Source organism: Scardinius erythrophthalmus (assembly GCF_964197995.2).
Source record: "Scardinius erythrophthalmus genome assembly, chromosome: 3".
NCBI lineage: Eukaryota > Metazoa > Chordata > Actinopteri > Cypriniformes > Leuciscidae > Scardinius > Scardinius erythrophthalmus.
In genome coordinates this window covers 16,191,972-16,264,060 of record NC_138223.1, presented here as the reverse complement: position 1 = coordinate 16,264,060, position 72,089 = coordinate 16,191,972, and the positions used below count along the sequence as shown (strand labels likewise).

General features: G+C 36.8%; 1 protein-coding gene across 1 annotated transcript; it reads left to right on the top strand.

The window, feature by feature from the left end:
- Nucleotides 1-21,173: 21,173 nt before the first annotated feature.
- On the top strand, nt 21,174-52,995 carry ugt8 (UDP glycosyltransferase 8). Its single transcript, XM_081360889.1, has 6 exons — nt 21,174-21,314; nt 28,437-29,263; nt 36,711-36,853; nt 39,449-39,525; nt 49,525-49,744; nt 50,342-52,995. The coding sequence occupies exons 2-6, from the start codon at nt 28,439-28,441 to the stop codon at nt 50,700-50,702; spliced, it is 1,626 nt and encodes a 541-aa protein (XP_081217015.1). The 5' UTR covers nt 21,174-21,314; nt 28,437-28,438; the 3' UTR covers nt 50,703-52,995.
- The last annotated feature ends 19,094 nt before the right edge of the window (nt 52,996-72,089 follow it).

Genomic DNA, 72,089 nt, shown 5'->3' with positions numbered 1-72,089 from the left:
TATACAGCAATCTGACTCTGTAAGCATTATTGTCCGACTCGAACTGAACACCGTTGCTGAGAGTTTCAGATATTATCATCATTCCGTGAGATGAAATTGTCCTGAGAGACTGTGCGCGAGCTCATGAAGCTCCGCCCCCTGTGTCGTCCAGCAGCAGCTCATTTGCATTTAAAGGCCACACACTAAAACAGCGCGTTTTTCTGAGCCCGAAAAAATTACAATTTAAACATGCTGTAAAAAATGATCTGTTGGGTATTTTGAGCTGAAACTTCACATACACACTCTGGGGACATCAGAGACTTATTTTACATCTTGTGAAAAGGGGCATAATACGGGACCTTTAACGTTACAGCACCTGTTATCGTTGACGTTAGCTCACTTTAAAGTTAATAAAAACCTTTTCTACTTTACCTCTCTGGATCTTTGGGAAATCTATGAAATGCTTGATTGGTTGTACACTGGTAGTTGTTGCAGTTGATGGCAGAACACTGTTTTCTTTGTTTCCAATTATTTCCAGACATAATGTTTAATGTTGTTATGGTAGTTGTGCTAACGGTAAAGCCGTTGGTTCAGTCCAAAATGGCGGCCGCGCTACCGAAGCGCCACCTAGTGGCTGTTGTCAAAACTGCAACGGAGTTTCGCCTCTTGGTACTTCTATACTCTTTGGTAATAAGGAACACAGCAGTCATATCAATGATGTTCCTAAATCCGTACAGCTGAAAACGCAGTGGCTGAGTTTTTTTTCGAAGGGAATATTCTCCACGATCAACGTCAATGCTTTCATGTTTGCGCGAATCATTTCACACACCAGACTGCTTTATAAAGGAGGGTCAGTAAAGCTGGTTTTGCTAAGAAGCTGCTCCTGAAAAAAGGATCAGTACCAACTATTCTTGTTCCTACTGCACCTCCAGAAGAACTGAAGTGAGTGTAACGTTTTATTGACCTTTATATTAATCTTTATATTAATCTTTGCAAATCGCTTGCACGCTTCACGATGAATGCGGCTATTTTTACACTCAGGTACATTACGGCATGTTTTCGATGTATGACGTTCTCAATATAATTCACAATCCCATGTTTTTAATGAACAACGTGTTATGGTTATTGTGTTACAAACGGTGTGCGCACAGAACAGAGGGGTGGGGTGAGCAAAATAAAATGTATAATAATAAAAGTAAAGTACAGATACTCACAAAGTGTACTTAAGTACAGTACTCAATTAAATGTACTTTGTTACTGTCCACCTCTGTAAATAGGAAAATAATCTACTGCCAGCAGTTGATTTTGAAATAGGTATTATCAACTGGACAGAATTTTGAGATTGCAATAGACGTGAAGGAATATACCTGTGTCAAGAGCTCACTTAAGTTCTGAGGAGTTAAAAAAATATAGTGCTTGGTAAGTAAACAACAAGATTTTAAAATGTATATGATGTTTAAAAGAGAACCAATGCAGTGATGACAGAACTTCCTGGTTCTAGTAAGAACTCTGCTGCATTTTGGACCAGGTGGAGTTTATTTATTAAGCGTGCAGGGCAACCACCCAGTAGAGCATTATAATAATCTAGCCTTGAGGTTAATGAACACATGAACTAACTGTTCCACATTTGTCATTGAGAACATGTGATGAAATTTCGATATATTTTTAAGATGAAAAAAATGCGGTTTAACAGATGCTAGAAACGTGGCTTTCAAATTAAAGATTGGTATCAAAGAGCCCATCCAGGTTCCTAACTGACGACAAAGACTTCACTTAAAAAGTCTCACCTTAAAAGTCTTTAAATTATAAGAAAGACTGCAAAAATGGCTATTGACAATTTACACCTATTGCCCAGGACAAAAATATACAGTTTGTTTTTTACATCTTTTGTGTGACATTATGCTTGAATATTTTATCTATTATAGCAGTGACACATTATATGGCCAGCTGAAATTCCAACTTTTGAACTGAAATTGAGCCAGCTTCTTAAATTATTTTAATGACTTTGTATAGCATTAAAGAATGAATATGTGGTTCAACAACAACAACAACAAAAAATTAAGCTGCACTTTTCTCCTTTTCTTTGTGCTCTTTTTTCGATGTAATGAGAGAATATTGAATCATCAGCAAGCCACAGGATGCTGTTGATTTCGTATTGTGTTTTTGTTAATCTTGATTTCTCACGACTTGTGTGCTTCGAGTCACACGAACGCAGACATCGCGTAGCCATGCACTGAAGACCAAAGGCCAAGGTCATGATTTTCATTAAATAATACATTAAATTTTATATCGTATACCCCCAGAACACTTGGAATATACTACACCTGTTGCATGGGATCATTCTACTTTTGAGTCTTTTTAAAAAAGCTTGATGCTGGTCACTATTCACTACCATTATATGGACGGACGCGAACGGCACATTTTTTTCAAATTCTCCTTTTGTGGTCTATAAAAGAAAAAAGATCATACAGCATTAGAACAAAACCAGTGTGAGTAATTTATGACTTAATTTTTTTAGTTTTAGGGTGAACTATTCCTTTTAAGTCAAAACAATCATTCAACTAGCTTGAGGATTTAGGCATGGAAATCCAAGTAGCAACATAAATTGGCACCGCAACCACAAACAGTAGCAGGGATCACACAAGCTGATGAAAAAAATTCAGACCTTGAATTAAATGTCAGTCACTTTGGATGAAAGTGTGTGCCAGATGCATATGTAAATGTTTCCACTAAACATTATTAGAGCCACAAATATCTCTTTCCATTGTTTTTTATCCACTCATACCTCGGCATTGCCCCGTCTCAGAGTCTCACTCAGCACTTGCTAAAACCAAATTCTGTTTTCAAGCTTTACTTCATTGTTTCTTCAGCTCTAATTCCTTTTAGCATTCCCTACTGTGGGTTTTTTTTTTTTCTAAAGAAGGAACAGCAATTAGTCCTTACTATTAATAGAACTTGTTTGTGGTTAATTGTGCAAATTAATAGACATATTGAGTCATCTGTCAGTGTTCTTAAAATCTCATTAAATGGAGAAAAAAAGAGAGTCTTGGCTTAGTTGTAGGTTTAAGGTTTATTCCTTACAGTATCTTATATCCTTTCCTTGTTACTGTTGTTGTCAGGCATTATTTTTAATACCTTCTTTATTTATCTATTTTCTGTAAAGCTGCTTTGGAAGAATACAAATAATTGAAAAAAAATTGAAATTTTTAATTTATCAAAAAATACTTTATATATTATTTACCCTGGATTGGCATCACATTGAAGCTCTTCTTATGGATTCTAAATCTGTCTAAAAATGGTTAAGAAACTGATGCAGACCTCTACGCAGCATGCAGCCTTAAGGCCTGTTCACACCGGGACGAATTTCGCACGCTATATTCGCTGACGTTTAACGCCTCGTGACTAAACAAAGGGCGCCAATGTGAGTGTGCACACCGACGCGAAAAACGGCACGCGTAAAAGCGTAATTTTTTAAAAAATGCCTCGGGTTCGTTTTTTTTGGTTTGACGCGCCGCGTCAAAAACTATCCGACCAATGAGATTGGCGCTTTTGCTCACGTGTCTGGAGCTTCTGAAGTTACAGTAAAACACAACTTGGGGGCACTCAAACACAAAACAGTCTTGCCGAGTACACATACGTAACGACGAAGAAGATATATGCCGAGTAGCGTCTAAACACTGCCGGGAAGAAATAAGACGAGGAAGATGCAAGGCAAGATGAATGTAGAGCTGCTGGTCTCGTTGGTGTCGGAACATAAAGAACTATATGACGAACGCAACAGCGACTACAAAAATCTTGATAAAAGAGAACTGTTATGGAGTGGTATTAAGCGCCATCTAATGTCAGGGAATGAATTTGCATGTTCACTCGGCTCATCGTCAGCGAAAATCACTTGGGTGTGAACACAAAAAACGCGTTGAAAAACGCTGGCGAATAACACGCGCCGATATTCGTCCCGGTGTGTATGGGCCTTCAAGGCCTGTTCACACCGGGACGAATTTCGCGCACGATATTCGCCGACGTTTAACGCCTCGTGACTAAACAAAGGGCGCCAATGTGAGTGTGCACACCGACGCGAAAAACGGCACGCGTAAAAGCGGCATTTTTTAAAAAACGCCTCGGGTTCGTTTTTTTTGGTTTGACGCGCCGCGTCAAAAACTATCCGACGTGAAAAACGCCACGCGTAAAAGCGTCATTTTTTTTAAAACGCCTCGGGTTCGTTTTTTTGGTTTGACGCGCCGCGTCAAAAACTATCCGACCAATGAGATTGCCGCTTTTGCTCACGTGTCTGGAGCTTCTGAAGTTACAGTAAAACACAACTTGGGGGCGCTCAAACACAAAACGGTCTTGCCGAGCACACGTAACGGCGAAGAAGATATATGCCGAGTAGCGTCTAAACACTGCCGGGAAGAAATAAGACGAGGAAGATGCAAGGCAAGATGAATGTAGAGCTGCTGGTCTCGTTGGTGTCGGAACATAAAGAATTATATGATACGCGACAGCGACTACAAAAATCTTGATAAAAGAGAACTGTTATGGAGTGGTATTAAGCGCCATCTAATGTCAGGGAATGAATTTGCATGTTCACTCGGCTCATCGTCAGCGAAAATCGCTTGGGTGTGAACACAAAAAACGCGTTGAAAAACGCTGGCGAATAACGCACGCCGATATTCGTCCCGGTGTGTACGGGCCTTTACATTTAGTAATAAGCTGTACAAGTTCTAGCCTCGAAATAAGCCTTGGGTTATAAGTCTGACAAAACATGCACTTTCACAGCGTCAAACACAATTTCTCTCTATCGCTGCTCTCACTATATTCACTATAGGCCTGTTTCACACATATAGCGTCTGTGCCATGTGACCAAAGGATTTTTGTTTCAGCACCCATATTAACAGGTTACTCAGCATTCCCACTACACGTGTGAGCAGCATTGCGCCTCAGAAGCCTCCCTGGCGCGCCACAAAAAGTAGACTTTCGTGCTGTGCCTGTTTTTGCAGTTTGCCACACTGAACTCAGCAGGAAAAAAACACTTTAAATCTATTAAAGGGATAGTTCACCCAAAAATGAAAATTCAGTCATCATTTACTCACCCTCAAGTTGTTTCAAACCAGTATGAATTTCTTTCTTCTCAACACAAAAGAAGATATTTTGAAGAATGTCGGTAACCAAACAGTTGATGGGCCCCATTGATGTCCATGATATTTTTTCAATGGGGCCAATTGGGCCCATCAACTGTTTGGTTACCGGCATTCTTCAAAATATCTTATTTTGTGTTCAGCAGAAGAAAGAAATTCATACAGGTTTGGAACAACTTGAGTAAATGTTGACTGAATTTTCATTTTTGGGTGAACTATCCCTTTAACACAATATAGGCTTTCGAAGAAACACAAAATGGCGCAAACTACTTACACCCACTGTATGAAAAAGGATGACTGAATCTAGATTTAAGCAGTTTATTAAACCACATACAGTAAGTTTTAAAAAATAGGCTTTATATATGTGTATGTGTTTCCTCTCTGCTCTCACTTTTATAAAACTTGCTGTTTCTTCCTTGGACCACTGCAGGTAGTCACATTTAATGCATCTACTATTAAACATTTCATGAAACTGATTTAACCTTCATATGAAATACTTGACTAAATATGTGTTTAATATATTAAAGAAAAACAACTTAAATGATCCTGTTTATAACAAAAAATCTCCAGCCATCTAACTTTAAAATGAATTGTGAAGACTTGTCACCCTGGGTCACATGACAATAATCATTTAAATTACTTCCTTGACCATCACTTATACCCTTCGCTAATGGACTTGTGGAAATGCCCTTCATAAAGGGATTCAGATGTTCACTTTTACTTGGAATGGCCCAACAAATGTCATTCCCTTCCCCAAGTGCCCTTCAAGAGCACAAAAACATCATTGTTTTGGCTGCTGTTGCAGTTACACTACCACTTTGCATTCACACAGTTTGTGCATGCATTATTAAACAGGCCTTAAAAGCAAATCAGAAATGAAAATTCTGTCATTAGATACTCATCTTCTTGTCATTTCAAATCTGACTTGCTTTTCTCTGAGGAACCTTGAAGAATCTTGGTAACCAGTTTTGGTGACCATTGACTTCCACTGTATGGAAAACAAAACAAAACAAAACATTGAGCATTTCTCAAAATTTCTTCTTCTTTGTTCCACAGAAGAAAAAAAGTGAGCATAGTATTTTCTTAGACTCTGTTGTCAGGATTTGAGGTGAGTTTATTGGGCTTGTAAAAATGGTAAAGTAAGAAATCGAGTCTGGGGCACATAATATTAATGAAATATTTAAAGCAGTAGGTCACCTGAATCCATGAGGGAGAGTAACATGGAACGAGCTTTTAATGTGTGACAGAACTATTTTTCTTAGAGAAGGAAAAAAACAAAACAAAGGCCAGGTTTTGCGCCCTCTGCCGTTTGAGGGAAAAGTCAAAACCTCCTCTAGATAATGACATATTTTTTGACTAATAGAGATAAAATATGACTTGTATACCTTTTGTGTGTGAACATACACAAAAAACATAAAGCAATGAAATCTGGATAAAAACAATTACATTAAAGTGTATTGCTGTTTTACACACACACTTTAGACAAAAGACAAGTGTTCTGGTCATGGCGTGTTCTGTATTATTTAAAGCATGTTTAAAAATGCAGTACTGGGCTCGAGATGTAGCAAAGAGTCATTTCCTTCTGGTCGCACACAAACAACACCTCTGCTTTTTCTCTCTCTCTTACCACCTTTAGAATGTGTATTCGGGCAGATGGGAAAAGAAAGGTACATATTCTGTGTTTTTTTTGTTGTTGTTTTTTTTAAAGGCACACTATGCAGTTTCCATTTTCTCAAACAGCGACCCCTAGAGTCGCTGTGGAGTACTTGTATTTAGCGTTACTGTCGTAAATACCACCCACGCAGAGCCGTCTCTACACTCACGGCCTGCCCCCCCCCCCCTTCCTTGACTCTTTCGACCGCGCTTTCTTTGTTTTCTTCGTCGACTCTGCCATGTTTCACGTCTGAAATGCGGGCTAATGTCTTTCATAGAGGCTGCTTCATATGTTGTTGATGTATGTGACGTCGTGCCGAAAAGCAAGTCGTGATTCTCGTGAGATTTGTTGGGGCGCCACCTCTCAAACACCCCCCCCCCCCTTCTATCGGGATGATTCGTCCTACTACGAGCTCGTTTACCATCAAAATGATTTCGAAGCTGTTATATTAAGGTCCAAATCTTGCATAGTCTGCCTTTAAGGGGAGTTTTCAGAAGAAGTGACTGATTTCGTATCTAGTTCTTTGCAAAATTTGACTTCTTTCATTTGCCTTTTTATTTCCTAAAATATGTGTAAATGTATGACTTCCTTATATATTTCCATTAAAAGGGATGTGATAGTGTGAACAGATGGCGCGAATCAAAAAAGGAAGCCCACAAAAAACAACAGGCCCACAAAACTTTTCATTGTAGCTTTTGCAGTGGTTTGCAATTTGTACAATCTATTGTTATTAAAGTGACCAGATTTTGACTTTGGAATGCAAATTTGTAGGTATATTTCATCAAATAACTTTATAATATGGTCACATTGTTAAAGTACAAAACTATAAAATGCATTGAACAGATGACATTCAAGCTCTTATGTAAAAAATACTAATAATAAAAAAATGGAGCGAGTCCTTTTTTTTTTTTTTTTTTTTTTTAAATATCACCTGAATCTGAATGTGATGTAATGGCTGATTTACCTCTGTGGTAAAAAGGAAAATTTATCAGTGATGGCACCATGCTTCCTTCTCATTATCATCCTATTGAAAACCACAAATGTCATTAGATGATAGTTAGAAGGGCATTGAAGATTTAAGCCATATTAACCTTTTTAGTGCATTGACAGGGCACTGGGACACACCTTGTGAAACTGGGACAGCAGGGACATTAATATCTATATTTGTATCAACAGTATTACATTTAATTGACAATGCACATAAAAGGCATTCTACAAATCTAAATTAGAAATTAACATCTAAATAAATATTAATCTCTAAATAACATCTCTTATGTTAAATCAGGTAGTCAAATTAACACCTCATGCAGTTGTTTTCCATACAGTCATCTAAAATCATTCATGATGCTCATTATGTTGTACGGCTCATGTTGGATGTAAAAACAGACTTTGTCAAACCTGCACCCTATAGGTGTCACTTCATTTCACTTCAACTTAGAGCTGCATACAGTAATGGTTTGCATGAATGACTTGATTTGATGAGAAAATGACTCACAAGAAAGCATGTAAACAACATGAGGGTTCATATAGATCCAACAGTAGCATCATGAACATCAAAAATGAATGCTAAAAATGTAAATGTTGCATTCGGGGGGAAAACTGTGTAGCCTACTAAATGAACAAATGTTAGTAAATAATGGTAGAATAATTCTTGGCTCAACCGTTCCTTTAAAATTGCAAAGAAAGAAAAAGACAAGGGGATAAAGAGGCAAAACAGAACAAAAGACATACAGACAGAATGAGAAAGACAGAGAAAACGGAGAGCAAGTTTAGCCACCAGGCTCAACAGAGAGATTAAGAACCTGCAGAGAAATGCATGATGGGTTATCTCAACGCAGAGGGCTTTTTACGCATGACAAGTTTGTCCTTGTGCACCTGCCTACTGAGAGGAAGAGAAAGTAAATGAATAAATCTTTAATTAAATCGAGTTTTCAGTGGACATGTTGTGCCTTAGGCACGACTGAGTATTAGGTGAAGTGTAACGATTTCACACTGTGTGTGTGTGTGTGTGTGTGTTGGTGCACAAATAGTGAAATAGTTCCATTAGAAACAATCTAAAACAAATATGTACGTACGGAAGCAGGAAGGTGAGAGTTCAGATTAAAGAGAGTGAAATCTCAGGACGCCATGTGAGTGCCTGTGTCCCTCATTATGAACAACATGAAAGGAAAAAAGAATATTTTAGCAACTCTGCACTTTAGTTAACAAGTTATTATCAACACTCATTGTTCTCTAAGTATGTGTGAGTGCGGGAGTGTGTGTGTGTGTGTGTGTGTGTGTTTGTGTACGAGCCTATAAGGTTGTTCTCACACAAAAGAGATTGGTCAGTCGTGCTGAAAGACAGACATGATTCTTTTGGCTGTTTCTTACTATGTTAGGCGTGTGAAATGTAGCTCAAATGTGTTAAAGTAACAGGATTGCACTTTTTGTTTTAAGTAAGCAATCACTCAGTACGTGCTTACTAATTTCAGATCAAAGCTTAATTTGTAGGCTATTTGTCGTAAAATACACTACCATTCAAAGTTTGAGGTCAGTTTTAAAAAAAAAGAAATTCATACTTTTATTCACCAAGAACACATTAAAAGTGACAGTAAATAAATGTATAATGTTACAAAAGATTTCTATTCCAAATAAATAATTATGAAAGAATCCTAGAAAAAAAATCATTGGTTCCACAAAAAGATTAAGCAGCACAACTGAAGACTAGAGTAATGGCTGCTGAAATTATGATTTTGATACACTAAATAGCATATAAACTAAAACATTCGATCCAACAATGAAATGGGGTGTACTATTTAGCTTGGAAAATTAAACGGTTTAGTAATCTTCATGGATATGTCTCCCTCTGCTGGTTTGTCATGGACAGTACAGTGCAGTGCAGTTTTCAAATTTACCTCAGGATGACAGTATTGTATTGCATTAGCAACCAACTAAACAAGACTCATCTTTATATGCTTGATATATAATTATCAACAGAACGCTGTATACATATATCTCTGATACTCTTCAAATAATCTACTTTTTCCACTTAATGTCAGTGCTCACTATGCTCAGTGAAAATGGACCCTGGGTAGTCTCATTATTTATGTAGGAGCTGTAACTAGTGGAAGGACATTCAAGTCTTGCACTTTCCAAATGCAATTTTAAAACGTTCAGCTACATTAATTTGTCTGGACTTCCTCCTGTTAAATCAAACGCAACTGGACAATTAATCTTTTAGACTGAGTTTCTCAGTCTCTCTCTCTAGAACTGTCTAGTTGTTCTCAAATCTGCTATTAAAATGGTTCATTATTATAAAGTCATTTTTAAATGTTGCACTGTAATTGACAACTGCAGACAAGGCCTCTGGTGCCGTATGGTCTGGGATTATTTCAGTTTATTTTTTAAAAGGTTTAAAAGTTCCCATTTCTTACAATTAATATTAGGCTATTATTATTTTTTTTTAATCAAGGCTTTACTACAAAGGACATGCATAACAGCTCAGGTCATTACATCCTAATAATGCCTTGGTTTTTCAGACCATAAAAAACATCCACCCTGTTAAGGGACATATGTGCAACTAAGTGATAAGGTATGTTGCACTTTGCACGTTGACACAATTGCTAACATGATAAAACAAATTATGTTTTTATTATTTGCATAGTTTTTTAATATAATAATTTTTTGGGGATAAATTATGGAAGAGTTATAGGTTAGACATGGCATGATATAAGGGAGAGTCCTTTTAAAACCCCTAAAATATAGTAAATATTGTTAAAAACTTATTTTATATTGATTGTCATTTATGTAACTATAATTAAATTTTATAATGACTCTTATCAAAAATGTTGAAATATATTTATTAGTCACATTTTGTGTGTTTGTGTATAGTATATATATATATATATATATATATATATGCTTTGCATAAAGAACATGGAAGATGTGTAAAATGACGTGGTTAATGAGTCATGAAAGTCTAGTTTCCTGTACCTTCAGTCCACTTACACACCGATAATATTGTCAAGCACATCATAAGTGAAGTCAGAGGGTGTATTTTGATAGCAATCCTTGATGATACTCTGAATCACACACAGCTTTTTCCCCTTGCATCAAAAATCACGAGTTTGATGTTTATCCAACAACAGTGGAAAGGTAAGCAAGCGCCGATGATCCTGAGATTGTGTGTGTGTTTTTCTGAATTTATGTTTACCCTGAAAATGAACACACTGTTAAGAGGATTTAAGTTTAGTTGTCCAGGAGTGTGTGAGAGTGTGATGTGTGAAATGAAAACAGTAGGTTTGTTCTGTCATTTTTCTCTGTGTCAGTGTGCCCTCCTTTCCCTTTCTTGGGGAAAAAAAAAAGAGAGGAAAAAAGGCTGACAATAAAAAAAGTCCATTAATGTAATAGTTAGTGTGACAAGTGACATTTTAAGTGTGTGATATTTAGCAAAACTGCCATTTATATCACTCTTGTATGTGTTTGTGTTTGTATTTGTTAGCATTTGTGTTGCTTGCCGACATTCTTCAACTTCACTTGGAACTATTTTTGTTAGACAAAACAAAATAACTGGCCATAGTATGTCTAAAATCTTACATAAATAATTTACAGTCAGCTAGCTAATAATTATAATAACTGACTGACTGTACCACGTAGGCCTATAGTAAATACAACTTTACCTTCATACATACACACTCACGTAAAATAATATACTAATATATATATATATATCAAAGCTCAGCTGCATGACTGTTTATATAGTTGAAAACTGTTATCTATATCAGTCATGAAAGTCTAGTTATGGAAGAGTTATAGGTTTGACATTAGACATTATATAGAGCACAGCTCTATATAAAGTTGGATATATAGTACACTCTTAAAAATAAAAGTTTTTTTATTGACTTTTATGGTTCTACAAAGAACCTTTAACATCCATTGAACTTCTTTATTACACAAAAGGTATAAAGTTGGATAAAGGTTCACAAAGCATAACCTATATTATCGTCCAGCTCTAATCTGATAAATGTGACTAAGTCATAATGATTTCTGTAAAGCTGCTTTGAACAATGTGTATTGTGAAAAATGCTGTACAAATAAATTTGACTTGACTTCACTGTTGTACTGTATATCAGGTGACCGATTAAAGGTTCCATAACATAATTACTGTAAATATTAAATGAAAACCAAGCCTTTTTACTTAGAGCTGTTCACATCCTTGGACTCTGAGTTTCTATGGCAACACTTAATGCCAAAATAAATCTGTGTCTTTCACAGATAAATAAATCTTTCACTCGTCAAAACCCCAATACAACAAGTTGTAATGCAAATGCATTATCAATAATCTTTAGTTCTTTATTAAAAGTTTATTAATAAAAGTTTATTTATCTTATTTAGCAGGACTTTAGACAATACTTATCCAAACTGTATTGTATGTCTTCCTTTTTGTATATCAGTTAGACATATATTGCATTTTATTTGACTATAATATTGCATGAATTTTGTGCTGATCAATTGTCATAAATTAATGATTTAATTCTGTTTTGTTCACGTCACTTAGGGTGTAAGCCTAATATGTTATCTTTTATTTTACGTGAAATTGTATTTAATATGATAAAAATGATTTACTTTCATGTGAACATTAATAATATATATAATATACTATAATAAATATAATAAATATAATATAATATAATATAATATAATATAATATAATATAATATAATATAATATAATATAATATAATATAAATTGATTGGCCATGATTCCCTGTGTCCCCTATGTTCCTGGACTTTTATTTTGATATTCTTTTGTCTTAATGTGTCTGTGTTCTGTGGTGTAGTTCATGTTTCCTTGTTTTCATTGTAATCTTGTTAGTTGCCATAGTATTTATGCGTTTATTTCTTATGTTTCCTGTGCTTATTAAATCTGTGTCAAGCCTCATTATTCTGAATATATCAAGTTAAAACAGTGGGTAAATATAATATAATATAATATAATATAATATAATATAATATAATATAATATAATATAATATAATATAATATAATATAATATAATATAATATAATATAATAATGCAGTCTGATTAAACACAAGACTTTTTGTATTTTTGTACGAAGACCTTTGACTGTCATTGTGTATAACTTTATATTTAGTTTTTTAATGTTCTTTAATCTTTACTCCCTGCCAGATTATGATTCCCTTGATTCTTTAAGCATTTAAATAAGATTATTCAGTTATTCCAGTTATCTAGTAGCCTATTTAATTAGATTAACATTCATACATTAAAACAATAATTGTATGGCCTAATTACTAGTTGTGAGTGGACCTCTATGCTTTTTACAAGTGGAATCTTGTAATTATGGTAATTCACACCAAAACCAGCAATTTAATTTATTTCCCTTTCTTTAACATTCTATGGACCTCAAACTGGACTTTGTACAAAGCTGCCTCTAAATGTGATAACAGAGAAATGCAATCCTGCTTGGTGGCTGTGAATGATTAAGCAGCTTGTGTAAACCACTCTCTCTCTCTATTTTACTCTCTCAAATATTCTCTCCAACCCATTTTCTTCTTACATTAACCCTTTTTGTTTTATATTTCTATATTAGACTTTGATTTACACATGAAACTGATCATATTTTATCTCTCTTTCTTTTTCTCTTCCCTGTTCTACACTCTGTCAGCCAGTTCTCCTCTCTCTTTATCTCTCAGTATCAGTTGGTGATTAACTATTGATATCAGTCTCAAGTGTCTCATATGATACCAGCCAAGTGACAGTACACACACACACACACACACACACACACACACACACACACACACACACACACACACACACACACACACACACACACACACACACACACACACACACACACACACACACACACAACGCTAAAATTAGAAGTAAATTTTGAATTGTGATCAAGTGACACAGTAAATAAGTCCTGGTAAAGGTTCTGAGTCAGATCCTTCTGTTTGCTTCATCCAGTACATGAGAATACAGGTATAAGATTTACTTTACACTTATTTCTATTTGTAAATGTAATCAATAAATAATTCTGTGTGAAGTCAATTGCTTTCAAGTTCACACAGGTGCCCTAGCAGAGTCACTACAAGTGTAGTTCATTTAACTAGACATGTTACACAACATGGATGTGTATCATTCACTTCTTTATGCCTGATGTTAAACAAATAAAATAAAAATGCATAGCATACACCATCAGGGTCAGTAAACTCACCCTCCCAATTTAAATCTAGATTAAAGACACATCTCTTTAGCCAAGCATTCACACAATGCATCTCATAACCTTATTACTCCAGTTAAATCAGATCAAATGCACATGATTATCTTTGCTTAATGTTATGAATAGCAGCGACACAAATCATTTTCCATTTGCTTTTCTGCTTCATTTCGGGATGGCCATCCCGTGGTAACTAGAGTACGTCAGCTCTAGTTTGGATCCAGCCTCTTATGAAGATTTCAGATGACCCAACCGGGATGGCACAATCTCCTGCGAGGACTTCAACATGCTACATTTTCTATATATTGTAATCATTATGTTTTAAATCATAATAAAATGTTACATTATTAAAAAATTTACTGTATTTTCAACATAATAAAATTTTACATTATTACTATTTTTACTGTATTTTCAATTTAATAAATGCAGCATTGATGAGCATAAGACTGTCTTTTTACTCTTATTCAAGCAACTCTAATTTCTGAATATCTAAAAGTTTGCAGAACTGTGTCTTTTTATTCCACATTAAGGCTGAAATAACCTTAGTCTTCAGTACATTGTTCTACTGACACATAAGACTAATGCTATATAGTGCTAATACGATAGTGGTCTTAATATAGATCTCAGTTAATTATAAGGTTGATGTACTGTATGAGGGTCCTTCCTCCCTCCCAGACAAGATAACACAAATATGTCACAAATGTCTTCACAAATATGTAAATTGAACAATGAAACCATTTATACTATAATGGAAAACAGGTGAGCATAATGAAACATGGGGTGAATTCCAATTTGGTCAACACTGACTTTTATTGTATGTAAAAGAACAGTTTGGACATTCTTTAATATATTTTCCTTCTATTTACATTCTTTCAGTATTTCATATACATGACCATTCAAAATGTTTTTGATAGGAGCTCGCCAATGCAGCATTTATTTATTTGACCAAAAATTCTGTAAAAACAGTAATATTGTGAAATATTAATTACAATTTAAAACAACTGAACTGCTCGTTAACACAAATATCTAATCAGCCAATCACATGGTAGCAGCTCAATGCATTTAGGCATGTAGTCATGGGCTGAATCCGAAATCGGCCCTTAAACCCTCATTTACTATTCCCTACGTTAGTCCACTAATACAGTTCACTTGAAGGAGTACACTGAAGCCTAACCGTAACCCTAAGCCTAACCTAATAACATAAAAATCTGGAAGATAGGAATGCTGTTCCTGAACCAGCAAACAATGTTGACCCAGGAAAACGTCCTACTTAAGCAAGTCAAGATATTCATTTTTTATAAGTGAGTGTGTTGCACTGAAACATATCTGTGACATTAATGGTTTAGTCACATATGAGGAACTGTTTTCTTTTTCCTCCAACATCTGCTGTGAGCCCAGAGAGTCGGGATTGTGTCTGGCCTCATGTCCGCACTGTGAGAATTGGCACTGCATTGGCAAAGATCCCTAGGCACCAGGGGCATATGGGCACTGTGGGAAAGTGATAAGATAGATTAGTTGCCTTTTTTCTCTTTATTCATGAATGAAAACGAGTGAGTAAATTCAGACAGCCGTTGAGCTTATACATCGGTTGTACTCTCGTTATTGCGGTGCAATGTGGGATTGAATGAGTGCACTCAATAACGTCCACTATGGTTTCGTACACGACAACAAATGGCTGTCCCCTCAAATAACACCCTATTTGAGGGAATAGGGGTCGATTTCGGATTCAGCCATGGTCAAGAAAGACAATCTGCTGAATGTTACAGGTGTATTCTGTATTTAAGTTTGTTTTGATTTTGACTTTGAGTTGATTTTTGCAGTTTTCCCATTCTGTTTCCTGTGTTCTTTTTTGTTACCATTGTGATTATTTGCTTGATTCATTCCCCGATGCTTCTCGTTTCCTTTGATAAGTTATCCTGTGGATTTATAGTCCTGTGTTTGTTTCTTTCCTTGCCAGATCGTCTTAAAAAAGTGGTTGTTCTGTTTCCTGTGTTGTTGTTTCCAGATAACCTGTAAGAAGTGACATTTTGAGTTTAATTTGATTAAAGCAAATAGATCTAGCACTTTTATTTCTGTCTTCATTTCCTTGCTGACACTGGAGTTCAATCTTAGCATCAGAATGAGGAAGAAAGATGATTTAAGTGACTTTGAACGTGTCATGATTGTTGGTGCCAGACAGGCTGGTCTGAGTATTTCAGAAACTGCTGATCTGCTGGGATTTTCACGTACAACCATCTCTTGGGTTTACAGAGAATAGTCAGAGAGAAAAATATCCAGTGAGCGGCAGCTCTGTGGGCGAAAATGCCTTGTTGATGCCAGGGTCAGAGGAGAATGGCCAGACTGGTTTGAGCTAATACAAAAGCAACAGTAACAGTAACAGTAACTCAAATAACCACTCGTTACATCTGAAGTATGCAGAAGAGCATCTCTGAAGACATATAACCTTGAAGCAGATGGGCTACAGCAGCAGAAGATCACAACAGGATCCACTCATGTCAGCTAAGAACAGGAAACTGAGGCTATAGTTCACACGGGCTCACCAAAATTGGACAATAGAAGATTGGAAAAATGTTCCAGATTTCGGCAGCAACATTCAGATTGTAGGGTCAGAATTTGGCATAAACAACATTAAAGCATGGATCCATCCTGCCTTTTATCAATAGTTCATGCTGGTGGTGTAATGGTGTGAGGGATATTTTCTTGGCACACTTTGGGCACCTTACTACTAAGTAAGCATTGTTTAAAGGGTTAGTTCACCCAAAAATGAAAATTATGTCATTAATGACTCACCCTCATGTCGTTCCAAGCCCGTAAGACCTCCGTTCATCTTCGGAACACAGTTTAAGATATTTTAGATTTAGTCCGAGAGCTTTCTGTTCCTCCATTAAAGTCAATGGACGTGTCACTGTTCACGTCCAGAAAGGCAATACAGACATCATCAAAGTAGTCCATGTGACATCAGTGGCTCGATCTTAAGTTTATCAAGCGTCGAGAATACTTTTTGTGCGCAAAAACAAACAAAAGTAACGACTTTATTCCACTATTTATTTCCTTCTCTCTGGGCCTCGTAGTGTTTTTGCGCAGTGTTGCACGTCATCACACATGACCAGCGTCGGCCAATAGTGAGCCTACGTGGTGACGTGCAACACAGACACGCTGTGCAAAAACACTACGAGGCCCAGAGAGAAGGAAATGAATAGTGGAATAAAGTCGTTATTTTTGTTTGTTTTTGCGCACAAAAAGTATTCTCGCCGCTTGATAAACTTAAGATCGAGCCACTGATGTCACATGGACTACTTTGATGATGTCTGTATTGCCTTTCTGGACGTGAACAGTGACACGTCCATTGACTTTAATGGAGGAACAGAAAGCTCTCGGACTAAATCTAAAATATCTTAAACTGTGTTCCGAAGATGAACGGAGGTCTTACGGGCTTGGAACGACATGAGGGTGAGTCATTAATGACATAATTTTCATTTTTGGGTGAACTAACCCTTTAAGCGCCACAGCCTCCCTGAGTATTGTTGCTGACCATGTCCATCCCTTTATGACCACAGTGTACCCATATTCTGATGGCTACATCCAGCAAGATAATGCACCATTTAACAAAGCTCAAATCATCTCAAAATTATAGTTCACTATACTCAAATGGCCTCCACTCCACAGTGACCAGATCTCAATCCAATAGAGCATCATAGTGGAACAGGAGATTTGCATCATGGATGTGCAGCCAACAAATCTGCAGCAACTCACTATGGACCAAAATATAATAAATAGGAATGTTTCCATTACCTTGTTGAATCTCTGCCACAAAGAAGGCAAAAAGGGGTCCAACCTGTTACTAGCAAGGTGTACCTAATAAAGTGCCCCGTGAGTATATATATGTGTGTATATATATATATATATATATATATATATATATATATATATATATATATATATATATATATATATAGGCAGTGTTAAAGAAAAGGTTGCACTAAGCCAACCTGTAATTTGTAATGACTAGTAGAGATTATAATGCTTTGCTTTGTAGGTGTTGGCGAGACAATCCCAGGAAACCTTGAGTAACACTGAATGTAACTATCTGAGAAAGGCTGTTCCTAGTTGTTACATTTCAACCAAGGGAATGTTATTATCTAATTACATTTGGTGAAACCTGCAAAGCCATAATGTGATGTTCAGCACAGGAAATATGTCACACTTCTAACACACTGTCCATATTTACTCTAAAAGTTACAAATGTTAAACACCTACTATATCTGACTCATCTTGCTAATATAACTTTGATTAAAACAACAACAACAACAACAACAACAACAACAACAACAACAACAACAACACTGTGAATACTGCAAGTAGGGCAAAAAGGTTTTGGACCAATCAATGAATTATGACACTGAGTGAGTAATGGCATGCAAGGCAATTAGGAAAAAGACGCTGAACTCAAAGAATTTGTCTGGTTAGCATGAACCAGTAAGCCCCTGCTGGCAGATTGCTGTAACTAAATCATTCTAGTGGTAACTTTATTCAAAAGTAGCCATGTCATTTTTTCAACTCATGACATTATGATGACACTGAAATGAATGGAAATGCTTACAGTCTTTTGGTAGTATAAATTTCATTGAATGCCACACCCTCTAATAAGTACAAAGAAAGAACACTGGAAATTCCAGTTTGGATCTATTTTACAGGGAGTTCATTCTGAGTTAAATACTAAATTGTCAGGGTGTATTAATAGGTTGTAACAGCCAGGGAAGCAGTTTAAACCTTTTTGCTTCAGTTAATTTAAAATAAATTGTTGTAGCCGTTTGTCTAACCGTTTGTTGCATATTTAGTTTTGTATTTATTTTTTGTATTCATTAGTTTTGAAATTTAGTTCACTATTGTTCGCATGTCGGGTTGTAGGAATGTATATTTCACTGCATATGCATGGGCGGGGGGAGGAAGTGAGAAGGAAGAACAAATGTTTGGATTTGGTGCATGGTGGGAACTTACAGTTCTGTCAAATACCTATTATTATTATTTTAATTATAATATAATTTACATTACTTTATTAATTATTTGTATCACCAAAAACAACTTTATATTAGCTACACATTCAACAACAACTACCTTATGGTAGTGAATGGAGATATATGACAAACACAGCTCATTGCAGTGTCTACAGAGGCATGCAACCATAATTAGGAGAAGGACTTCTGGGCTTACTGGGAGTCATTTAGCTTTCTAGGAATCATAATTTCTCAGAAGCTCAGGTGGGAAGATATTGTCTTCATTGCTAAAATAACGTGAATGTCTGGTATGGGTTAGTCACAGCATGAGACTGCAGCAAATTGTACTTTCACTGTAAAAAAAAAATGAGTGTAATTTTAACTGTACAATATTGTAAAATCGCTATGGAAAAAACCTGGTAATAAGTTCCCGTACTATATACAGGGAAAAACTGTAAAAGATCTAACTGGAGATTTCATCAAATTATAATTTACAATAAAAAAGTAACATTTCTAGAATTCCAAGTGGGACACTTCACATTTGAAAGTATTTCATTTAAATAATTGTTGCTTAGCGTTTTTATTAGTTATGCACATTTGGGATTTATGTTACATCTTTTGTTTTGTGTTTGCGACTGTGCAACTTCTGTAAAATTGAACTTGTGGAAAGGCTACCTCTGTGAGATTGTGAGATGTGGCTTCCTATAATAGATTTTAGTAGCAGTGTGTGTTGTTGGATTTACCAGTTTAAATTGCTTTTTTGTGTGTGTAAATTACAGTTTTATACTGTAAACTTTAATTTACAAATTTACAGGCTGTTCTGTAAATATGTTTACATTTTGACTGTATTTTTTTATTTTTTATTTTACAGAATTATTCACATCTGACATGGATTTTTTTGTAAAAACAACAGGATTTTTTTTTTTTTTTTTACAGAAAAATTAAAATCATTGGGTACTGTCTGCCCGATTGAATCAATATTCAAGAAGCAGGCTGTCAAAATAATCAGCAACTCCTTGCACAAGAACATTTGTCAGCTAGTGCCTTCCAAGAATCTATTGCAAATTTTAAATACCTGGCTGCCGCTTTTTTTTTTTTTTTTTTTTTTAGCTTTCAGTTAAACTTTATGCATGTCTGATGGGTTGGGGTTCTAAGCTGTATAACACCCACAGAAGCACTCCACAGAAACATGAGCGGCACCAACTGAAGAGAATCATCAATGATTCAAACACAATCATCATGGCTGTTCTATTTCTCTCTCTCTCTTTCTCTCTCTCACTTACACATGCAAACACAACGACGACATTGTACTAACTGTGAAGTTTTGGTGGAATTTTTCTTCAAAAATTGTATTTTTGTGCTCTAGAAACGTTATGTGTTTATGTCATAAACACATAAACTGTGATTATGAGATTCCATTTAGATAGTTACTTAGGTTGTTATGAGCTATAGTGATATTTAATTATTGTAACTGTTAACACTATAGGCTATTGGTATTAGTTGACATGAACTTACAATAAAACATTACTTTTACAGCATTTATTCTTAGTTCATCTCAAAATGTTAATTGTAAGATAAAAAATGATATCTGGTAACAATAGTTAATACTCTGTGAACAACAACATAAACATTTTTATGAACTAACATTAAAAAAGGATAATAAATGCTGTATAAATGAATTGCTCATTGTTAGTTCGTGTTAGTTAATGCATTAACTAATGAGTCCCTATTGTAAAGTGTTACCAGTTAACTTTTAAGAAGTCTTGTAAACTGCATCCTTATAACCGAACACTTAATTAATCCTCGAAATGCTTTTTTTTTACTATTACGCAGTCAACAGGCGTATTATTAGCCTGTTATTAGAGTTATAACGTCAAAGGTTGAATGAAGATGTTATCTTCAGGAGTGGTCAATGACTCTGCGAGTCTTTATAACACAGCTCTGCCTAAACGGAAGCACCTTGCCTACGCTCCTCAAATGCAAATATACCTGTGTCGAAAGAGCAAACGACGCACCTGACGCTTCCCAGGGGATCTAGAAGGCCGAGGTCTCTATTGTTCTTGCGTTTACACTGCCATGGTTCGACCACTCCCTGCAGTGACTGTGAATTGAGGTTTCGCATATCCCGCCCTCCCCGGAGTTCTAATACACAACGCCTCATCTCTTAGCCATTGGGAAAACCACCTCGCCTGTTGTGGCAAACGGGCAGTTTTAACCGGCCAACACCGTTTGTGGATTTATGTAAAAGTGTCAGAGGCTCAGGAGATTGAGGGGACGTGAATTTCACCTACATTAGGACACCGAATTTACCGGGTTCACCTGTACAGGTAAGCGGCGAAGGGCGGCGTTTCCTTTTAGAAACAGGTGTTTTTAGAAACAGTGTTATAAATTAGCCGTCGCTATTTACCGGAAGATTAAACTAAGGTGTAACCTTCGGATTTTGTGTTGTTTTGTGCTCGCGCTGCTCCTGCATGTGACATATTTTGAAGTCTCGAGTTTTTTTTTTTTTTTTTTTTAATAATACTGTATCGTGATATGATCGAGTACCCGTCACATGATGTCTTTAAAATAGTTTCCTGTGGATTGAGAAACAAGTGAGCGTTTGGGACATGATCTAAAGATTTACCTGCTCACTTTTACCGGCCCACTTCATTAATATTTAACTGGCCAGCGATAGGTTAGTTTAGCAGGGGGCATTGCAGTAAGAGTCTTACTGTAAGACTGACATTCAACTCCTGCTTATCATCGATCTAAAATAAAATAAAAAATAATCTAAACTAAAATAGCGGGTGGGGGATGGGGTGGGGCGGGGGATAATCTTTCTGGATAATTGTTCAAATAGTCTTTTTTCTGGGTAAAAAGTGAAAGAAACTAAGGATAGCCCAAGGGCGTAGATTTGGTTTGAACATTGGGGGGGTTGAAAAATTATTCTGCATATTTTTCATGTGATCATGGTATAAATAATGGGGGGGTTGTAATGCATAGATTTAAATATTGGGGGGGGGGGGGGGGGGGGGGGGGGTTATCTCCCCCCTAACCCCCCCACAAACTACGCCCCTGGGTCAATGACATATAAAGATGTCCAAGGTGAGATATAGCCTACACACAAAATAATTGATAGGTCTACTAAAGACGACAAATCGTGTAACCAACAAAAAGTACTAAAACATTTTCCTTGCACTCTGGATAAGCACAAGTGTACACAAAATAGATTCATTATAGAACATGTGTATTCAAATAATGCAGTTTTATAATATTTAAGATATATCCAGACCAATAAAACCCCCCAGCATGGCCAGCTTGGTAAATGCAAGCATAAATGTGCTAATATTCTGCCTTGCACAGTTTACACTTTCTCTCTAAACCGATATCATATGTGAATTACATCTTTCAGTCCCCACTTTAGTGCTGGGTGAGTGTCCCATTTGAGGTATGTAAAATTATTTTGTAATTCAAAATAATAATATGAAAAACTTACCACTTATACAGCATTTTCATTCATTTTTTTCCATCTTGTCAGAGCAGTATCGTTTAAAGGGCATATAGTAAGCACGTGCAGTGGGGGGAGGGAAGATCCTGTTCGGCCAGTTTAATGTCTGTTGTCAAGTGCCTGTTGTTTGGACTTTACCTTACAGCTTTCTGTTGTGATACCTGTGTATATCTTGTTCAATTCTAGTGAAAACCACTAGTATTGATCAGAAATGGTGTGATGGTAGAAGTCTATTGTGGCTGTTTTAAAAAATAAAGAAAGTATTGTGTATATCATTTTTCTTTCAATCTCTGTGGGATATTATTTTAATACTTAGCCTAACTGAAATCAATCTTATCTGTTTTCCAAGACATTAAGATTTATTGTTAAGATGCAATCAGTTGATTTGTCCTCTTGTGAAAAGAGGACCTCTTTTCCTTGAAAAGGATGTGGCCTAGCGGGTTTTGCATTTCTTTGCATATTGCACATACTTGCCGACCACACGCAACTCATCCATTAGCCAATTGCTTGTTCTCAATAACGTAATTCCTTTCATGCATGTAGTGCTTTTAGTGGGGTCTTTGGCGGGGGTTTGTTGTCAACATTAAGCCCTGAACTTGTTGTTAAGTTGCAAGGTCTTTTTACGAAGCTCCAGGTCTGGGAATGAGGTTGTTACTGGACTTTTGTGGTATGTCAGTTGTGTGACCTTAGTGAAACATTAGAGATTTAGATCAAGCTCATTTGTTACCTAATTTAGCAGAAAATGGCCTTGTCACAGTACCTTTTGTCCATGCTTATTGTATCAAAAATAAAACAAAATAAAAAGCACATAAAATATGATGTCTAAACTTTATTTAACATTGTTTGATGAATATAAAAAGCTCTTTGCAGGGAAATCCCCCATTGTGGTTAAAGAAATCCAGATAATCCCTAACAAGAATTCACTCTGATCACACCATGGATTTGTTCTTTGATTGATTGTCTAGGTATTCATTAACCCTTATCAGATCATAATGTGTCACCTGACTGCAATGCACATGTGTTAATGTGACTTCAAGTCTTGAAGGCATGTAAAACGGCATGATGATATCATCAAGCTGTGCCTGTTTGTGTAGATAACCTTTCCCTGACTCCTAGAAAGTTTGTTTAAATGCTTTAATCTGACACATGCACTATATTTAAATGCAATATGCAGTGTTTCTCTCAAAATTTTTACTGTTTCTGTTTAACGAATAGGTGAAGAAAGAGTTGGAAATGGCTTGCACCAAATCACAAATGCCCTTCAGTATAATAATATTTTCATAAAAGTTTGCAAGTGTTGTCCTGCTGTACATGACAAACAAATTCATATTAGTCCAAATTTTGGCTTTGACTTTGAAAGGCAGTTTTGAGATATACCGATAACACGTTTTTATTTTCATGAACTTTTTTTGTCCATGTAGATCACAACAATTATAATGTAATAACAACAATAATCACCACCAGTACAAGTATTAGTGCATATTATATTTTTATTGTTGTAGTCTAATGATCATGTAGTTATTATTATGTCAAAAAGCAGTATCGTATCTATCGTATCGTTGATTATATATGCAGTTTAATGCATTATAAAATCACTTAATTATAGTATGGAAAATAAGCGGTAGTGATCAAGAGAATACATTTTCATCAGGCTTTTTAATGTGGCAGCATAGACAACAATGTAATCGCATTATCGGGTTTTATCGTTCATCTCAACATTTCCATGTGTTTAATAGCGAATGATTCTCTTTTCTGATGGGCAGGAAACCTGAACCGTCCATTAGTAACACAAGCTATGACGTTGCTAGGGTACAGCTTGACTCTGGCATGGTTGCCATGGCAACCGTAAACAGTCTGGTATAAAAAAGTTGTAATAGTGATAGCCCACCTGAAACTGAGAGAGCCAAATGGTGGAAGGGTCACGGTAGAAACAACAGCCGTCATTTAAAGGCAAGAGAAATGGGAAATTTACCCCAACAGCTGGCTTATATGGTCGGGGAAACATACATTCTGAAGTCTCATTGTTCTCACAATTGAAGCTTTACTGTGTCTGAACACCACTAAACACCTGTTTGTTACTTACAGGTAGGGCTTTCATCACACTTGACTTGAACATGTTTTATTATTTAAAGACAATCTTTCTGTATATTTGGGAACAGAGCGGTTTGTAAATCTTAAACACAACAGCAATATTCATAGCTTCCACTTTTACTGTTTACTTTTTACTGCTCTTGTTTTTGGAGGGGATTTTTCCGTGCAGCACACTATTGATTTAGCTATCTGAGGAAAGAGAATTGTGGTGAACCTCATTTGAATGAACACCTAAAGGTCCAATAGTTTGAGAGTTGCCCAGATCACACAGGGACATGTCCACCTTAGAAACAACGTGGACTTCATTAATGGAATAAAAAGCCCTCTTTCTCATTACCGTTTTGTTCTTGCCTCTTGATTTACCTTTGTGTGCATCTTTGTCTTTCTCCCCTCACGCTATCACATACACCTATTTATTGGATCTCCAGACTCATGACCTGCTGTAGGTTCTGTTCTTTAATTAAGATGTGAGACTAAAGCGAGGCTAAAGATGACAGATGAGAGCACCAAAGCCTTAGGGAATGTTTAAACCTATTATTAAAGTCTGGGGCTGTTAACGTTAAGTCATGCAGACATTTTCTGAGAACCATGTGCTAAATTGGTCATTTTTATTGATTTATTGTATTTCTAAGGCTCAAATGACTTTATTCTGACATGTAATTTGAATAGTCTTATGACTTAGAGGTATGAAAGTTTTAAAGGAATAGTTCACCCTAAAAAAATGAAAATTTACTCACCCTCAAGCCATCCTAGGTGTATGACATACTTCTTTCACGTTCCCGAGAGATTCGAGATCCAGGCGGAAGGGTGACCTCTGACCTGACTTATGAAGTATGACATAGGCGTAGCGTAAGCTTAGGTGAGAATTGAACTACACGGAAGCACAGAGGATAGAGCAAAATAAAACGGCGGTCATGATTTATAAGTCTAAAATGAGAAAGATTTCGATCTTTATATAACCACTGATCTATATGAATTATATATATACATTTATATAGATCAGTGGCCAGAACTCAACTGTCTCATGAACGCACTTACGGCCGTTGCCAGAAGCCAGTGTTTATATTTTATTAAAAAAAATTATATATATTTTATTGTTTTTTCTTACAAAAACCCTTCGCTTCAGAAGGCATTTATTAACCCATTAATGTCATATGGATTACTTTTATGATGAATGGATGTGCTTTTTGGAGCTTCAAAAACCTAGGCTCTATTCAATGCCATTACAAAGCTGGAAAGAGCCTGGATATTATTTAATTTAACTCCGATTGTGTTCGGCTGAACGTCATATACACCTAAGATGGCTTGAGGGTGAGTAAATTATGGGATGATTTTCATTTTTGGGCAAACTATTCCTTTAAAGCAGAGATGTTTCAATGTCTCGGATTTAAACTTTAATGGCAAAAACAATGTGACTTCCGTGAATCAGTTCAAACTGTCTCTTTATGATCCAATTATTAATTTATCATCATTCCAAAATGTTCCTGTGTGACATTTTTATATATATTAATAATACACTACTGTTCAAATGTTTGGCATCAGTAAGATTTTTTTTATGTTTTTGAAAGGTCTCTTATGCTCACCAATGCTGCATCTATTTAATCAAAATAATAATAATGTGAAATATTACAATTTAAAATAACTTTTATATTTTAATATTTAATGTATTTAAAATTTAATCTATTCCTGTGATGGTAAAGCTGAATGTTCAGCACCATTACTCCAATTTTCAGTGTCACATGATCCTTCAGAAAACTAATTTGCTGATGGTGCTCAAGAAATATTTCTTATTATTATCAGCGTTGAAAACACCTGTGTTGCTTGTGATACATTTTTCTCAGGGGTTTTTGATGAATAGTAAGGTCAAGAGGACAGCATTTAAAAAAAATGTTTTACGTTTTTTGTTACAATGTAAATGTTATTGCCATCGATGTCACATCTGGGTTGCAAAGATGAGGAGAATGCATCTAATTGCAGCAACTTAACTTACAATAACTTAAAAGAAAGAACAAATTCTTCGACATTAACAGAACAACCAAGCATTCCGCAACAATAACGGACAAGAACAAAACACAGGGCTTAAATAGAACAAACTAATTAATGAATTAAACAACAGGTGTAATAACCAAGGCAACAAACACAGAAATTAACACAGGCGGGACAAACTAGAACAAAGGAAACATGTTCCTAACACAGGAATACTGAACACAACCCGGACAATCGATTTAATGTGAACGGCTGAATAAAAGTATTTCAGCTTTTTCAAGTATTTCTTAAAAAATAAAAATATAAATCGTATTGACCCCAAAGTAGTGTATATGTATGTAAATAATGTTGTTCATTATTGTTTATTGTTCTGCATTTAAACAAAAATTCTGAAATGTAATTCTTCCTTGTGTTAATTTGCTTGAGAAGAGTGTAGGAAAATTTGCCTTGATTATTAACAGTTCTAAGGATCAAATTTGAAAATCAAATGCAGTGTGAACAACCTATAAATTTGAGTATAGTTGGGAGCACAATGAGGCTATATTTTGTGTGAAATATGTATGTAATGGTAAATTGACTTCTGTGTGTGTATGTTTGCAGATTACACAATGGACTTTGGTCATTATAATAGAGGAAACAATCTACAGTGTCACCCACACATACAACCTCAGTCATGATGCACATTTGCTCTGACAAAGAGTACACAGTGTGTGTCTTGGTTGTGCTGGTTGAATCAGCCACTGACTCTAAATGCTATCCCTTTGATGATTTAGAATTTAGAAAATTTGCACTTTTATAACTATGCAAAGGCTTTGTTATGAAGCTGTGATTCAGACAAATGGTCAGAGCTCATAAAATTGACAAACACGGTAAAATTAGCAACAATCATGAGCAATAACAGTTGATAATTATTTTTCCAGCACTTCAGCTTTGGCTCATGCAATGATACAGATGTTGCTATTTTGATGCAATTAATTATGTAAACAATATCCTGGTCATTCTGAGGCTACACTAAAAATATGATAGGCTACTTTAAATGAACTCAACTCAATTATGGTTTGTGGTTTCACATAATGGAAGCATGTTTTCTCTACTCAAATACTTCTTTTTTTATGAGCTGAGTAATGTGTCTAAATAACATTTTTCAATCAAGTTCATCCTACCTAAAATATTTGAGTAGAAATAAGATGTTTCAATCACATGGAACCACTGTCCATGATTAATTTAAAGTAAGATAACACATAACAAGCTTAACATGCTTTCCTTGTTGGGTTTTGCTTCATGATTACATCCATGGCATTCTCATAGCAGTGGCTTATTTTATTAAAACAACTTAAATTCTTGTTAGCGGGTCCCAACGCACATGTTCTACTCTTCACCACAATGGTGTCTCCCTAAAACAGAAACTCTTTTAAATACCAGCATAATAGAACATTAAATATTAGTAGATTATATTAGAACATTAAAGGAAGTCTCCCCATTTTATTATCTTGATTAAAAATGCATAAATATCACTTTATTTCATCATTTACTCTCCCTATCCAGCACTGTGCAAAACATTATGGGAAGCGGAAATCCTGTTATTTTCCATAATGCTACTTTGACACAACTAAAGTCATTCATGTAGTCTTAACTCAAATGGATTAAGTTGAGTGGTTGAAATTGATAACAATTGATAACAATTCCACTACAATGCTAACAGAAGACCATAATGCACTTTCTGTTTGGAAATAGAATTGGTTAGCATTGCTAATATTGCAACAGGCTCAGTTATGATTTCATTGATGCTAACACAAATTATTGATTTATGTTATTGCTCAGTACAGGGGTTAATGATAGACAAAAGAGTCACTAATAATGTTTTCTTTCTTTCTTTCTGCAGACATGAAGCCTTTTTCCCTGCTTGCCACATTATTGTGGTGTTTAGCTGCAAATTTCTCCTGGGCAGCTAAGATAGTGGTAGTTCCTCCAATTATGTTTGAGAGCCACCTGTATATCTTTAAGACCCTGGCCTCTGCTCTCCACGCCGAGGGTCATGAAACAGTTTTCCTGGTCTCTGAAGGTCGGGAGATCCCACCTTCCAACCATTATCGTCTCCAGCGCTACCCTGGAATCTTTAACAGCACCTCAGCTGACGACTTCCTCCAATCAAAAGTTCGCAACATCTTTTCGGGGCGTCTCACAGCACTGGAACTGTTTGACATCCTAGACCACTATTCTCAAAACTGTGATGCCGCTGTTGGGAGTGCTGCTGTCATGGAGCAGCTAAAACGTGAACGTTTTGATCTCCTGCTCGTTGATCCCAATGAGATGTGTGGATTTGTCATTGCTCACATCCTGGGTGTCCAGTACGCCGTATTTAGCACAGGATTGTGGTACCCTGCGGAAGTTGGGGCGCCAGCACCTCTGTCTTACGTCCCAGAATTTAACTCTCTGCTAACGGACCGTATGTCATTGTTTCAACGGGTAGCTAACACAGCAGTGTACCTGGTTTCCAGGTTTGGTGTCCAGTTCCTGGTTCTACCCAAGTATGATCGCATCATGAGGAAGTACAACATCCAGCCATCGGTGTCCATGCATGATCTGGTTCAGAACAGTCGACTCTGGATGCTGTGTACTGACCTGGCACTGGAGTTCCCACGACCCACTTTGCCACATGTTGTCTATGTTGGGGGCATCCTTACCAAACCCCCCAGCCCCTTGCCACAGGTAAGAAAACAGTGCTATTATATTTAAAACATTCTCTAAACATTGCTATGTTATTCCGACTATTCTAGTGACATGACTTTTAGGGATGCACAAGATATTGGTACCATAATAGGGTACATCCAGTGGAACCAAGTCTAAGTCACAACACAATAAAAATGCTTCCACGCACTAGTGTACTATCACAAGGCTAAATTCAGCTACTTATTTGTTAGTTATTTATTGATGTGTGAACCTCCCTTTTAAAATGGCTCTTCCCTAAGTCGTCCTTATCTATGGCGATGTTAGACGTGTTCCTGGGTCAACAGATTTTGTTGATCCAGGAACAACATTCCTGTCTGAAAATGTAGTCTTATCCATATCCGGTAAAACCTAACCCTAACCATTAAGGGTGTCACGATTCTCCAAATCCTCAATTCGATTACATTTTCGATTCTAAAGTCACGGTTCGATTCGATTCTCGATTTGTTTGATTGTAAAAAAATTGCATCACAATAAGTGTATTGTGATTGTCACTAACATTTTAGTAACTAAACTGAATTTTATTAGGTTTAGTGACAACATGTTACAATGTTTACATGGTACAATTTCTGGTAAGCTACACTTATTTATTATTTCAGTTCAATTCAATTATTGTGATTTGATTTAATATTGACTCATTTGGATAAATATTAGGTAGGCTACACAAGATAGGTGTTAATTTGTCTAAAAAAAAAAAAAAAAACCTCACCTAATGCAGTAAACATACAGAGAGCCCTATCAGCTGGCAGTAGGCTATTATTTAAGGTTAAAAATGATAAAAAATATAATGCGTTTTTTTATTATAATAACAACTTTATTTAATGATACAAGTAAAAAAATATATAATATTGAACACATATTTAGCAAAATACTCTCTATAGCTATTTTTTTCTTGCCAACTAGGCCTACGTGCTATAGCCTATATTATGGTCATTAAATGGCTTTCCTGAGGTAAACGTGACATAATTGTTCTCCAGCTGTGTTATTGACCTCTTCACGCTGATGAAAAACATTGATTGATCGATATTATGTATGAGGAATATACATTTCGGTAAGTTGTACTCACTGTATCTTTCAACAGTGTTCGTGTTTTTCTTTACTATTGGCTGGTATCATCGCATCTTCACGTGCGCTAGGGATCTGTCACGTAACATTTACAAGCGCCAAAACGGTATTTATTGTTTGAATTTCGTAATAAAATTGACAGAATCTGAGAGCTGAGTTTTTTTATATTATAAAGTAACCTGCTCTAGTCTGTCGGTCTCCGTGTCCTCTTTGCTTCGCGATTTTTCTGTGCGTGAGAGCGTGTGAAAAGTGTCAATTGCGTGTGTCTCACGGTGAATGCGTGAGAGTTTGCAGCTCGACTCGCTGCACTTCAACACGTGTTTTTTTTTTTTTTTCGCTTGGCAAGCCGAGCTGACGTGACATGGGGGCGTGACAGCATCGACGATTCCATTTTTTGATTCGATAATCGAGATTGAGCATTAATTTCGATCGAGTGACACCCTTACTAACCATAAGTTATCCCTAAAATCAGAGGCAAAATGATAGGTGAATAACACTGATGTAGAAGCACCAAACCCTGATTGTAAACCTAAACTTTACATAAACTGTAAACTTGTCCCTCAACCTGATTGGTTGATTGGAATGTTGTTCCAAAATCAACAAAGATTTTGATCCAGGAACATGTTGCACTTGGTGAAATCAGGTTCTGCGTTAGATTTGAATGAGCCAAGCCAGAATACTGAACTTCCCATATGGGCCAATTCACACAGAACCGCCTATTGCGATATCAGCCCATTTCATAGTGATATTCCTTGACCACCATAGAGGGTGCATTAATGCTAGCATTCTGGCTTTATACTAGAGGTAATGATCTAATGAAATGGTTTTACTATACCAGTACCTGGCTGAGAAAGGAACGTTGTGCCATGGCTTGATTCCATTGTGTCATGGCTTGATTTTGCTATGTTGTGGTTTATTTTCGCTTTGTTAACTTATGTTTTTTTCTTCTTCATTGTGTTATGCACTGCTGAGCCACCATAGCATTTACTGTCAGAGAAAATGTGCAAAGATTCTACCTTTAGGGCTACAACAGCTTGTTATTGAGGCTGTACTCTTAAAGGGTCATCTACTGTATGTATCTTGTTTACCCATAAAAGGTCTGTAGTCGTACCTTAAGGGTATATATTATTACTCTAAGGCAGTGACATATTCCTGCTGCTTTCTGTTTTTAATTTTAATCAAACAACAAAAGACAAAGAAATATCACTCACTGCTCTCAACTAAATAACTCTTGTAACTTTAATATGGTTAATAATCTATATTTAATTTATACAGTGAAGACTTTGCAGTGTTATTTTATATTGGATAATTCAATTTCTGTACCTGAACTACTAGACCCTCCTGAAAAACCTTGAAGCACTGTTTAATTAATTTGTTTTTTTTTGTTCTATTGTTTATTTGTTATTGCTTGTTCTTACTAGGCTGCTAATTTTTGTGACATTTCACTGGTATTTAAAATGTTGGTGTCATAAGCTTATTTATTAGAATAACCTATTTATTAGTTACATGGGTCAAAAACACTGAAAACAATAACATACAAAAATTAATAATAAATAATTTAATTAATACAAATTATACACCTAAACTACATCATATAGCTCGGCGACTATACCTTTTACATTGTCTTTGAGGGTGATTATTAAAAATGTTGATGCAAGCATAGTCCTGAGAATCCACCAATTCCTGTTCAAAAGGCAACAGGGAAAGATTATTTGAATGCAACAGTGTTATGAATGATCTCAAACTTGATTTGATTCTTGAGAAAATTCTTTCGACACATCAAGAAATCAGGCAGTGTGATCATTATCTTTTACAGTTTAGACTCATGTTTGGGAAGACATCAGGGGCCCTATCATACACCTGACACAAGTGTTTTTTGCTAGTTTCAGCCCGACGCAGTTATCATTTTCACGTCCTGCGCCACGTTTTTTAAATAGCAAATGCATTTGCGCCCATTTGTGTGCCAATGGGCTGCTGGTCTGAAAACATATGTGTTCAGGCACATGTATTGGCGCGTTGCTAGTTTGAGGCAACTGAAATCTGGTCTAAAGTCAATGGCACAATATATATATATTTTTTTATTAATGTGCGCCTATAGACGGGTCCACAAAGCGCTTACACTCTGCTTATTACACACACAGGGACGCACAGCAGCACACAAAAATGTCAAATAAAAATAAAAGGGTTACAATGTAAAATATTAATATTGTGTACATAAAGATATGGTGGAATCCGGCTCGTCTCGTTGATGGTCTACTTGTGCGCTTTAACCTCACGCACAAGCAGATCCATTTGCTCTCTGGAGATGCGTTCAGTCTTTCCTTTTGCAAATTGCGCCATGTAAATAGCGAATCCGCCATGGTGCGAGAGCAACTAAGGAAATGGGAAATTACACTCTGATTGTTTTTTTGCACGTTATGCCCAAAACACACCCATTACTCATTAAGAGAGTAGGGATAACCTTTTAGACCACGCGCTGAGCGCGCCAACCATTTTTCCTGTCGTTAAATTAGTGAAATGGGATTTGGACACACCCTAACTGCACTTGCTTTAAACCATGCGCCTAGATTGTTAAAAAGGGAAAAGACAGAACAGTGACCATCTTCAATTTTCCTACACAGAGGTAAAAAGAAAATGTGTTGTTCTTGCTTCTTCAAATGAAACACCTAGTGTTCACATGGCATCCTCAGTAGATCAGCTTTTGAAAAAATTGCTGTGACTGCACACATTAATGGATTAGTTCACTAAAAAATTTTAATCATCCTCATGACGTTCCAAACCCGTAAGACTTTCATTCATCTTCAGAACACAAATGAAGATATTTTAATGAAATCTAAGCGATTTCTGTCCCTCCATTGACAGCCTACGCAACTACCACTTCATGTTCATAAAGAGATTGTAAAACTAATCCATATGAATTGAGTGGTTTGTCCAAATTTTTTAAAGAGACACAATCGCTTTATATGATGAACAGATTCAATTCAGGCTTTTATTCACATGTAAACATTCATCAACGCAGACATCATTGGTGGTAAACTTTGGTGGGAAGGTCAAGCATGTTTACTTGATGTGCAATGAGTTTTGTTCTCGCACACCAAGCAGGTTCGGTTGAGCTTCTGTTTATGTTCGCTGATCAATGTTAAAATGTGAAAATAAGCCTAAATTCAATCTGTTCATCATATAAAACATTACGTCTCTTCAGAATACGTCTCTCATTAGTTTTACTATCTCTTTATGAACTTTTTGAAGCGTCAAAGGTGTAGCCTAGTTCAGTAGCTGTCAATGGAGGGACAGAAATCAGTCAGATTTCATTAAAAATATATTCATTTGTGTTCTGAAGATGAACGAAAGACTTATGGTTTTGGAAAGACATGAGGGTGAGTAGCCTAAATGATTTGGGTGATCATTTTTGGATGAACTAACCCTTTAATCCCTATTGATTTAGTCCTGGAAAGGTGAAGTAGGCTCAGATTTAGATGCTATTTTTTTTCTCCTTCTCACTCATCTTTTAGTGATATACTGGAATAGCATAATATTGAAATTTGTGCACCCGCCATCGCATTTAATTAAGGCACAAAGAAGATGAAAGCTGGTGAATGATACACTTTACTGAGAGTGTTTTTTTTAAATAATTTAATAATTGTCATACTGTACATTATAAAGTGATGTCTAAATTCAGCATTTACAATGAATGATTTTAGATTTTAGTGTTTTATTTTGTATTATTTTCGTCAAAATAGTATATAAGTTTAATATTGTGCCTTCCTAATCACTCTTTTTGTTGTCTATTCTAGTTCACATTAGTTCATAGGCAGGCTTATAAACAGTATTTTTGGATCAGTTTAAATACCAACATGTGTTTGTCTGCTCCACAATTGACTGTTAGGATACATTCCAAAGTTTCCTTGTTCTTTCAGTGCATTATGTGCACATGCAGTTCTTTTGACGCTTGAGTTCATGAATGCCAAGAAAATTACGTCATGATATGGGGATCGACTGACGCAGGAACCTCATTTTCATTTTAAGATCTTCAGCCTAACAAATGCCACAACCCACTCCCACTGTGACCTTGGTCCACCTTCCACTTATTCATATTCATTAGGTCTGATGTGGTGAAAATGTGCAAAATGCAAGTTCTATATAAACATGTTTTTTTTTTTTGTTAAATTTAGTTTATACAAGTCATTATTATGTTCAGTCTCATTTCACCCGTAATTATATGAAGTTTTGATTTTGCCACCAGGGCGTTATGCTCACAAAGGTCGTTCTTATCAATGCGGGTGATTGCGTGGAGCCTGTCCATTGAATAGGAGTGGGGGTTCTGAACCTAAGCTTGCACTGTTGGAATACCAAGCGCCCAAATGGCATCATTGTATGCTGTGGAGCCATAATGCAAATAGTGTTTGTCAGTGCAGAGTGTGTGTGTGTGTAAATGTGCCCATTGTCGGGTGTATGAAGGACACTGAGACCAGTGTGAGGGGCGGACAGTTAGTGCCAGGCCAATGCAGGCTGTTCAGCTGCAGCTGGACTGCTTCAGACAGCAAGAAAACAGTTCTTACACAAAAACTTGCTCATTCTGAGGCTATGCTAACTGCTAACACAAAAGGCTAAGTCTCATTAGTACTATAATTTTTTGTGCCTACAATTGCACTATAGTACCAACAATGCACTTTTTACTTAGCATCGTGCACTTTCAGTTTGAGTTGCTATTACTAATATTGCAATACGCCTTAGTCAAGTGTATACTTTTCTCGGTGGATGAACTTCTGGTTATGTTTGCTCCATGTAAACAGTGCTTTACAGACAGTAACTCCCTGTCCCTTTTCTGGTAACTTCTGGCACATATTGTGTCAAAGTTACTAGGTTACTAACATGATGTCGTCATCAGGTTCACAAAGTTAAAAGATTGAATACATCTGTACATAAACAGTCTCAGTAAATACACATTGGTCATATGAAGGTTTTTTTAATGACAGAACACATTTTTATTTAACAAAATATCTTTGTGTGACACAACACATTTTTCCACTTTGAGGCTGAATATTAGCCATACAGTGTTTTCTTTTAGGCTTTACTTTGTGGTGTTCTGGTTTAGGTGGCTTATTTTACGGTTATCTTTAATACAAGAGAAGTGTTGTTTGGTCAGTATTCTGTGATATTTTTTTTAATGTGTATGTTAAAGGGTTAGTTCATCCAAAAATGAAAATTATCCCATAATTTACTCACCCTCAAGCCATCCTAGGTGTATATGACTTTCTTCTTTCAGCCATCACTCTTCCGCCGGAACTAGACTCGCATACGGCCATTACCGGAAGCCAGTGAATATAGTTTATTAGGTTTTTATAAAAAACACATCGCTTCACTTCAGAAGGTCTTTATTAACACCCTTATGGATTATTCTTTTGATGGATGGATGCACTTTTTGGGCTCAAAATGTAAGTGTACCCTTCACTCCCATTATAAAGCTTGGAAGAGCCAGGATATTTGTAATATTACTCCGATTGTATTTGGCTAAAAGTCATATACAGGATGGCTTGAGGGTGAGTAAATTATTGGATTTTCATTTTTGGGTGAACTAACCCTTTAACTATATGTAAATGTAAGTTATTTTAGTAAATTTCATATGCTTCCTTTTTGATTTACCCAGTGTTGGTTATTAAAGCAGAATAAAACCATTCTGCATGTTATATTCTCCAGATTGCTCTCTGTGGATGTGCTGAGGTTGAATAAATCTGGTCCTGGTTGAGCTAAAATAAAAATAAAAATCCTTGAGTTTGACACACCTGGTCTAAATCTACACAGCTTAAAAAAGACACTTTTTTTATATTATTTTTTCCATAGTAGTGGCATAACCATTGCAACTATTTGAAAATGCCATTTCTCTGTGAAAAAAAAAAAAAAAAATCTCTGTTCACAAAATATGAGAAACAGGTTTTGAGAAATCTTATATGAATAGTTCAGGTTGAGGGATTCTATGGCAAAGGTAAAGTAGCTTGAGACATGTCCACACCTTAAAACAAGTTCATATTATGGTCAAAATGTTTTCACTTGTTTAGAATTGAAAGTTTAAAGTTAGCATTGTCCCTTTGGACAAACTAGGTTGCAGCATACTGGTGATCACTCATACTGCATTTCTACTTTATCAGACTGTAAAACGTTGTTGATGTAACAATGTTAGGTTTATTTAGTCATTTAAAATGATGATTTAAATAAACCTTTTTGATTTATATACAATCCTTTGAAATGTTTGGTCTGGCTTTTGATTTCCATGTAATGTTGAATTGCTTAGTCTCGTGAATACAGTCATCACAAATTTCATAGATGGACTTATGAACTGTGTTGTATTTGATCTGTGTGTGTACAGGAGTTTGAAACCTGGGTAAAGAATACAGATGAACATGGTTTCGTGGTGGTGTCGTTTGGTGCAGGAGTGAAGTATCTGTCAGATGACATCGCTCAGAAACTTGCTGGAGCCTTGAGCCGTCTACCCCAGAGAGTCATCTGGAGGTACTGCCATTCATTCCTTCATTCAAGTGATCAGTGAACCATTTTACCAACAGATCAAGTCCCTTGCGTATCATTCCATTAAAGTTTTTTTTCTATCACAAAGTATCCATTGGCAACTGATATGGTGGCGGGCCACTGATAAGCCTGTGGCTACAACTTACTATTTTGTTTTCCTTTTCCAAACCAGTAAACCCTCACAGAAAATGATCTGATGGTTTGTTAGACTTTCCAGTGATTTCTAAATGCAGAAGTTCATGAATACATGAGATGTGGTCACAGGTCTCTTAAAAAGACAATCCGCAAAAGATTATGTAATCATTACTCTGATCATCATTTCATACTGTGGTATGTTGTGTTTAAAACTTTCAGAAATACACATTCATTACAATAGGCTCAGAGACAAAATGGTCTCTAAAATGGTATACAAATTGCCTCTCGAACCCTCACATTAAATTATATAGGAATTGTGCATAATAGGAGTAGTTCACCCAAAAATCTAAACTTCTGTCATTATATACTCATCATAAACCCATATGACTTGACATTTTTAAGGATTTTTACAGATTACTTTTTTAATTACAATAAATGGGTGCTATCTAAAAGTAGTTCATATTGTGTGCTATATTCCAAGTCATCTAAAGCCATATGAGCTTTATATGAAAATGTAACTTTGCTATTAATATAGAACCACTTTAATGATACTGTAATCATGATAATTTTCCTTTTTGAAGCTTTAAAGCCTCAGTCCCCATGAGTAATAATGCCATGGAAAAGATCAACCAGCAGGTCTTGGAACCACATAAGGGAATTATTTATTTATTTACTTTAAAATATTTTATAAAAATTTATAAAAGAATTTAGGGAATTTGAGATGTGATGCTCTTATCAGTTAGTGGAAAATGTGTCACAAGTGCATGTAAACTTAAAATCTCTCATTGAAGGGATTTTGTTTCTTTATGCAAAAAAAAATTATATATATTTTTTTTTTTTCCTAAGTGAGTCTGCATGCTTATAAATAGCAGCACCTTTTGTTGTCATGGGCATTCATATTGTCATGACTCCCGTAGTCAGGCCATATAATCTCAGTTGCTTTCTTGTGTTCATGCAAATGTGCCATGGCAAGACTTTACTAATGAGGACACTTTTGGGAGGGGAAATGCCCAGGGAACACACACATACCAGATAAATAGAATGTACAGATAGACAGACACACTCCACTGATCCACAAAATATACCACTGTTGTTATGTGATGAACATATGGTCTGAACTCTTTCTTTCTGACATGTGCATACATTTTAGTAATGGTTATTAGAGTCACTGACTGCTGTCAGGTTTCTTAGTAACTGTTGAATGTTTGTCATTAGGTTTGGCACGTACTTGCCTGTAGGCTGTGTGCATTTGCCCACCAGTGACAGAGAAGACATAGGCTACATTAATCCTGGATCTTTACTAAGTCTTTAGCCAGACTTCAAAGCAAAGGCTTCATATAATCTCCCCTAAAGAACTATTGCTGTTGGTTTAATTAGTCATTTAGCAGATATCCAAAGACTGGATGACAGTATTTATTTCTTAAAGCCAACTAACAGTTGACCCTTTAATTTATCAATATACGTACTTTTCAGAAGTTAATTTGGGGTCTGTTTTTTAATGGTTTTGAAAGAAGTCTCTTATGCTGACCAAGGCTGCATTTATGTATTCAAAAATACAGTAATATTGTAAAATATAATCACAATTTAAAATAACAGTTTTTATTATGTTATCATGTAATTTTTTTAACGTGATGGCAAAGCCATGCAATTTTTAGTGTCATTACTCCAGTCTTCAGTGTCACATGATCTTTCAGAAATCATTGTGATGGGGTTATGTGCAACAAACTTCCATATTCTAAATCTTCATAATCTAAAATGAATTCCCTTTTCTTCTGATGTCGCCTAGGCTATGTGGTCAGCACAAAATGTTAACAAATAGCATTATACATTAGCTATTTTGGCATTGTTTTTGGTGAAAGAGGAGGAAGGTTTTTGGAGGAAGAGCAGTCTTTAGTTAGTTACCACATTAATTTGACTTCCAGGTCCCATCCTACATTGTTTTTGTTTTATTTGGAAATCTGTCACTTTACATAGTCAAATGAATATTGTTTCATGTTCCTTTCAATTACATGCTCAAAAGTATAATGGTTATTGCTCTTTATTTTTCAAAAAGAATGTTTAAATACGGCATACTTTGTAGACTACTTTGTAGCCTTTATAAGCTCTGAAGGAATCCACATGTTTGATTGATGCTGGTGGATTGTCTTTCATCTTTTGCTTTTTATTTGCCTTCTGAATGTAAGCTTTGTTACTAAACCAATCTATGCATGCAAAATAATTGGTCTCTGTCTCTGTACTCTAATGTACTTTTTTCCCCAGTACGCCCCACTCCTCTGATCTCACAATGTATCTTTGATGCTTTGAATAACTTACAAATTCTTCATATTTATCAGCTGACAATTGTCTCATTCACTAGCCCTATATGGCCTAAAATATTTTTAATGTTTTTAAAGAGCCTATTTCGAAAGAGCTGCCTGTATCTTACTGAATTCAATTTCTCTGTAGGTTTTCTGGAGTTCCTCCCCCAAATCTTGGCAACAATACTAAACTAGTGGATTGGATGCCTCAGAACGACCTGTTGGGTAAGTATACATCCGATCTCTTACTAAATAAAAGTACATTTTTAGAAAGTCATATGAAGTTTGAATGTTCCCTCTAGATTTTTTGGCAACACTAGTTTAGGGTCCAATTCTCTCAATTTACTATATATTAGCATGCATCTTACTCGGATATTGGCTGTTTATTAAGTCAAGTCAAGTCAACTTTATTTATATAGCGCTTTTCACAATACAGATTGTATCAAAGCAGCTTCACAGTATTAAATAAAATAGTACATCAGTGTTTGTTTCTGGTGTAAAACATCCACGTTTGGTAATGCAGATCAATAGCACTGTTGAATCGATTAATCAAATTAAGTATCCCCAACTGAGCAAGCCAAAGGCAACAGTGGCAAGGAACCGAAAAACTCCATTAGGTGACCTAATGGAGAAAAAAAAAACCTTGGGAGAACCCAGGCTCAGTCGGGGGCCAGTTCTCCTCTGGCGTTTATGAAGTAGAGACCGGTTTTAACTGTAAGATTAAAATATTATATGAATGCCTGGCTGAAGAGATGCGTCTTTAATCTAGTTTTAAACTGGGAGAGCGAATCTGAGCAACGAACAGTATCAGGAAGGCTATTCCAGAGTTTCGGTGCTAAATGTGAAAATGCTCTCCCTCCTTTGGTGGATCTGGATATCCTAGGTATGACCAGAAGCCTCGAATTTAGTGATCTTAAAGAGCGCGATGGATTATAGGGCGATAGAAGATCCGTTAAATAAACTGGAGCTAAGCCGTTTAGGGCTTTATAAGTCAGTAGCAATACCTTGTAATTAATACGGAACTTTATAGGTAACCAATGTAGTGATGATAAAATTGGTGTTATATGGTCAAACTTTCTTGATCTAGTAAGAACTCTAGCGGCGGCATTTTGGACTAACTGTAGCTTGTTTATTGAGGATGCAGGACAACCAGCTAATAAAGCATTACAGTAATCTAGTCTCGAGGTCATGAATGCATGAACTAGCTTTTCTGCATCAGAGACAGATAGCATGTTACGTAATTTAGCAATATTTCTAAGGTGAAAAAATGCTGTTTTTGTAACATATGAAATATGATTTTCAAAAGACAAGTTACAATCTAATATAACACCCAGGTCTTTTACTGTAGAGGATAAAGTAACAGGACACCCTACTATGTTAAAGTTGTATTGTGAGAGGTTTTGTGGGCGGTTTTTTGAACCGATAAGTATTACCTCTGTCTTATCTGGATTTAATAAAAGAAAATTGTGCGTCATCCAATCTTTTATATCTTTAACACACTCTGTCAATTTGGATAATTTAGCGTTTTCATCCGGCCGTGATGAAATATATAGTTGTGTGTCATCAGCATAACAATGGAAACTAATTCCATGTTTCCTTATAATATTTCCAAGTGGCAGCATATATATTGAGAATAATAGAGGGCCTAACACAGATCCTTGCGGCACTCCATAGTTTACTGGAGTTATGATCGATTTTTCTCCGTTTAAATAGACAAAATGGTAGCGGTCAGATAGGTATGATCTGAACCAGCTTAATGCTTGTCCTTGAACACCGGTATAGTTTTGTAGCCGATCTAAGAGTATTGTGTGATCTATAGTATCGAACGCAGCACTAAGATCAAGTAAAACTAGTATTGAGATACAGCCTTGGTCAGAAGCTAAGAGTAAATCATTTGTGATTTTAACGAGCGCAGTTTCAGTGCTATGATGCGGCCTGAACCCAGACTGAAACTTTTCATAGGTGTCATTTTCTTGCAAGAAAGAGCCCAGTTGGGCAGACACAACTTTTTCTAATATTTTGGACATAAAAGGAAGATTTGAAATGGGTCTATAATTTGCTAGGTTATTTGGGTCTAATTGTGGTTTCTTAATGAGTGGTTTTATAACTGCCAATTTAAATGTTCTTGGAACATGACCTAAAGATAAAGACGAGTTAATAATATTGAGGAGAGGCTCTTCCACTATAGGTAACACTTCTTTCAATAGTTTAGTTGGTATGGGATCTAATAAACATGTTGTTGTTTTATAGGAAATGATAAATTTATTTAACTCTTTTTGTTCTATAGTTGTAAAGCACTGTAATTGTTCTTGCGGGGTGATAATCGAGGCTGAATTATAAGGCGCGATTGAAGATTGAACGTTTAGAATTGTGGATCTGATGTTTTCTATTTTCTCAGTGAAAAAATTCATGAAATCATTACTACTAAACTGTAACGGAATATTTTGTTCAGGTGACGCTTGTTTATTTGTTAGTCTAGCCACGGTGTTAAATAAGAACCTAGGATTGTTTTGGTTATTTTCTATTAGTTTGCGGAGATGCTCAGCCCTGGCCGCTTTTAGGGCCTTTTTATAGCGTGACGTACTGTCTTTCCAAGCGATTCTAAAAACCTCTAAATTAGTTTGTTTCCATTTACGCTCTAAATTACGGGTTTCTCTCTTTAGAACACGAGTAGTATTGTTGTACCATGGTGCTTTAATTTTCTCTCTGACCTTTTTTAGTCTCATAGGTGCAACAATATCCCATTTTCCAGAGAGAACGGTGCTCATAGTGCTGGTTAGTTCGTCTAGTTCATCTGTTTGTTTGGGTTCACTGAGCAGCTGAGACAGATCCGATAAGCAATTTGAAAAATTATCTATGGTGGATGGAAGGATTGTTCTGCCTAATCGATAACGCGGCGCAGCATGATATATTACCGGGGTACGTAATATGCAATTTACCATGTAATGGTCAGTTACATCATCACTTTGCGGAATGATATCTATATCGGTTGGATCGGTTCCATGTGATATAATTAAATCGAGTGTATGATTAAAACGATGAGTTGGTCCGGTAACGTTTTGCTTAACCCCAAAGGAGTTTAATAAGTCTATAAACGCAGCCCCTAACGTATCATTTTGATTATCTACGTGTATGTTAAAATCTCCAACAATTAATATTTTATCGACATTGACCAATAGATCTGAGAGAAAATTTGCAAATTCTTTTAGGAAATCAGCGTAAGGCCCTGGTGGTCTATATACGGTAGCCAAGGCTAAAGATAATAGGGATGTTTTTCTATCATCTAAGAGCGTAACATTTAGTACAAGTACTTCAAATGAAATAAACTTATAACCCGTTTTCTGAGTAACATTGAGAATATCTCTATAGATAGTTGCAATACCGCCGCCACGACCAATCAGACGGGGCTCGTGCTTATAGGAGTATCCTGATGGAGTAGACTCATTTAGACCGAAATAATCATTTGGTTTAAGCCAGGTTTCAGTAAGGCAAAGTACATCTATGCTATTATCTGTGACTATTTCATTTACAATAACTGCCTTATGTGTGAGTGATCTAATGTTTAAAAGACCTAGCTTTAGAAATTGTTTTTGTTTACTAATAGCAACATTTTCTGTTTTAATAACAATTAGATTTTTCCTAGATCCTGCAGTAGATTTATTATTTGATCGCACTAAACGAGGAATAGACACAGTTTCTATGCAATGTTCTACACTAGTATTTATATCAGTTAATTTGGTGCAGCAGAGACTATGATTTGGACTTTTGGTTACTAGTCAAAAGGTATTTAACATTTTGGAGATGTTATCTGACAGAAGATCCGATCCGAATCTGTTTGGGTGTAAGCCATCAGCACGGTATAGCCTAGGACGCTCCCAAAACAGATTCCAATTATTTACAAAGAGCAGTTTCTGCTCATTGCACCATGACGTTAACCATTCATTTAGCGCGAATAATCTACTAAACTTGTCATGTCCTAGACGGTACGTGGGAAGCGGTCCTGACACAATGATCGTTATATCAGGCGATGTGCTGCGTACCGTATCGATCAGATTCCTGAAGTCTTTCTTCAGAACTTCCGTCTGGCGCAGCCTGATGTCGTTCACTCCCGCGTGCAATACCAAAGTTCCGACGCGCTCGTTATCGTTCAGAATCTCGGGAACGCGAGCAGCGATTTCAGAAACACGAGCACCAGGAAAGCAGTGACTGTGCACCTTATTTTTACCTGATGTAGCATGGACGTGCCGAACAATGGAATCACCGATGATCACAGCATCGCGTTCTGTTTCGCGAAGAGCGGAGAAGCGGTTTTGTGTGGATAACTCGAAAACCGGGAGGGTCGGAGAGGGTCTTGGTCTAGACCTGACTCGCGTCTTCCGCTGCGGAAATATCCAGGCTTCGTGGTGGCGTGTTGGAGCCGGAGTGAACGAGACCATGGCTGATCGCGACCTTGGCGCTCGGGACCGATGCCGAGTAACGCACGGAGTAGACGAGGTCGGAGTCAGCCGGTTAGTAACATTAATCTCTGATTTGTGAGCATCAGCGCGTGATGTTTCAAGAGCCAAACGCCGGTCTCTCAGCTCGGCCTGTCTCACTAAAAGGTCGTGGATCTGTTTCTCAACAGCTTCCAGCTCAGACTGTACCGCGTGCAGCTCAAATGTGTCCTCACCTGCACCAAAAGGTAGACTACTTGCATCTGATATATTCGCCATTTTAACAGATGGACAGTAAGTTAGCAACGACACTACCAGTGATGCTATCAATTAATACTAATTTCTGACAAGCGTCTTAGATATAATCCGTCTTTTAAGTGGTACGGGTGTAGAGTAGACGCACGATAGGTGAAAAATGTTTGTAAGTGAGTGTTGAGAAGACGCGTTCAGCCGTGATCCCCGGGAGTAACCTATTCGCTCTGTGCACAAAATGGCGACCGTTGACGTTTCGAACTTGAGTGTGTGGGCCAGTACTTCCGGTGAAAACTTCCGGTGATCTGACAGCCAGAGCGGGAGACAACAGCGACCGAGGTCCATTACCACAGCGATATTTTTCACATTGAGTGTTTTTAGGATTCAAGAGAGGTGACTTGCCTTTCAGAGGGTGACAGCCTCAGCACTTGATTGTTGTGTGCCGTTATGTACCATGTCGTCACGTTATAACAGAGAAGTCAGCTTTCATGCATTCCCCGTTGACGCTGCGGAACGGGCATGAGTGGATACAGAAGATCCGGAGGGGTGACTTCAACCCGACCAAATTTTTAAATGCAGAATTTTCAGTGTATTTCACCTGTGCGTTTCTATGCTTTCTATTACTGCATTTATTTTGTGCAAGTGAGATGAGTAAAGACCATCTGTTTAATAAATCATTATCTGTCTGGTGTTTATATGCAGCACATACAGTATTTTTCTACGTGTGTAAAATATACACAAACTTACCCATACATTTTTTTTGTGGTACCTACAGTTAAAAATGCAAAATATGTGATAATAATATTGATCGAGCGATTGATGTAAGTAAAAATATATGCGCAGAATTGAGAAAATAGTATTTATGGAGATAAATTGTAGGCAGCCTATCACAGGGCAAACATGTGAATGTTCACGGTGCATTTTATGCAAACAACTCTAATCGTAGTTATAACTCTATTGGGTCATTGACGAATAAGGTTTTTAAAAGTGTAAAAAAAAAATAGAATGGAGATTTAACTATATTTGAAACCATTTTTTAGTTTACTTAGTTTTTTTTAGTTTAAGATTTTGTGGTTTGTACAATCAATTAACACTGTTTTTTGTCATTTTTTACAAGATGGAAAAAATCTCACCAAAAAGTCATTGGTTTAACCACTGATTTGAAAGTTAAAAACGGATTTGACATTGATGTTGAGATAGTATATAGTGTGTACCACAGAAGAAATTAAAACAAATTATCACTGATCTCATAAATGTAATCATTTATTGGACTACTCTAAACACTCCAACATATTCAAGTAAAACATTGCACAGGGAAAGGAGAAAAGGGGAAATGTAAAAAAAAAAAAGAGCCTTGTATTTGTATTATTGTAGTTCCTTTAGTTATTAAAAGCAATATTATTCCATTTAAATATTTACTATATCGGTTTTACCGAATGACTTTTTGACACTTCAAAATCTTTAAAATACCTTTATATGTAGTATAATATAATTAAAACCTTTTGGATTCAGTAAAAGAGATCAAGTTGTACTACCTTACATACTTTGGATGTTATATATTTGTTTTTTATTATTATTAAGGCCTTTGGACAAAAAAAAAAGACCCGTCACGTCATTGACCCATTTACAGTAGGCATAATTGTTATTGCGTATGCAGCATGAGTCAAATACAATCTTCTGTTCGTGAACAGTTGTATTTCATTCATTAATCTGACTACTGTTTTTACTTACATCTATTGCTCGATCAATATTATTATCACATATTTAACATTTTTAACTGTATGGTACGACAAACAATTTAATATGGGTAAGTTTGTGTATATTTTACTCATAGTAAAATACTGTATGTGCTGCATATAAACACCAGACAGATAATGATTTATTAAACAGATGGTCTTTACTCATCTCACTTGCACAAAATAAATGCAGTAATAGAAAGCATAGAAACGCACTGAAAATGATATGCATTTAAAAATTTGGTCGGGTTGAAGTCATCCCTCCGGATCTTCTGTATCCACTCATGCCCGTTCTGCAGCGTCAACGGGGAATGCATGAAAGCTGACTTCTCTGTTATAAGTAACGTGACGACATGGTACATAACGGCACACAACAATCAAGTGCTGAGGCTGTCACCCTCTGAAAGGCAAGTCACCTCTCATGAATCCTAAAAACACTCAATGTGAAAAACATCGCTGTGGTAATGGACCTCGGTCGCTGTTGTCTCTCGCTCTTGCTGTCTCCCGCTCTGGCTGTCAGATCACCGGAAGTACTGGCCCACACACTCAAGTTCGAAACGTCAACGGTCGCCATTTTGTGCACGGAGCGAATAAGAGTATCCAGCGTAGAATCACTAACAGGCTTGAGACACGTCTGCTCAACAGTCCGCGTTGTAACTATGAGGTTTGAGCAGTAGTGCTTCTCAGTGAGGAAAAGTAGAAAATGTTTGTTGTAAGTAAGTTTAAAGAGTAAAATCAAGAATTATAAATCAAATCGATAGAGCTCCAAAGACAACAACGCGTTCAGACGCGACGCATGCGCATTCGACAACAGGAAGAAAGGCTTTTCTTCCTGTTTTCTTCCTGTTTTCTTCTATTAGTACTTATAAAGCACATATTAATGCCTTGTTCTGCATGACCATATTCTACATCCCTTAATTCTACCCAATACCAAAACTTAACAACCTTACTATTAATAAGCAGTAATTAGGAGTTATTTGAGGCAAAAGTCTTAATTAAAAGTTAGTTAATAGTGAGAATTGGACCCTAATCTCAAGTGTGACTGAATTTTTGTTCCAGTCCTCCTTACTATTTTAAAAAAAGAAGAAATTACTGCTTTAAATAAATTCAGCAAGGATACATTAAAGTGATCAACAGTGACAGACTTTTTCATTACAGAATATTGTATTTCAAATAAAGGCTGTGCTTTAGAAATTTGTGTTCTTCATTAAAGAATCCTCAAAAAAAAAAAAAAAAAAAAAAAAAAATCTTACCAATTCCAAACTTACCCTGTTGGCTAATCTTTTTTTTTTTTTTTTTTTTTTTTACTTTCTTTTTTTTACTTTGCATTCACAGTATGATAAGTTTAAAAATATAAATTCAATTTAAAAACACAAAAATTGGTCTTTAACTTTTATGCAGTTTTGCCTCTCAAGTAAATTATACCTTGTTTTAAGGCTGTTTAGATATTTTTTACTGGAAAACCGATTTAGAAAATTAGTATAAGGAAGAGAGAGAGCGCATCCTCCTCACTGCTCTTTTCTGCATCTCTTAGGATAATGTCTCTGTTGTCTTAGAGGACACAAAGCCTGCGTGTGTGTTTTTTTGTGTGAATGAGTTTCTGTCTCATTGTACACCATGGGCTTGAGGTCACAGAGGACCTTTATGTCTCCATCATTCTGTCTTTTCTCTCTTTCTCTCACTGTCTTTCTGCTGTCCGCCACACTTCCTGTTCTCTGAATGACCTAGTTGATGCATCCTGTGCTTTGGTCTTCCATTAGTTTGGTCTTCTCATTCAACCATAAGTAACGACTAGAAAAAAGTCTGATACAAAAAGTCGATAGACAGGGTGACCCCAAGGCATTTCTTCTCTGAGGACCCTCAGCTGTTTAACACAAACACCTATTTGTTTGAGGTTCAGACTAAACTTCAAAATCAGTGACCCATGGTCAAAACTGTCATAGTAAACAACAATGATTTAACTTCCATTTTAATCAGAGCCTGAAATGCACTTAAACACACTGTAATGCAAATGAGCTTTATGCATGAAATGAAACAGTCCTACTTAATGTCAGTACCAGTGAGGAAGTGATACACACTCCACCCTATCCGTGAGAAGCCTCGGGCAAATTTACAAAAAAGTATGCAAATGTTCCTTTGATTTTCCTATGTGTCTTTTAAATGTATTTTTAAAGAGATTGAGATGAGAGTACTAGATAGCTAATGTACAACTAGCGATTCTGAATAAAACTCTTTGTTCATTGTAACTCATACAGAGGAAGAAGTATTAGCAGGCACAGGGAGGAACGAGCACAGACAGAAGCAACTGAATGAAAAACTGCTTACTATTTGATCAAGTTGTCAACTTTAATTTTATTAGAATTATGGCAGTTTTACTTTATAGTTTTTGGAATTTTGTGAGGCACACATCACTATTACTGTCTCCTGAATACAAAACCCTCAATATTGATCATTGGTGTGTAACGCATCTGACACTGTTTATGCCAGGTACATGAATTATACATCTAATCACTTATCAATGATAGGTGTGCCATTACTTTTCCAAGCAATCAGACTCACAGATAATAAAATGGGCAAATCAGTTATTTGGAGAGTTAAAATGAAGGAGACAGAATATTATAGGGTGGGCTCATTATAAGGCCAATAACCACCCAGAACACCTTAGGCTACGTCTACATTAATCCAGATACATTTGAAACCAGCGTTTTAGTTTCAAAACGCTCTCCATCCACATTAGCGTTTTTAAGCATTTTCCAAAAGTTTCTCGTCCTCACTGAAACGTTGGAAAACGCTAAATTCACCTAATTGCACATGCGTAAACCCTCATTATATAGATGGAACAGACAAAATAAAAAATTTGTCATGCAATTTTTCTGGCAGGATCATTTTATTTAGCATAATATCTCACCATTCACTGATGCATCCAGGTCGCACTCACTCACCATTATTATGTTTGATCTAAACCGCAACAGCTCTCATGTTTTGCCGCAGGACAGCAAATGTGAATAAATTATCTGTCAAATTTGCAGGACTGTGATATCAAGAGTGAGCAAAGTAACATATTTTAACAACTGTGTGAAAGTAAATAGCACAAAACCGGCACAATACCGGTATAAACATGAATATCCATCGGTTCAGTATGTATCACATGACTAAACGTGTCATCATTTTATCTAACCCTAACCCTCCGTTTTCACAGTCCACACTACAACGCGAAAACAGGGTTTTCAAATGTATTCACTTTGGAGAACGTTTTCAGAAAGTTCATAAAAACGTCATTTCAGTGTAGACAGAAGGCCAAAATGGAGAGAAAAATGTGTTTTCAAACGAAAACATATTAGGTTGGACAAGGCCTTAGTAACATATTTGCAACCACCTCCTAGAACAACACCTTAGCAGCTACATAGCAATGCACTGGCAACCAGCCAGAACATCCTAGCAATGTCTTTGCAACTATCCAGAAAACCACAGTAGCCTATATGTATTGCAACATTAAAAAAAAAAAAAAACGCATTGGCATCTGCACAGCAATGGCCTGGCAACCACCCAGAACATCCTAAAACATCTTTACAACAACTCAAAAAAATAGTTATTAATGTTACCATGGTAAAGAGGAGCCATCCATCCAGTAACCCTGTAGTTACTATGGTCTCACTCAAAATGCCACAGTTAAATGATGATTACAATGCAGAAGCTATGGTAAATGTTCAGGGATTTATGGTATTTGTTTGTAAATTGCACATTTTTCAATATAATTGTAGTTTTTTTCTCTCTCACACATTGGATCTCTTGTTCACCTACAGGACAGACAAACACACGGGCCTTCTTGAGCCACGGGGGCTTGAACAGCATCTATGAGGCCATGTATCACGGTGTGCCCGTGGTGGGTGTCCCGCTGTTTGGAGATCACTATGACACCATGACACGAGTTCAGGCCAAAGGCATGGGCATAATGCTTGAGTGGAAAAGGATGAGTGAGGATGACCTTTATACTGCCATGGTTAATGTCATTACAGACAAAAGGTAAATCATATGTGTATAAAGTGCCTGTATAAAATGAATAAAGTGCATTGTTATGCGCACACACACACACACACACACACACACACACACACACACACACACACACACACACACACACACACACACACACACACACACACACACACACACACACACCTCACACACACACACACCTCACACACTATCTGACTGCAGCCATTGTAAAATGTTTGTCAGAAAAACAGCTAATACAAATCCAAAAACACACACACAGCCAGGTTAAATTTTAATGACTGTGGAATTAGGGTTACTCAAGTTTAACGATAAACAAGACCTGTTGAAGACCCTGCAATGGTGTCAATATTTGCAGATCCATAGTGTTTCAACAAATCCAATGGAGCCAAAGAGCAGCGTAGTCTAAAAAATAGTTTCTAGAGACGGAATTTTAGAGCTTTTAGTTATATTAAAGAGACAGTTCACCCCAAAATGAAAACTAGTGTTTTAATGAAGAGAAACTATGGTACAGTGCCATCTTGTGGCTAAGATCAACATCATGTTGTTGATGTGCTTTTGCTGTCTTGGATGTTCTGAAACCTCTCCATCTCTCTTTCTATTAAGGTATCGTGAGCGAGCACAGTTGCTGTCTCAGATTCATAAAGATCAGCCTGGTCATCCAGTGAATCGGGCAGTTTACTGGATTAGCTATATACTCCGTCACCATGGCGCCAATCACCTCCGCACTGCAGTCTACGAGATCCCCACCTACCAGTACTTCCTATTGGACGTTGCCATTGTGATAGGAGTGTGCCTGCTGCTTCTTGGCTACTGCCTATACCGAATAGGCAAGTGCATTCAATCACGAGTGGGGCGCGGTTCATCTCCAGGGGAAAAGGTGAATGGACACTGTCATAATGGAATTCCAAATGGCAAGCACAAAAGAAATGGCCATGTTAGAAGTACAGATAAGAAACTAAAGTAAAGCACTAGGAGAAATCAACACTAACGCTTTACTAAAGAGAGGAATTAACTACTCTTCACTCAGAGCAGGGCCTATCCAGGAAATAAATACATGGGTCAATAAAGAAACAAACCAACCATTATAACAATGAACTGTAAGTAGGAAGCCAAAGTAAGGAAGAATGGAAGGAAACCTGAAAACATAAATGGAAAACTCCTGAGGACGTTTTTTTTTTTCCTTGTTGAGTGGTGTTAATGTTCAGTTGTTCAATGGTCCTGAATGTTGAGTTTATACTTGTGGAAAAAGCAACGGTTTTAAAGTTTAGAAGTTAGTGGTTTTAACAAGAAGTTATCATGGAGCATCAGGTTTCACTTCATCCAAATACAATACAGATCTCTATCTATTTATATAAATTTCAGACTTTTTTGCACACAGAGCCCTGTTGACTGTTGTGCACTGAATTTAATTTATGTTCTATATTTATTTCTCACGCACTCCATCCCTTCTTCATTTTCCTTTCTTAAGCAAAATTAATTCTTGGATATTAGCAAGCTAGCATATTTGCTAATGTTTATGCTGCTTTAATCTTTAAATATGTATACTGTAGCATGTTTTGCTAACTTACAACTTCATTCCTTGTAGAGAAAAATCTGCACAAGCTAATGCTGCTAGTTGCTATATTGCTATGCAAAAGGCTAGAGCCTTTGTTGAGAAAAGTTCAACTTCAAATCTTGCTTCCATTTACACTAATTTGGGATTCCTGGAGCCAGTATACTGCTATACTAACATTCTTAGAGCATCTTTTCCACTTTTCCCCTTTTGTTTTGCTATTCTCAGCTAGCGTCATTTAATGAGTTGATAGCACAACTTTAGTTTCTCTTCAGAAGGGTGCAGATCACGTGTAACATCCCTTCACACAGTCCACTTGCTGGCAGATATGGGTTCAAATGAGCAAAATTATACATTTGATTTGAATTAAGCCATTTACCCTATTCTGTTGCTTCATGGATGTTTAGGTTTTAAAGTCCTCCGTTCATCTTTACTGTATGGTTTCTTTCATTAAGCAAATCATAGGAGGAACAGTAATTTTTTTTTTCAAACACGGGAGGGGTATACAGAATTTTTATGTGTGTCTCAAAATGTCCCAAACAAACTACATTTTTATTATAACGTGTATCAGACTAGTGTTGCTATCAAAGCAAAAGTCTGTTTACTAACATGTTCCCACAAATCAATAGGCCTAGAGTGACCTGGAGGATTTTTGTACTGTAATTAACATATCCCATGGTGCTCTACTGCTCTTTCTAACTTTCAGCCATTTTCATCAACGGACGTTCTGTGAAAGGCGATTTTTGGTAACATTTCAATCTAACATTTAGTTCTGCAACTTTTCAAAATATGTTTTGAAGTGGCAATAAACAGAACTTCTGCAAATTATTTGTGCGTTAAAGTGCACTCTCTCCCTCAGAGTTTTTATTTTATTTTCTAAATGCCACTGGACAACCTGTTAAAATCACATGCTGGTTTTACAACTCAATGTCAGACTGAACTGTTACCAGTAATGGTCTCAGTTTGGAAGTGTATAATTGTTTTAATTGCACCACAACATTTGAAATGCACTTGATTTATCAAAATACAAAGTGGTACGTTACATTTTAAGTTTTTATGAATGACTATGAAATTGTGGACATATTTAAGCCAGTAGGCATAGTTATTTGCATTAAGTGGAAATTATAAAGCTTATCAGTTCTTGAAAAGTGTTGTATAATACATTAGAACAGCACCGTCATGTTCTAGCACTGTTCATATACTGTAAACCATATTTTTCCCAGATCACCAAAACACCGTCACCTAAGAACATAAAACCAAAATAACCGAACTGAAGAATTATTGAAGTCATAAAAATTGGAAACTGTTTTTACCATGATGTTTAAAGCATTAATTGAGCCAAACACTGTTTTAGACTGTCCATACTTGAAAATACACTGGCTGCAAATGCATTAGAACTATGACTGGTGAAACAGTGACGCACACTTGAACATTATAATTATTTTTGTAGTTTGTTTTGTATGATTTTCAGTATTAATATTAGATGGTTAACAACAAAGAAAAAAGCTGAATGGGGTTGCTTGAGCCTACTTGTGCCCAGCTTTCACTTTATATACTGATGATTTAAAACCAATGTTCCAGTTCACAGTACATCAATGCCTTTCTTTGTCTCTTGTAGTCTGTTTCCTGATCAAGTCCTTGTAGACGTATGTTAAAAGCTGCTCGCAGGAGTTTAGTATTTTCTTCTTACTTTTATTCATAATGGTTTCACGTGTGTCTGTGTTATCATGTACATAAAAAGACAAACAAAATTACTAATGCTAAATAAACATTAAACATTTTGTTTGCTTATTCTTGTCATCTGATGATTCTCTCTTGATTGTGAAGGAAGATGTTGCCGCCTGTAACACCAATGGAAATTCAGTGAGCTAGTCTGAAAGTCACAGGGCACATGCGTGGTGTCAAGTTCCACTGTCCTGAAGTCTCGTTTTTTTCCCATGACCTCTTTGATAGTTTTGTCTAATCCTTATTCTTCAAAATGTTTTTTCATGTAAGTTTGGTGCTATCAGGTTGATACGCTTTGCTAAATCGCTATTGTTATCCTGTGAAAGCGCTTGGAAGCATTTATCAAACCATTGTTTTTTTCATTGTTTTTTTACAATACGTTTTGCAATAAAAAAGACTTTCTTAGATAACAAATCACTGCGGTGGGAGATGAGGGAGTGTAAAACTACACGCCTGTTGGACAGCAGGTATCAGGTGTTGTCCTGAGACACCGCCCCGCAGTGTGGGTATAAATACGGAAGAGGATGCACGGACCTCTTGTTTTTTGCTGAGGACCCGAGCAGAGCCCGGAGTTAGTGGTCCAGTAATAGTGGCGACGGGACTGACTATACTCCGTTCCCTCCTTCAGGGAACGAGGGTTACATACGTAACCGAGACGTTCCCTTTCAGTCACTCACATTCGACATAGTCAACGTTACGACTGATTGGGATCCCAATTAAAACGCCACTAGTGCTGCCACCTTCCAGAAAAAAGCCTCCTGATCCCCCCGCATTCTTGACAGGGCATAGGCCAGGGAAGTCACTGCTGTTCCGCAAGACCCACTCAGTCAGACTTGGATAACACTGGGAAAGTGTGCCCTTTCGTTGGAAAGGAATACGCTGCGGAAGCCACATCCTGCCCGTAGGGAGGTAACATGTACCTAGGGATCACAACATATGGACCCAGCCTAGCACAGGTTCCACCAATGCATACGAGTGTTAGGCCTGGCCTTGGACGCTCCACCACGTCCGATGCCGAAGGATGTGGAGGAACTCAGCAGGGTTCCGCTAAAGAGGAACTCTACTGGAGCAAGAATGGTCCCCACTTTTCAAAATATGTTTTGAAGTGGCAATAAACAGAACTTCTGCAAATTATTTGTGCGTTAAAGTGCATTCTCACCCTCAGAGTTTTTATTTTATTTTCTAAATGCCACTGGACAACCTGTTAAAATCACATGCTGGTTTTACAACTCAATGTCAGACTGAACTGTTACGAGTAATGATCTCAGTTTGGAAGTGTATAATTGTTTTAATTGCACCACAACATTTGAAATGCACTTGATTTATCAAAATACAAAGTGGTACAATACGTTACATTTTAAGTTTTTATGAATGACTATGAAATTGTGGACATATTTAAGCCAGTAGGCATAGTTATTTGCATTAAGTGGAAATTATAAAGCTTATCAGTTCTTGAAAAGTGTTGTATAATACATTAGAACAGCACCGTCATGTTCTAGCACTGTTCATATACTGTAAACCATATTTTTCCCAGATCACCAAAACACCGTCACCTAAGAACATAAAACCAAAATAACCGAACTGAAGAATTATTGAAGTCATAAAAATTGGAAACTGTTTTTACCATGATGTTTAAAGCATTAATTGAGCCAAACACTGTTTTAGACTGTCCATACTTGAAAATACACTGGCTGCAAATGCATTAGAACTATGACTGGTGAAACAGTGACGCACACTTGAACATTATAATTATTTTTGTAGTTTGTTTTGTATGATTTTCAGTATTAATATTAGATGGTTAACAACAAAGAAAAAAGCTGAATGGGGTTGCTTGAGCCTACTTGTGCCCAGCTTTCACTTTATATACTGATGATTTAAAACCAATGTTCCAGTTCACAGTACATCAATGCCTTTCTTTGTCTCTTGTAGTCTGTTTCCTGATCAAGTCCTTGTAGACGTATGTTAAAAGCTGCTCGCAGGAGTTTAGTATTTTCTTCTTTCTTTTTATTCATAATGATTTCACGTGTGTCTGTGTTATCATGTACATAAAAAGACAAACAAAATTACTAATGCTAAATAAACATTAAACATTTTGTTTGCTTATTCTTGTCATCTGATGATTCTCTCTTGATTGTGAAGGAAGATGTTGCCGCCTGTAACACCAATGGAAATTCAGTGAGCTAGTCTGAAAGTCACGGCACATGCGTGGTGTCAAGTTCCACTGTCCTGAAGTCTCGGTTTTTTCCCATGACCTCTTTGATAGTTTTGTCTAATCCTTATTCTTCAAAATGTTTTTTTCATGTAAGTTTGGTGCTATCAGGTTGATACGCTTTGCTAAATCGCTATTGTTATCCTGTGAAAGCGCTTGGAAGCATTTATCAAACCATTGTTTTTTTTTCATTGTTTTTTTACAATACGTTTTGCAATAAAAAAGACTTTCTTAGATAACAAATCACTGTGGTGGGAGATGAGGGAGTGTAAAACTTCACGCCTGTTGGACAGCAGGTATCAGGTGTTGTCCTTATGTTTTCAGCACTGTCACACTAGATGGGTGTGTATCCGGAAAATAGTTTTGTGTGTGAGTTGATTAAGAGATAAACTGACACATTATCCCATCTTTCCCTTAATTATTCACTGAGAGTTTAGCAGATAATGTGTGCATGTTTGTGTATTAAGACTGTTTATTGCTAATTGAACAGTTTTTCTGTTTTCACAATTAGACAACACATGCTCATTGAAAAAACGTGCCTGTGGCGACATTTCTGCAAAAAGATATTACATTGCTTCTTGGACATTTCGCAACACTTTCAAAGTGAAATATCCAATGAGTGGTGCTAAAAGCATGTCCTGTTTTATTTTAAAAATGAATGTGAATGTTTTATTACTTTGGTTGTTGTACATATCTTGGCATTTCAGAAATGAGATGCTATCGCGTTTAGCGATAACTACCATGCCATTTTAGCTTGCTTCTACATGTCTTTGAGCTCAATTTTTGTGACCTGTGTTTTGCGAGACTCATACGCGATGCTGTTCCAGGTGAGCTACCCCAAGTTTACTACATCAGAAAAGCTATACATATGAAGCTGGTTATGTGCATGTAAACGTCAAAATGTTCTAGTTTACATACCATGCACTACGGTAAATGTGTTCTGAGTAGGGGTGCATCGATATGAACATTTTAGCCGATACCGATAACCGATAATTCTTTATATTTGAAATCCGATAACTGATATAGTGGCAGATAAATCTAAATCCAAATTCTTATTCAAACTTTTAAGAGCCTGATTAAAAATAGTCACCATTAAAAGCCATGTCCCAAGCACACAATTACAGTGCTATGCATAAGTTTAGACACCCATACTAAAGTTGACTAAAAAGAGGAATAAAAAATCATCTTTTGGAAACTGAACTTAATGCCTTAATTTAAAAAAAATAGGAAAAATCCAACCATCAAGGACACCAATTTTCTTTGTGAATGAATAATGTATCGTAAATATATAAATGTTCTTCCTTAAAATACAGGGTGCATAAGTTTGGACACCCCTATGTTAAATTCCCATAGAGGCAGGCAGATTTTTATTACTATGCATCCTGATCAAGTTCCCTTGGCCTTTGGAATTAAAATAGCCCCACATCATCACATAGCCTTCACCATACCTAGAGATTGGCATGGTTTTATTTCAGTTAGCCTAATAGCTAGTTTGATTTGCATTGAGAGATGATCTTATGGAAAGTACTCCATGCCAATCTCTAGGTATGGTGAAGGCTATGTGATGATGTGGGGCTATTTTAATTCCAAAGGCCAAGGGAACTTTATCAGGATGCATAGTATCCTAAAAAAATAAAATAAAATAAAATATTTAAAAATAAAAATCTGCCTGCCTCTATGGGAATTTAACATAGGGGTGTCCAAACTTATGCACCCTGTATTTTAAGGAAGAACATTTATATATTTACGATACATTATTCATTCACAAAGAAAATTGGTGTCCTTAAAGGTTGGATTTTTCCTAATTTTTTAAATTAAGGCATTAAGTTCAATTTCCAAAAGATGATTTTTTATTCCTCTTTTTAGTCAACTTTAGCATGGGTGTCTAAACTTATGCATAGCACTGTATAATGTTCTCATTATAATTAATTGTAGCCTATATGACAGACTGCACATGTTGCACTTAACTGTATTTTCCTTTTTTAAGTGGTTCCAATCATGTTTCAAATTCAAAACCACCATGACTAACAGTGTGAATCTGAAGTGTCTCAGCTGAAGGAAAAAATCCATGATTTATCGTCTTTAATAATGTATATCGGTTAAATCTTCTTATCGGGCCGATAACATTAAAAATGAATATATATCAGCCAATATCGATATGGTGGCCATTATGTTGTGCCTAGTTTTGAGATCATATATTATTTAGCAAGAAACCGTGCAAAAATTACGTTTTTATTAATTAACAGAATGGATCATGTGAACAGGGATAACATTTGTTGGTGTTTTACTGCCACTAGTGTTCATTTCAGCTGGAAACTGCTGTGTATTGTATGGAGGTTTGCAAAAATGTACAGCTTAAATTGCAATTAGAGGAGTGTGCTTCTGGCAACATGGAGCATGAGTAGAAGATTCAGATGTGATCCTCTTAGCTCTTTTGGAAGCTTCCTTTTTTCTTTATGCCTCCTCAGTATGTTCAGAGAATTGATATGTCCTTCATGGTGGCAGACTTCAATCGATTTACAGGTCAGAGGCCGAAAAAGGGGGGGCAAGGACACAAGCTTCAATTAGAGTTCTGAGAAACACTCCTTCATTGCAGAAAAGTGCCTCGATTCTAACCTGACAGGCTAATGAGGCCCCAACCCTAACCTGACCTGATCAGTCGGTCAGGCACAAAGCAGGGCACCTTGAATGCCTTTGAGCCAATTACTGGGCAGTAAATGTCATGAGACTAAACACTTAAGAGCCAAGGGGAAATTATATCATGATAACACTGCCTGGCTGATGGCACAACAAGAGCATGCGATCCCAAATCCTTCATTACTGACCTTGACAAGCCTAAAAGGCAGCAGGCAGGGCAAAAGATAAGCACATACTGTAGTTCCCTAAAAAACATAAAATAGTAAAATATTACCCATATACAGTATACAGCAAATAATCACAGCCATGCTGATATAAAGGCACATCGCAGACTACAATACTGATACTGCTTTTATAAACTTAGAAAAGAAAAAAGCAGAAAAAAAGAAAGAAAAAAAAAGACAAGTCATAGACCTGGGCATCTTTCTTTTGGTGTTTTTCAGAGTCAGTAACTAAGGTTTCTTAGTGAACTATGACTTTAATTGTCTGTAAAGTGTTTAGGACTGTTCCACAGGTGCAATAATTGTTTATAGTTCACTGAACAAACATGAAAAACAATGTTTAAACCCTTTCCAATAAAGATCTGTAAGCTTCTGTAAAAAAAAGGGGGTGGTTGATTATGGTTTCACTTTTTTAACTTTAGTTAGTGTGTAATGTTGCTGTTTGAGCATAAAGAACATCTGCAAAGTTACAATGCTTAAAGTTCAAAGCAAAGGGAGATATTTGCTTTTAAAGAATTCACTTTTTAAGGACTACAACAAATGGCTGGTAGGGACTACACGACATTCCTCCCGGGTTAGTGACATCACCAACCCTAAAATTGACATAAACCCCGCCTCCTGAACACGATTTATAGATTATCAAGACAGAATATGCTAATCAATGACTAGAAGATCACTACACATAGGCTACATAAATTATTCAACTAACCATTCAGAAACATCCTGTTGCATTCTACATGTTGTCACCTCTTCTTGAGTCTCTCCATCATTGTCTGAATCCGGTTTGAACATAAAAGGCTAAAAGTTTTAGAAATTTTCAGTGCATGTCTATGTGAGTGCAAGCTAGAGTCCTGCACTCCCGCGGTAGTCCCGACGCAAAACAGAGCGGCGCGGGACAAATTTTAAAAGGTCATTGCGGGAGCGGGCGGGATGATGAAGGTGCACTTGCGGGTGCGGGCGGGGGGGATGATACGCTGCACTCCCGCGAATTAAATATGAGTGTAAAGTAAAATATATAAATGATTAAAGTAGCGTACATAATTTGTAGTTGTGAGGGAGATTCTGTTTGGCAGCAATAAAAACGTTTTAAGCAGCCTAAACTTGGATGTTGCCGTTTAGGGTAGGGCGGGGCCTAATCTCACGCACACTTGTTTAGAGACAATTCCTTCATGCTGCTCCGTGTTCGAATTCGAAAGCTTCAAGTTCAAAATAGACAGCATGGACGAGGAAAAGAGCAGCTCTAGTGCTTCAGATGTAAGCACTTCTCTAAAGAAAGGCACATTTAGGCTACTACAAAACAAATATCACGAAACATCAAATCAGACATTTGGACATCAGACATCAGTCTTTTTCGGTTGTGCATGATGGAGAGGGGAATCAACTACCTTTTACCTGCTGCCATAAATGCCAAAAGGTGTTAACATACAACGGACACAAATCGCATTTTTTTTTTCAAGACCTTTCGTGAGACAGTTCGTGAACATACATCCTGCCTGCCGTCTTGCGGGCATTTGCTAGATGGTCCTCAATGCAGAGCATAAAATCCAGGGGGAGGAGTTGGATAAAATCCAACTCCTCCCACCTTACATATACCTAAACCTACCCGTCTCCACCCCCTGATCCCTAAACCCACCCCTAAACCTACCCATCTCCACCCCTAAACCTACCAATCTCCACCCCTTATATAAGATTTGACTCCTCCCCTCGGATCTTGTGTACTGCATTGAGGTGCTACTGGCATTTGCGGGCGGGAGCGGGATATAATATCACAGATGCGGGCGGGAGCGGGACTAAAAATAACAAATCTTTGCGGGAGCGGGCGGGAGCGGGACTGAAAATTGTGTCCCGCGCAGGTCTCTAGTGCAAGCTGTTGAAGCTCTGCCCTCTGTGCTGGGAGCAGCTGCTCATTTGCATTTAAAGGAACAGAAACAAAACGGTGTGTTTTTGCTCGCCCTCAAAAATTGACAATTTTAACATGCTAATATCTGTGGAGTATTTTGAGCTAAAACTTCACATACACACTCTGGGGACATCAAAGACTTTACATCTTGTGAAAAGAGCATTATACCACCCCTTTAATTTGGATTTTAAATAATTATCGTTTTAAAATACAGTATTTTTTAAAATACAGTATGTATGTACATAAACCGATGAGCCAAACCATTATGACCACGTCTAAGGCTACGTCTACATTAATCCGGATACATTTGAAAACGGCGTTTTCGTTTATAAACGCTCTCCGTCCACACTAGCGTTTTCAAGCGTTTTCGGACGTTTCAGTGTGGATGAGAAACTTTTGAAAAACGCCTGAAAACGCTAAATTCACCTTTACTGCGCATGTGTAAAACCCCACAAACGCTCACTGATATGATTCAGATGGAAAAATAAATAATAAAGTTATCGCGCAATTCTTCTGACAGGATAATTTTATTTAGTAAAATATCTCACCATTCACTGATGCGTCCAGGTCGCACGCAGACACCATATGTTTGGTCTAAAACGCGACTGTTCTCATGTATTACCGCAGGACAGCAAATGTGAGTAAATTCTGTCATCTTTGCAGGACTGTGATACGAAGAGTGTGCAATGTAGAATATTTTTAGCAATAGTGTGAAAGTGAATAGCACATAACAGGCACAATACTGGTATAAACGTGAATACCTATTGGTACAATATGCGTCACATGACTAAAATTACGTCATCGTTTTTCAATCTCTCCGGTTTCACAGTCCACACTACAACGCAAAAACGGCGTTTTCAAATGTATACGCTTTGGAGTGCGTTTTCAAAAAGCTTCGTTTTCCTTAATAAAAACGCCGTCTCAGTGTGGACGGAAGGCCAAAACGGAGAGAAAAAGATGCGTTTTCAAACGAAAACGTATGTGGACATGGCCTAATACAGTATGCTGTTTGTCCTCCGTGTGCTGCCAAAACAGAGCCGACCCACCAAGGCATGGACCCAGCAAGACCTCTGAAGGTGTTGTAAGAAATTGTAATCTGCCTCGACCCAGATACCACTCCAAAATATATTTTAGAATGAGCTCCTCCCCAAAATGGCTTAATTAACAGAGATGAAAGAAAGTCAAGTTGCATTGTTTCTTCACCATTTGGGTTGATCACATCCTGAGCAAATGGTCAATTGTAGAATGGGTGTGGGACACAGAGAACCATCTCAGACAATGGGGTGCTTCAACTTCATTAACATACAGACCACAGCTGTTGCAACAAGAGCAACTTCATTTACATTAAGAGTGGTAAACTGTTACAGGATAAAAGGTTTAAGCTTTGGATGTTCTGGGTTCATGCTGGCGCAGGTGAACCCAAGGTGCTTTGTGTACTTTGCCAATGCTATGCTGTAATAAATTTAATTTTTGAGATCTTCGACGTCCACATAATTTTTTTCTTACAGTGTCCTGTTGTATCTGGCAACAAGACAGTGAAAGCAGCAGATCCTTCAAGTCCTATAGGTTGCGAGGTGCGAAGTTGTTGGTCCATCCCACAGGAGCTCAATTGGATTGATATCTGGGGATTTTGTAGGCCAGGGCAACACCTTGAACTCTTCATAATGTTCCTCAAACCATTCCTGAATAATGTGTGCAGTGCCATTATCCTGCTGAAAGAGGCCACTTCCACAAGGGAACATCATTGTCATGAAGGGGTGTACCTGGTCTGCAACAATGTTTAGGTACAGTAGGTGGCACGTGTCAAATTTACGTCCACGTGAATAGCCGGACCCAGGGTTTCCCAGCAGAACATTGTCCAGATTGAAGTAATTATAGTACCATCTGCCAGATGGTATAATTACATCAATCAGCAGTGGCTAATGGGAACATGCTGACCAGTCAAACCTTGACTCTTTACTGTAAATAGCAAAAAAAAAAACTATCCAAATACAGAATGTTCTCTGTCTCTGTCTTTTATATGTTAAGGTAGCTGACCTGTCTTTGGAGGGTGGGGTTTAGACCAAAGGGTGTGAGTGGCTGAAGTTAGCAAAATAATAAACGTTAACAAAACTTTTAATATGATCTGATTAGACTTTGTATTGTTTTTTAATTTTCTACTAATGGGAGAGTTGGGGTCTGGGCCCTATAGAACACTATGTAGTGCTATTTCTATGAGAACAGCAGGTGGCACTGTTGATTTATAAATGTAGCAGACCAGAACTACAACAAAACTCACCCGCTGAAGTGTAGCCTACTGTACAGTAAGATGAATCCAGATTTTTTTCTGTTTCAGTTCTAGTGCCACCAATTCTCCAGCTTTCATAACTGCAACCCTTGTCTTTGCTGATGAAGGGCGGCCTTTCTGATGTAAACCTCAGCAATACTGAGAATGAGTGTGTGAAATTTTTTTTAACTAGGCCTAGCATATTTCTGTGCAATTAGATGACACTGCTATATTTCAGCTGATAGATCTTTTGCTGTAATCATAAAAGAATCACATTGTGATTAGACCAGTGACTCAAGGTTGGGTCAAATAGCCTAAGGGGGAAGAGTTAATAAAATATGCAACACTCATGCACACAATTGGTCTCACCATCAATTATACACCTTATAATTTTTTATTTATTCAGATAATAGTGGCAAAGACTGATAAAACACTGATAAAGACACTGATAAAAACTGTCCCTCAGTTGTAACACGTCTTTGACATTGGGTATTGTTTTTGTAATGAGCTAAATATTTTCTATTCCATAATAATAGAAAAAACATGAAGCCTACCTAAATTAAAATATAAATGTAAATATGCTTCACGCAAGCCCCTCGAACGCAAGTGCTACGATGCACACAGCACGTGGTCCGGGACTCCGGTTGAAAGGCGCGAGAGCTTGGCCAACTCACTGGCCCGCGCTGTCCGTTTGAACATACTTGCGTTGGTCTTACGGTAACACACCTCAAATGTCTGACATGAAATCAGATGTGTTATTTTTCAGGTAAGTTGCTATAAATTTAAGTCACGTCACATTTTATTCAGGAGCGGATCTAGAAAATTATTTATATGGTGGCATTAGTCTGACTTCGAGGGGTGGCAACATAGCAAACAAGCATTCAATGATGTTTAATCTACTATATAATCTAAAAGTTACTACATTTATAGTATAATTAAAAACAAAATATAGCCACAAGTGGCAATCATCAGGGTCCAAGCACCAATATTGCCCATGATAGCGATAATAGGCTGTTTTAAGTAGGCTAATGTAGTCTATGTGGTTTGATTCAAGTTGGAGAAGATCATTTTGAATCTTCAAACTAAAGTTATGGTTTGATGAAACAGGCAACATAAACATACAGGTGTCAAAAAGGGCAACTGAATTTCAAAGGAATTTCCTTTTACTGTTATATTCAAATTAAGGGAAAAACCTGTATAAAAATGTTTACTGTCATAAGGAATGTGATCAATAGGTGGTGTAGCCTAGCCTATGTGTTATATTGAACATTTCAATTTAGATTAATCTCATGTCATAGGATGTCACAGGACCATTTAAAAAAAATGTGAAAAATCATTTGCTATTCAAAATCTTATTTATCTGAAGCGTTTATCTTATGGCCCTTTTCATTTTTACATTGTTTTATTATCCATACCACAACAGTGAATATGTGTCTTTATAGAAATGGTATATATATTATCTTGAAAAAGACAAATAAAATGATTTCTTTATTTTAAATGGACAGCAATGTTTAAAGCTACAATATGCAAAAACATTTTTGCCACTAGAGGGCGCTACATCCAAACAACAACAACGGCGTAGCTTGATGACGATGTGAAGGAGCGTGGAATGATGGGAACTGTCGTTTTAAACTCCACTGTGGATGTAAATCAGTCAGACGGGAATCGAAAAATCATGTTCATGGATGAGGCTAAGTTCTATGTATATAATGACATGCTTTTTGTGGTTCAGCGCGGTCTGTAATGGGAAAGAGAAGAGACGAGCGGGATGCAAGTAGGTCAAGTGCAAATGACGAACACCTGTGTCTTATTGCTGTGATCTACGCGCTGGAGAGACCGCTTATAATCCGCGCTGGAACGAGAGAGAGACTGAAGAGAAAATTGGACGCAGAGAAAGAAAACCGGTGGATCCGAGCTCTCATTTTTGAACTCTTTTGTGCCGTCGCGGTTGCCACGGTGAATGCGCGTTGTGCACGACTTTTGTTTGTTTTGCTTTATTTTAATAAAGTACGAGTCCCAGTCACGCGACCCCTGTCTTCTTCCTTCCTGACTCTTGAACCTCATAACACTTTTATTTCATTAAAATGAATTAACCGCAAGAAAAAGTAAGGTTTAATACTAAATTGGTTATCATAGATGTTACTGTATGTCGAATTCATTGTTGTGATAACGCGGTGCAGTTTTACATGTTCTAAACAATTGTTGTAAAAGTACATTCGAACATACTCACATCATTTGCCAAAATACTGATTAATCTTTATGTATAACACATGCTATATTTATTTACATGGCCATAAACACCAGACGTGATAAACTATGTCAATAAACTAAACACAAATATAAAGCAATAATACTTCCCTTACATAAACATAACTATTACCGAATGCTACAGTTGGAAAATATTAAATTAAGCATGCTTTGTCGACAGAACCAGCTGCAATCGGTAAAGAATTATTATGTTCCATAACGACTGCACGAAACAAGCTAACGTTTGTTGCTTGATAGATGCTTCAACTACAACTTCCGCATTTGTCCAGGACTCCACGTAGTACGAGCGGAAACCAAGGGTAACGCGGATATGACGCCACTGACTGGCGACTCCCAGCTCCCCCCTGCTCTAACGCCCCGTTTCCTTGGTTAAAATCTTAATTTTCTCACGATTTAAAAATAGTTGGAAACATTTGGGATATTGTAAGTAATCAACTTAACAAAATATATAACACTGGCCTTGAGATTATGGGATATTTTAATGCAAAATTCTTGCATATTGCACCTTTAATCTATAAATGTTGAATAAACATTTAAAGGGGGGGGGGGGTACAATGGTGTTTCATGTATTCAGAGTTGTTTACAGTGTTAAAGAGATGGATTCTCATGCTTAACATGGCCAAAGTTTTTTAAAAATATTTTGGACGAATAACGGAAAATTTCTGTGCCGAAAATCTTACTTCCGGGTTGGTACAAGTTTCGGCTGTTTTTTTTTTTACCGTGGATCTAATGACGTAGACCAGAGTGGAACTCCTTATATGAGCATTTCTCCCGGAAAAGCGCGCCCGCGCACACGTCGACCAGAGGAGAGCGAGACCGCTCACCTCAACGCGCTTCAACAGGAAATCATCGGCAGCGCTGCATAGTGTCTCCAAAGTGTTTTTGGTGAGGGAAAGCTTACCAAAGAACCCAGCGTTAGGAACAGTGGATGCAGAAACGAGTTGTGTAGACTGTTTGTTCCCTGCATTTCGATGATGAATGTTTTATAAACAAAGCCCAGATCGACGGATTCTCTCTATGGCTCTGGCTTCGCCCACACGGCCCGCCTCCAGACGCTCGTTTTTTTCCGGAAAGACTCGGTACAGCCTATTTTCTCTTATAAATATAATAAAACTAAAGACTTTTTGCAGATATGAAGGATGCAATACTACTCTATTGGTACTCAAGATTAACAGGAGATTGAGTGAAAATGATCATTTCACCCCCCCTTTAATGATCTGTAGGCTAAGCATTTTCGCAGATTTTTATACACTTTATAAAACTACACTACTACTGTGAGTACATCATAGTTCATCTAGTAAACTAGATCAATGCATTTTTTTTCATTCAAAGGAATGGAGACTGATAGAAAAACATTAGTCTTAAAAGGTTCCTTATCCTCTGGCTCCCTCTGTAGACAACACTAATTTCACAGCCTTCAAATGGCTGATAGTTTACAATTTGCAGTTAGCATAAAATTCACTAGAGGTCCAATTCACCTTTGGCTCTCGCTGTCCTTAATGACAAAATATCAATATCCAATGCACCAAGACACTGTCTATTAACACTTCATCACTTTCTAAACGTCTCTGAGCTCGTTAGGCCTATCATTACTATAACTCGTATTGAAACTGAGGGATTTTTTATGCTTCAGCTCAAACTAAATCATTTAACTGGAAAATAAATTATTAGGTAAAAATCCTATTTTGTTCCCCATATAAAGAATAATTTGTTAATATTATAGGCAGGTTTAAGAGCAACAAAAGCTCTGAGACCTCTTAACAGATGTCTGTATGTGGGCATAATGGAAGGTCACCCAGAGAACAACCTAGCAACCACAAACCGCCTAGCAGCACTTGAGCAACAACCCAGAACACAAAAATATCTCTATCTAATCTTGACCTTCATATTATTTTACATTTTAAGAAAAGACCTCAAGTCAACATAAAGTTTGTTTTTCAGATATGTCAATCTATGTAGGCCTATTTCAAAATATGTCAAGATTAGATTCTTACCTAATTTTGAATCCACTACAGACTTTATGTTCACTGATCTCTATATAGAATAAAGATAGGCTATATGATATCATCTTCATTATAGATCAATGTTTATGCAATCAAGAGTGTAACAATCACACAAACCTATCTGCATTTAATTTATTTAGCATGTTTATTAAGTTTTTGGTTTAACTTTCCTTGTGGTGATATTTGTGCGAAATCCCAATTACATATTTAAATATATTGAATTTAACAAACCCACACAGATCGTCACAACTGAGTCAAAGTCAAGTCGTCAAAGTCAGGTGTGTGTGTGGGTGTACAAGATTTATATTTACAGGTTGTGTGTAGATTGAAGATTAAATTCTTCATTTCCAGCAGTAGTCGTCTTAGTGAGATTTAGCACCGAAAACAGCTTAGACATGACATCCATGTACACACACACACACACACACACACACACACACACACACACACACACACACACACACAGGAATCATCTCTGGGAGGTTTAACGCTGAAATGAGCTGGAACCATACCAGGCGACACACACACTTACACACACAAAAGAGAGTTGGAAGAGAACCAGTGGACATGGTCAGCCAACTGTTGTCCTGGCTCTGATTATACCAGCCTCAATTCTGCAGGCTTTTCTGTCCCTTCCTTGTCATCTCATGCAGGGTATAGTGACCTCATCAAGACAAATCGTTTATTCGGGTGTGGATATTTCAACACAATGATAAAGATGGAGAGAGAAATAAAGGACAGGATACTGTTCAATAAAATTGGAGTGTGGGGCAAAACACTGGTGCGAAGACACAAAAAAACAAACATAATGCTACTGGAAGAGGATTTATTCCTTTTTCCATCCACTGCTTGTGCACTATTGTTAGTGTTGGACATTTGGTGAACAGTGATAGCTTACATCTGTTGTGTTAAAACAATGTTCTGGGTTCAGTACAAGTTAAGCTCCTTCGATCGCATCTGTGATAAGGAGAAAATAATTTTCACAAATTTCAAAACAAGCAAAAATTGCTTAAAGGAGAACTCCGGTCAATTTTAACATTGAGCTCATTTTTTTGTAAATTTGGAGTGCATAGTAATCGATTGTCGAGTTCACACGCATAGGTTTAGTTACCTATGATCACGCGCGTGAACTCGACAATCGATTACTATGGACTTCGACCGAAAACAGGATGTAAATACAGGTATGTGCGCTGGCTGAAATAACATCATTTTTATTCATATCTTTCACATCTACTGCAGTCAGATTCACCCGTGATCACTCTGAAGGAATCACTCACATGACCTGTGCACTTGTAATGACACATCAAGGATGTTAAGAGGCTAAAAGCAGGTTTAAAACTTGCCCCATTGAAGTCAACAGGGTGCAAATTTTAAAAAGAGGATAACACGGTGTAGGCAACACCGATTTTTGTCGTTGTTCTCTGTATTGACAGCACTCCAAATTTACAAAAAAATGAGCTCAATGTTAAAATTGACCAGAGTTCTCCTTTAATCGTATGGTACAGTAGTCTATGGGGCACGACATTCTGGAGGGTTTAAAACAGAAATGTAGTTATAGTTGTTAAAGCACTTGTATTAATTCCTTTCTACATAAAACTGTATTGAGCAGTGCAGTTATTTAAATCGTCCTTTTAGTAGTGGAACTACTTTTCTTGTTGTATGAATACCTGGTTATGTGTTGCCAATGTCTTTTCATGTATTGTGTTAAAGTTACAGGGGTCACTGACTTCACCTGATCATGACAAGATATGTGAACAATATCAAACTCATGTTCACATGCATAATTTTAGGTCTTTTTAGACCTTATATTTTACATTTTCATTTTATGCATTTGGCAGACGCTTTTATCCAAAGCAAATTACATTGCATTTCAAGGTACACATTAACATTCTATCAGTTCTTGCTTTCCCTAGGAATCGAACCCTTGACCTTGGCATTTCAAGCGCCAACGCTCCACTGTTTGAGCTACAGGGAAGTAGCAATATTTTAAAATATTTCGATTTAAAATGCCTGTTTTCTATTTTAATATATTTTAAAATGTAATTTATTCCTGTGATGGCAAAGCTGATTTTTCAGCATCATTACTTGTAAAATATAAAAGTATTTTCTTTCACTTTTGATATTAAAAATCCACTTGAAGGACACATAACACCCCCACAAACTTATCTGCATTTAAATTATTTAGCATGTTTATTCTTTTTTTGGTTTAACTTTTGGTGATATTTGTGTGAAATCCCAATTACCTATTTAAATATATTGAATTTAACAAACCCACAGATCGTCACCACTGATATATACATATATATTCCAATTACACTCATGGTTATAGGTTTTTAAATTACCAAATGTTTACAAATTATTACGACTTCTCATGAGACTGGCTGATAAGAAACCAAATTATTCACCTAATTTATACAGTAAATCAGGGGCAGGCAATCCTAAGGATACATTTGTACTAAGGTGTGAATTATACTTCCAGGTGGTCTCATAAGACAAGGATCGTGAGTCAATCTCTCTCTGCTGACCACAGGCCATTCTGATGGGCTGATGATAAAGTCTGGAGGTGTCTGGAGAGGAAAGGTGATTGAATATGACCCCTCTCTCTTACTCTTTCTCTCTTCCTGTCTCTCTCACACTCTGTCTTGCTCTCCTTTAGTGGTTGGCACGAGGGAGGTTTGATTTTATCTCATCACCTCTATCAACCCTTGCTTTGGGCTCTCTCAGCTGAAAGGTTCACATGTTGTCTCTCCTCCAGCCCATCTTTTGACCTCCATCAACCTAACAGCATCTCTTGTCTCCTTTCTCTTTCTTATCTCGAATAGAAACGAAGGTTTTAGATTAGTTCACAACTGATCTTAACTGACTCATTTACATGGATTGTTGATGTTGATATGAAACTAGTCTCTTTTAGCAAGAATCTTTGACTTAACGGCATGAGGTCTGGTCCCTACTGCACCTTATACGGCCAAGATATGCCCACTTAGACAGGAAGAGACCATGTGACTGCCATGTTAACAAGCCAATCATAACTCCACCCTGCTGACTTAAAAAAAAAAAAAAAAAAATTCTATGCTTTCAATATTTCTTATATCCCTCCCTGTTCTAGCTTTGAAAATTGTGATTGCCTCGTTAAGATTAATCGATTGTTGGATTTCTAATTTTTAAGTTGTTTTGGATAAAAGCGTTTAATGCAATCACATTTTTTTTATTTGCCATTTAAAGCCCATTTCTCTGAAATAGACTGTGTCTTGATAATAGACTGGCATTTAATTGAATTTAATTTCAGAAAAATTGTGCTTTTTTTGTCTGATTGACTTACATAACAATAAGATCTTTAATGTGACAAATTTACCAAACAGATTTGAAAGTGAATGGACATATGAATGAAAAGCGATCAGTTTATACGTCAAACTGTCTTGTGTTTTACTCCCCCTGATGTGCCTTCATCTCCAGCTTTCTCAAATGTCAGCATACTCAACATGAATCATCTTTCTTTCTACCCCTACACTTTTTCCTTTTTCCTCCCTTTTACTGTCTTTGCCTATTTGTCTTTTGTCTTGTAAGACATTGTGACGCATGCAGCCCTCTGATTTGTGCCTGACAATGTTCCTGACATCTTTCTCTTTTTTAATTCTCAGTAATTCAAATCAGTATTTTCTCCCCTGTTCCTGTCTTCTCTCATCTTATATAGTCTCATCTCATCTCCTCTAATCAGCATTTTTGTTGCTCTGAAAAAGACAAGGAATTTTCTCACCCTTGACAATAGTCTAACTCCTCTTCTCCATCACTGTCGGTGTGTTCCAACGTTGAGCCTGCATTTGATAGATGTTTCTCTTCCAACCTTTTTTGTGATGCTGTTTAAACCCTGCTTTGAGAGCCTATCCTCATTTGTCACTGAGCGTGAGATGTCCTTTTAAAGTATATTGGACTGAGGACAGATTCATGCAGCCATAATCCTGTTTCCCACCCAAAGACAAACCTCATTTCTGAGATGATACCAGGCAGCCATTTTGGGAACAAAACATGTCCATAAGTGAAAGGTAATGCTTGCTGTCCATATAGCTCTAGCACTGAGATCAGAACAGAAGATAAGAGGAAATGGCTTCAAATTAACCTTGAGTAACCTTATCATACTCTTATTCAGTTTCACTAAATTGTGTCTTTAACTTGAGAGTACCCTAAGTGGGTTTTGAGTGTATCCCTGAGGCTTGAGTTTCAGTATGCTAATTCTACTGGCCAAGTCTACGATGTGTGTCCTGAATCCTGAATAATTTATTTTTGAATCCTGGTGTTTTGAAAATTCAAACTCAGAATCGCAGAAGTGAAGTTAAAGGGGTGAAAGTACTATTTTGAAGCGTGTACTATATATTGCCATTTAACACTGCATGGGCTTTTTCACCAAAGAGGCAAAAGTACAAAAGTAATGTTTTGAAATATGACAAAATGTAGAGTGTAAATCACTATTTTTTTTTTTAAATAACATCAATAAAGAGGAAATGCCCCTATCTTGCTGTGATTGGCTAATTGCTCTGTCAATGTGACAATGCCCGACTGTTTTGTCCGCAGCTGTTTTGCCTGAATGGGTCAAACTGATGGAAAGGGACAGACTTATTCCAAAGTAAACACTCCCACTCAGACATTATCACTTCTGGTCTCATCTGAATGGAAATGTGAAGATCTGAGCACAACTTTTTTTTAGCAAGCACTAAGCTCTTTTAAATTAAAGGTGTACCTTTTGCCTGTCACCATCATTTACGTAACGTTTTACATTTCTTAATTTAGCACTTTTATCCAAAGCGACTTACAAATGAGGATCATTGCAAGCAATTTATCATTAGAGCCAAGAATATATTCTGTAATGCCAAGTTTCAAGTATTAGCTTTTTTTAAATTAGGTGTTATTGTTGTTTTGCAAAAGAGGTGTTTTCGACTGTCATCAAAAGTATTTGATGACTAATGGTTGGAAAATAATAGCTTTTAGGTTTTTAATAATAGCTTTAGCTTATTATTTTAATTTAAATGCACTGCATTGTGGTCTAGTTTTTTGTTGATAGTGTAAGGTAAAATGTATGCTTACTGATGTAAACCCCTCATTTGTACTGATCGCCATATTTTCAGTAAACGGTCTGAAACATACTGCAACAAAAAATAGCACCTTCCAACTGGTTTTTCAGGGATTGGTAATGTGTATAATCTGGATGAAATTGATCACTACCATTTGAATAGCTGTGTTTTGTATAATTATAAATGGTTGCATACTAATTAAAGCGTTTTTTTTTTTTTTTTTTTTTTGCAGTATGCAGTTGCTGTTGATTTCAGTTTCAAACTTTTCAAGACACCAAGTACAGTTTTTGGCTGAAAATGATGCATTGTTATTTATTTAAATAAGTATATTTGTTTTTGAGCAACTCATTTGCCTAACTGTTTCTCTTTGATTGATTGACAGTTGTGTTTCCAAACCAGCCACATCATCAGAAGTGTCACAGTCAATTTCGTCCCCTATCAGTTCACCTTGAGTGAAGAGACAATAGAACTCTGGGTAATAGTTTCAGAACTGGAGAGCAATATTAT

Bases quoted from the DNA above. Each gene is read 5' to 3' on its own strand.
- ugt8 (XM_081360889.1), top strand. From the start codon at position 28,439: ATGAAGCCTTTTTCCCTGCTTGCCACATTATTGTGGTGTTTAGCTGCA. The intron at 39,526-49,524 runs GTAAGTATACAT...GTTCACCTACAG, and splicing joins GCCTCAGAACGACCTGTTGG to GACAGACAAACACACGGGCC. The intron at 49,745-50,341 runs GTAAATCATATG...CTTTCTATTAAG, and splicing joins AATGTCATTACAGACAAAAG to GTATCGTGAGCGAGCACAGT.